The 53,555-nt window shown below is 36.2% G+C and overlaps 1 protein-coding gene and 1 long non-coding RNA gene across 4 annotated transcripts in view; both read left to right on the plus strand.

The window, feature by feature from the left end:
• The first annotated feature begins 3,321 nt into the window (after positions 1 to 3,321).
• On the plus strand, positions 3,322 to 45,431 carry LOC137624152 (uncharacterized). Of its 3 annotated transcripts, XR_011040694.1 has the most exons (8): positions 3,322 to 3,498; positions 13,149 to 13,245; positions 22,753 to 22,865; positions 27,114 to 27,228; positions 31,661 to 31,774; positions 33,787 to 33,925; positions 42,504 to 42,606; positions 44,978 to 45,431. It is a non-coding gene; the product is annotated as an uncharacterized lncRNA (long non-coding RNA). The 3 variants fall into 3 exon arrangements; XR_011040695.1 differs by lacking the exon at positions 33,787 to 33,925; XR_011040696.1 differs by lacking the exons at positions 27,114 to 27,228; positions 33,787 to 33,925.
• Positions 45,432 to 50,056: 4,625 nt separating this feature from the next.
• Positions 50,057 to 53,555, plus strand: part of LOC137616171 (apolipoprotein E-like) — a 34,426-nt gene continuing 30,927 nt past the window's right edge. The window contains exons 1-2 of the mRNA XM_068345832.1: positions 50,057 to 50,095; positions 53,188 to 53,478. Of these exons, the coding sequence (XP_068201933.1) occupies positions 50,057 to 50,095; positions 53,188 to 53,478 (330 nt within the window). The remainder of the gene's footprint in view (positions 50,096 to 53,187; positions 53,479 to 53,555) is intronic.

The raw sequence follows: 53,555 nt of genomic DNA on the forward strand, positions 1-53,555 counted from the left end.
TCCCAGGTTACAATTCGCATTGGTCGTATTTACACACATTATATATATATATATATATATATATATATATATATATATATATATATATATATATATATATATATATATATATGTGTGTGTGTGTGTGTGTGTGTGTGTATGTATTATGTATACACACACACAATATATATATATATATATATATATATATATATATATATATATATATATATATATATATATATATATATATATATATATGTATATATATGTGTGTGTGTGTTTGTGTAATTATAATAATCATAATCAAAATAATGAAATTGACAATATCAATATTGATATTAATGAAAATAATAATAACTAATGATACAATTAATGAAGATAATAGTGATTATCAATATTGTTTTTAATATCTTAATCATTATTATTGATTATTATATTTTAATACCTATTGTAATATTGATAATAATAATTTACGTAATATTATAATAACAATAATTGTAATTTGATACAACTAATCTAGATGATGAGCAAAGAAACATTTACAAATGAACGTAGAAATCGATTTGCAGTCCTGGACTTTAAGAGACGAAGAGCAGACAATTAACGAAGAATAGTGTGATATTAAGAACATTTATCAGTCAGTTGGTAGTGAAAGTTTAGGACGTGCAGTTACAAGGAGAAAGCCATGGATATCAAATGACACCTGGGATACTATAAAACAGAGACGAAGGCAGAAATTGATTGTTGAAAGTTTACGTGGAAGTCATGAAAATTACAAGGTAGAGCATACTATAGTCAATTTCTATTAGCGGTGCAGATTTGCACCGACTCGCAGCGGTGCCCTTTTAGCTCGGAAAATTTTCCTGATCGCTGATTGGTTGGACGAGATAATTCGAACCAATCAGCGATCAGGAAAATTTTCCGAGCTAAAATGGTACCGCTGCGAGTCGGTGCAAATCTGCCTCGATAAAAGAAATGGACTATATGTATTCTAGTATTGATAGCGAGGTCAAAAGAAAAGCCATAAATGAATGGAGAGAGTATTTAGACAACAAAGCAGATGAGGCTGACAAAGCTATAAATTCAGGGAGTGGCTATGGCATAAAAAAATTGCCTAAAGAAGTATTAATGAAATCTCCACGAGGGCAAAGAAAAAGAAGCATATACCCATCAAAAAGAGAGATGGATCTGTTACAACATCAGAAGATGAAGAAGACAACGTCGGATAGAAGATATGAGGGGAATAATGTGACTGATATACCTGAAGTTGAGGAAGACATTGGTGTGCCCGTGAATGAATTAAGTTGTTTAAAGTCGAAGCTCTCGTTTAAAAATTCAAGAGATAGATATGATGGAATAACAGTTGAGATAATATTGGCCGGGAATGAAGTGACTCTCAGAATACTTAAAAGGTTTGTTTTGTAGAATGTGGCGTGGAGAGGCAAAACCTGATGTGTGGGAGCTAGGAATGTTGCTGAAAAGTGGGGAAAAAAGATCTGACTGATTGCAATAACTACAGATGCATCACACTTACGTCAATTGTTATGAAAATATATAGTATGCTTATTCTAAAGAGACTAGAGAGAAAGATTCGTGAAAAGCTGAGAGATGAACAAGCAGGATTTAGAAAAGGCAGAAGTTGTACTGACCAAATTTTCGTATTAAGTCATGTTGTACCTCAATATGTAGAATATAAACAACCACTTTTGGTAAAATTTGTGGACTGAAAAAGCCTTTCATAGTGTGCACCGGCCAATTTTGTAGAGAGTTCTGCGTTATTATGGAGTTCCTCTAAATATGTAAATTTGATTAAGTCTGTTCATGAGCGTAGCAAGTGCAAAATTAATGTTAGTGGAGCCCTGACAAATGAATTTCCAGTGAACAGTGGAGTACTCCAATGGAATGTGTTGTCACCTATGTTTATTCTCCTCATGGATTTTGTAATGCATAGAACAGTTGGGGACGGTGCAGAAGGATTGGACTGGATTGGTGATAGGAAGTTAATAGACCTAGAGTATGCTGATGATGTCCTTGTTAGGAGAACACCACAGGATTTGCAATGTTTGCTTACCAGAATGCATGAAATATCACACGAGGTTGGGCTCAAGATAAACAGAAGAAAGACAGAGAGGCTGATGAACAGACTATGCAATGCAAGATGAAATATTATTGGAAGGAGAAATAATTAATGGGGTAGAATCATTTAAATACTTAGGAACTATGATCTCTAACACAGGATCTTTAGAATTGGAGTTTAATGAAACATTGGAAAACGCAAATCAGGCAATGGCTATGTTAAGTAAAATTTGGAAATTTAATTGCTTAAAATTGCATACAAAAGTAAGGCCATATATTAGTTTAGTGAGATCTCTGTTACTTTATGAACACGATTCATGGTATGATAGCGAAACAATATCCAACAGATTTTGTAGATTTTAGAACAAACCCCTTAGAAGAATATTGAGAGTTAATTGGCTGGACAGGGTTAGAAATGAAACTATAAAAGAGATCACTCAAGTGCCATATGTGGATGAGATCATGGTGAAGGGTAGATGGAGATGGTTTGGGCATGCTCTTCTCACTCCCCTAAAGATGAATAGTTCACCAAACTTTCAACTGGGCTCCTCAAGGTGCTAGAAGAGTTGAAGGCCTAGGCCTACATGGCAGAGGACTATGAGATGTGACGTGGGAGATGATGAATGAAGAGTAATTGAATTAAGTATTGAACCGTTATTTTGACGGGTCGCATACTATATGTATATTGCACTCGGGCACACTATTCTATCTTGTTTCTCTTCTTCTTGTTTTTTATGTTATAAAGTTTTTGTAGTTTATATATGATAGATCTAATTTAATGTTGTTAATGGTCTTAAAATATTTTATTTCGATTGTTATTACTTTTCTTGTAGTTTACTTATTTCCTTGTTTCCTTTCCTCACTGGGCTATTTTTCCCCTGTTGGATCTCTTGGGCTAATAAGCATCCTGCTTTTCCAAGTAGGGTTGTAGCTTAGCTAATAATAATAATAATAATAATAATAATAATAATAATAATATCTCAATTCTCCAGCGCTCACCACATAACAAAAATTGAAATAACTGTTGTCGCACGTTTATTATAATTAAAAATTAAATGGTTATACTTTACAGTGATTCATTATTTTGCTAGGAAAAATAAATGTTTAAGTAATTTAAGTCAATATAAATAGTTTTAACAACTTTTTTTTCCCAGAAAGCGACATATGTACAGTAAAATCAAAATCACCGAAAAATTCCAAATATTTATTCAAGAGATCGGTGGTTGCGACACTAACTGACAGATGGCGCAAATTGCGCTACTAAATAACAGATGGCGCCACCTGCGTCACAAGGATACTAAAACGGAATAGAGAAATGTTAAGTCAGACTTCATTGACCAGTAGTCCTTGCCTGCATTCTTGCTTTCCCATATAAGCGTTGTACATGTTAACGACGACCTTTTGAAGCCGAGACATCGAGCGTAGACTTCAGCTTATAAGGTATTTGGTGTGTTAGTTATATTGTAAGTTTGCCCGGTTTTACTGGTTTGTCGAGTGCTATTTTGTAATTTGTTTATCGAAAATAATTCTGGGAATTTTTTAAAACTTTAATTTAATGTATGCGAGTGGTGGACATTACCTGTCTATTGGTGAATTTGAACACCTAAGCCGTTATTTAATTCTATTGCTGATGGCATTGCTTCCTTATACGTGATCTTACAGCCATAGTTCCGAAATGTTCTTTCATTAGTTGGCATTTTGAACAGATTTAATGCATATTTATGTAAAGGTTCATAGATATTTTTAACTGCCCATTCTTTAGTTCTATCATGGTAGTGTCCAGGTCTAATTTCCAGGTTTTAAAAAATTTTCTATCAGGGTTGCCAATAAGATAGCCTGGTTATGGAGCTAAATTTTCATAAATTTTAGATTATAAATCTAGTATCGCTCATTAGTGAAATATTTTGCGTTTAATTAACCACGTGGTATGTTAATCAAAAGTGTGCACTGCTTGTTAATCTATTGGAACCTATTAAAAGCTTTTAAATGACCGAGGAGAGCCTGTTGTGTAAAGTGATATTATCGTAGGTATTCGTTCAAAGCTATAATTTGACGCAAATTCGTTTTATACTGGCTATTTACATATTCGATGTGTAACTAACTTTTATTCTTCATTTTAGATATCAAAATTTTACTCAGATTAGTTCCTTTGGAGTTCTACTACAATACCGCGTGTATACATAAAGCTTTTATAGGATTTTCTAGTAAACTAACCATACGGATCGAATTGTTCAATGTTATCAATATTCGTGTATGTTAATCTCCCAGGACCTTAGTCCCCAACATTTAAGACTGTAATAGTATATTTATACCAATGCCGTAGATCAGATTGTAAATTTTAAATTTCCTTTTAAATTCTTGACGTTGAGGAATACTTTTAAAAACTAATTGCTATTAACTATAGTCCTAAAATTTAATACATTACTTTGGTTTTAAACTTCTCGCCATTAAGTTCTCTAATTTGGTCTTAATTGCGTAGCTTTGCTTTTGGATCCTACTTCTAAATTTTAGGTTTCAGTTATTCCAGAGGATAGGCCTTTATTGTATTCCAATTAAGAAAATATAGAATGTTTTAAACTTCCCACGATTTTCCTCTGCTAGTAAATGTTTTATTTGCTAGTGATTTCAGATTTAATATCGCTAGTAACGCTGCACCCATATTAGGATAAGTAGGCTGCTTCCAAGTCCACAGGTTCCAACAGGGAAGATAGCCCAGTGAGTAAAGGAAAGAACTTTACCAATAGGTTAGCTGTAATGTAATAGTGGCTTCAAGGCGCAGTTCAGCTTCTGCCTTGTGATAAAATCTCTTAATTGGTGTTTTATCAGTTGACCAATCGTAATAGGCATACCTGGCCTTTCAATAACCAGATTGGTGCAGTAGTGCTCTATACGTAGTATAAACGTTTTAGGTAAATTCCTCAAGTCAAATGAGTAATGGATCATGTTCAAGAACTTGATGGTAGAAGTTGAAAGTACTTGTTCATTTTAGAATGTTCTAGGTGCCAAGACTTAGTCTCTCATATTGGTAACTAATTTGTCCCCACTTTATAAATCTTAAAATCATGTATGTTATTTAGGTATTGTACTGTATGGCTGTTAAAGGCAGGTTAACTGTACAACGGTTCGTTAAGACAAGTTTGAAGTGATGTTCGAACGTATGAAAGGGATATTTGGTTGTCGACCACGTTCGTCGAACAGTTCAAGAAATTTTCCTCGCCTTACTTATGGGTGGGGTTATATTGTCCATAACCTTATGCATTTGTCGCTTCACTCCCTCTTCGAACAGTTTTAAGTAGGTTCGACAACCGGGTTCGAACAGTTCTATCGTGTTAACCCTTTAGACTAGATATTTTGTAATTTACATTAGCTTACAGAAGCTAACCACGTTGTCTATAATAAAGTTTTTACTGTTTACACGTTGAGATATGAAGTTTACAAACAATTCATCTTAAGTAAAACTGAATTTTGACATGAAAAAAAAGTAATGAAAAGGATTAAATTCTTCTAGACTTATCTGCTAAGATTGTTCTTGTGACGCTACACAATTGAATTATTCAAAATATTGCATCCCGCTGATGAAACAAAACATATTTTATGAACATTTATATAAATAGGAATCAGATTTTGCTAAGTTCATTTTTATAGACCTTTTAAGTTCATTTGCTAATATAAGTGTTAATTTCTGTGATGTAACCTTTCCGGTTATTTCATTTACATTTTCGTAAATGCTACCATTTTTCGGGTGTTTGAAGTTTTTACCAGACTGGTTTTGTATACGTGTAGGCTAGTATTTTAAGGCAAATGGCATAACGTTTCAACTGTTGAGTTAAGTCTGTATTTACGCGACTGTCTTAAATTTTAAGGAATTCCGACGTGTTAACAGTTAAAAATTGCCTTTTTTGGATTGTTAGTATTGAATGTCATAAGTGAAGAGTATTAATGTTAGTTCTGATAATCCATTAAACTCTGAAGTAAATTCATTTTATTATTTTTGTGCATATGGGTTTTTACGCTGTATCGGTGCTTACGAAAATGTACATCACGAAGAAATGATCTCAAGTCTGCTCTTTTTTTTTTTTAACACAAGACGGCATAAGTCTACTTGTTTGGTTATTTATCACGATGTGCATGTAGTCTGCCCAGTAGAGATTGCAAAGGAAAAACTTCTTGGAAAGATTTAAAGTTAAAAATCACTTAACGGTTCTATTTCAAATTCCGTTGCTTTCGCTTAGAAATTAGATTCTAACCTTTTATTCTATAAATGATGAATTTCAAGTTAAATCCTGTAGAGCAACATGTTAAAGATTGCATCCAGGATACACTTTTACTCTTTCACGAATGTTTGGAAGTAGCAGGTTTTTTCTGTATTCGCCTATGTTAACATCTATTATTTTGAATATGTAAATTCTAAATTCTATTCAAGTTCAATATTTTTATATTACTTAGTCTTCTCGAACGTCACTGTACTCCAACGAACGGAGTTAGAAATTTTTAGGGTAATAATGCTGAAGTGTTAATTTAGTTTCAAGTATACACTGTATGAATTTGCGATAAGGTTCTAAAAGGTTTGTAATATGCAGTCTACAGTGCGCTTAAATCTTTAATTTTATCAAGAAAGTCTGAATTGCCAGAGCATTGTATAATACAGAAGACTAAAGCTGTATCTGTTTGTGAACTGTCCATTAATTAAGTAATTTTTTTTTCGAAGCACGAATTTGTCATTTTCTCAAGTTTTATAACCCATAAATGTGATTTTGATTGCTTGATTCTATTCACCCAATGACTCGTTCGCTATTTTTTCTTCGGTTATGGCAAGACCAGACACTACGAATATACGGTTACGATATGGCTAGGTAACCAGGTTTTTAACCTCTTGAAATAGATATATATCAGTGAGATTATGTTCATTATAGATCTTTTAGGATTTAAGTTGATATATAGGGAGATGTCTTTGGTAATTTTTACGAAATAGGACCCAATTAGTGAAGAAAATTATTCCTGTTCTTTGGTCACTCCCTTGATTTATAAGGAAATGTCTTGGGTAATTTTTATGAAATAGGACCCAATTTGTGTAGGAAATTATTGCTGTTCTTTGGTCACTCCCTTGATTTATAGGGAAATGTCTTGGGTAATTTTTATGAAATGGGACCCAATTAGTGAAGAAAATTCTTTGGTCACTCCCTTGATTTATAGGGAAATGTCTTGGGTAATTTTTACGAAATAGGACCCAATTAGTGAAGAAAACTAGTCCTGTTCTTTGGTCACTCCCTTGATTTATAAGGAAATGTCTTGGGTAATTTTTATGAAATAGGACCCGGTTAGTGAAGAAAATTATTACTGTTCTTTGGTCACTCCCCTGATTTATAGGGTAATGTCTTGGGTAAATTTTATGAAATAGGACCCAATTAGTGAATAAAATTATTCCTGCTTTGGTCACTCCCTTGATATGTTCACGTCTAACTAGTGTAGTCTCCAGTGAATGTGGTTTACCCAAACATCTTATTATAGCATTTCCTAGGTGTTTAAAGAGGTAATGTTCTCAAGGAGTTTAAAATATATAGGGTTAACCAACGACGGAAGCTTTTTGTCCTTGTCTACCATCTTCTACACCGGTGAATTTAATGTCAAATTTTATGGCCATATCTGTTGTTGGTTCAAATTGTTTATTTCATGCCCTTAATTTTAGTTTAATTCCAAAATACGCTTAAAACTAGGCCCATTGTAAGACTGTCAATGTATGTATTTATAAACTAGCCACGAATTTTCCAAAGAATATCAGCATTTACAACCTTAGAGGTTTTCTTAGTCCCAAGACTACAATTTTATTTTAACCACAAATCTCAAAACTGAGTTTTGATTAGTCTTTTAATATTTTAGCTTTAACGTGTCATTGACCAGTTTTTAGTTAACCAGTTTTGAAACTTTAAAGACCTAAGATTCAAAACATTGTCCAGTATATTTTTATATCAAATTGTGTGGGTAGTTTGTTTGTGATGGCGAGCTCGTCAGATATCTCCATTGATTTTGTCCAGTTCTTCTCAGCACTATTGATACAGAATCTATTAAAGTAGGCCTTTTTTCGATTTTAATGATTCGGGAACGGATTTTTCTTAGTCTGATATTGAGGGCAGTTTTTCCAGTTCTACGTGACCCACAAAATATTTGCGTACATTCTTGGGTATTTCCAGAGTATTACATATCTTATTAATCGCGTTGTCAATTCCACATTATCGAAGCACTTTGAAAAGTGTAGGCTTTCTGGTATCTTGTAGAAAGCTTGTACCTTGGGTTGCAAGTTTGAAAGATCTAGAACCTACAGTCTTAGCAACTTTAAGGAATCTTTTCCTTCTCTATTCGTTGGCTGCATTGTGTAGCAATTCTTAACGATTTGGTAGTCAGTTTCTGGTAACAATGCGAATGTAGCCTACTCGATTCTAGCTTTAATATGCAACTGATTCAATAAGATTAGATTTAGTGCTCTATCGGGATCTCTTGAGGGTTAACGGGCCCCACTGTTCTCTTATCTTATTTCTCTTCCTCTTTTTTTTTATAGTTTATAAAGTTATATATTAATATTGTTGCTCTTAGAATATTTTATTTTTCCTTAGTTTCCTTTCCTCATTGAGCTATTTTCCCTGTTGAAGCCCCGGGGCTTATAGCATCCTTTTTCAATTGAAGTTGTGGCTTAGCAATTCAATAATGATAATAATGGGTCTCTTACCGTAAAGGGAAACCTACCTCTCATGAGAAAATAACCATGCAAATTTAGTTTACCAATGTATATAATGTAATAATAATAGTCTACCAACATGCAATTTTGAGGAATTTGATCCTTCAAGTTAGTAATTTAGAATAGTTAAAGTTGAGTAGTCTTTTATTGGCATACCAACCAGTCAATCTGCATTGTTCTACCATTCCAAACAAAATATCTAGATTGGAAGTATTCATTTTTACAATACTTTATTCCAGTTTTGTAATGTATGCCATATACACCATTTATATAGAGCCAAATGTGGCTAAATCTCAACTTTTCATCTAAATATGGAACATGAAGCTAATTGGTTCATCAAATTGAAAAATGTTATTCGTATCAAATTTAACTTATTGCATTTATTAGAGAAGTTAACAATCTATAAATGTGTTTGGATATTTGCGTTTAACTCCCAAGACTTTGTGACAAGTAATTTTATTCAAATTATACCTACGGAAAGATGAGACGACCAGAATGCTTATGCGTATCTTTTAAGTTGAGCAATTTGGTGAAATTCAGTTAGGTTTGTAAAAATACTTTAACTTTGATGGTTGCTTTTCCGGTCCCATACAGCAGGGGAACCCTACTCTCTACAGGACCTCCACTGTCGTATTACCTTGTTCGTTCAGAGTATTTATAATTTCATATTGCGTATTGTTCTTATACTGTTAGTCACGACTCGTGAAGCTAGTCTTCAGTTTCCTCTTGAAAACCTTAGTCTTCTATCATTTGAATCTTTCGTGGGAGCTGCTTGTAGTCTCCCTTGAAAAACACTCGTAGTATTATTACTACAATTATTGAAGCAAATGGTGCTGAAATTGAACAGTTTGGGGAGTAAGTTTTGCTATTAGGTTTAAGAGTATGGGACGTATGCAAGGCGCAATCTTATATCAATTTTGTTAAAACATTTAATTGGTTCACCGAAATATTTCTGATGAGTTTGAAGTTCCTGTGGTTGGAGAGTAGGTTTTTTCCCCTGCTGATAACTTATTGGTTCTGAACTAGATTGCACTCGCAAACCAAATTTTCCTGTATATAAACATTAATAGGTAAAATAACTGGTCATTTTTTGTAGTTTCTATTAATGCTTACAGGTCTTCCAAACATGTATTCTCAACTAGACCGCTTAAGAATTGAAATTTATTAATGTAAACTGGAAAACCACGAAATACTGTAGTCACAATTTTGGGTATATCTATTGCTAATTTCTAGTATACTTGAGTTCTCAGGGCTTTGATTAATTCATTCGATATTTTTTTTGCCGAAAGAAATATTCAGAGGTTAAATTTAGTGACCGTTCATAAGCTTGTCTTAATTTGAAGGGTTTGTTAATTTTTGGCTAAAAATTTCTAAATTTTATATTTCTAAAGCCCAAGTTTGTTTTTTGGCCTGAAAAAAAGGCCAAACTGGCAACCCTGCACGTAGTTTACTTGTTTAGGGTTTAAATCCTACTCTCCACTGAAGTCGGGTGAATTACTTCTGGGGCAGGTCCATATCAATCATTTAACGAAACATTTTTATTATAACTTATACAATTCTTTGATTGTAGAATCTTCCAAATCATGATCTTGTGAAAAGTAATGGCTTTAGTTTCTTAAATTCAATTGCTCCTTTAGTCATTCTTAAATTCAATTGCTCCTTTAGTCATTCTTAAATTAAATTGCTCCCTTTAAGTCAACAGTACCCAAAGTGCTACTGTCCTCAGTGGGTTGTCCCTAGTGGGCACCTACCCACTGAAGCTAAACATGTTATAAAGGGAATATGCAGGGGTGACAAACACCAATTTTTTACCTTTTTATAGTTTAGTGTGTGGAACAATTCATTAAAATATACATATTACCGTAACATTGCTACCATTAGCAATGCCTTTGTAACGTTAACACTGTGTATCATTGATAACGTTGCTTATTTTAACATTCCCAGTACATACGTGAGTTTTGTGACCTGGGAACTCCTAGGTTAGGTAGGCTTTTTAGGTTCTGTACCCTTTTTGTACTTTTTATATAGTGTAAAACTTGTATTAAAAAAAATTAAAATACGTATGGAAATATCTAGCATTACTATCGCTAGTAATGTCACCGTACCGTTGGTAACGCTCTGTATCATTCGTATTAAGGCTAATTTTACTGTTTTTAGTAAATACCTGAGGGTTGTGACCTGTCAACTATTAGGTTAGGTGGGTTTGTTAGGTTCTGTACCCTTTGTACTATTTATATATTGTGTAACCGGTAATATTACCCTATCAATCATCGTTGGTAACACTGTGTATCATTGGTAACGTTGCTAATGTTATCGTTCGGCATACATTCGTGGGTGAAATTGTTATCAGGTTATTACCGATTATCAGGTCTGACAAATGGATCCATTGCCTGAAAGGGACATGGCAGGGGAGACCCCATTCACTAACTCAACATAGCCTGGTGGGGCCATTTTCCCTACATAACATGTTTAGCTTCAGTGGGTAGGACCCACTGAGGACATGATGCCCTCTGAGGACAGTAGCACTTTGGACCCTTATTCCTAAGTCCTTCATTTCAGTTGGCGGTTTGTCTAGGTGCGCAGTAGCTTAAGTCCTTTCACAAAATTTACTATTTGTTCTTGGTTCAGATAGTCTGTTTCACTCGTCTTATGGTGATATTTGTTTCTAATTCTAGTTTTTTCAGGCATTCTTTTAGATATTTTGGTTCATTTTGGTTTTGTATCTTAAACGTTAGGAGTACAGTAGCTTGTATTCGATTCTTGCCTTTACCGGCAGCCAGTGTGATTTAATTAGTGCAGGGGTAATTCTATCCCTATTGTGTAGTCCTTTTATTATTCTTTGGAAGCATTCGATTCTATTTAGTTTTCATTTCCAAAAATATTCACTTATCTTAATTGAGCTTGAGCTTTTTTAACATCCAAGCCTTGTCATTCATTATTTCATGTCTTTCTTTTAGCTTCATCAACTGATTCTGTTGGGAAATAGAATTGTGTATCAGCGTATATTTTAAACTTTGGAAGTTTCAAGTATATTTGCCTGTTCAATCTTGTAAATTTCAAACATGAGGACCTAGTACACAGCCTTGAGGGGCACTCCTTAGGTTAGTTTTCTTGTCTTAGATCAAACATTTGATATTACTACTTTATACTTTAACTTTGGGATAACTCACAAACCAGTCACATGCTCGTTCTACGATGCCCACAGCTTTAAGGTCTTCCATCACATATGTATGTTCTACAGTATCAAATGCTGCACTTAGATCAAGCATCACAAGCATGTAATACTTGCCATTTGTTATAATTTATTTTGTGCTGGGTTATGCACGTAGAATCTGTAAAGAACTTTAATCTTCCCCTGATATTCTAACTATACCACGTGTTAAATTAAGTACAAATAAATGCTAAGATATAAGTATAGTTTTAACCCATGTTCGTTAAAAATAGTAAAACTGCTTTATAAATACCCTATTTACTCAATGGAGTACAGCCATTTAAGTCTCATTATGCTGACATTGTGCTATGCAAATTAATAGGGCTAAGATTAAAGTGGTGAAGCTATAGGGAAACCCTTCAGATTAAAAAAGGGGTTTTGACGTAGGAAAAATCTTTTTGGGCCAGATACCTACAGTATGTCGTCTTGATGGAAGCTCCATTCAGCAGCTTCCTACTGTATAATATTTCTGCGATTGATATTACAAGATAACCATAGATATCTGCAAGGAAAATACGTTAAATTTTGCCGACTATTTTGGTTTTACATTAGTTCTAAAATAATGGTGGTCTAGGATCATGGGGGAAAGAGTAGTTTGCTTGTTACCCTCCAGGAGAGGGGAGCAAGTTACTGTGGTGGTTGTCATGCTGGGGAGAAAATTGGTGTGATAGCCCTCCATACTGGGGAGAGGGAGTCTCCTTGCGAGCTGGTTGCTATGTGGGAAGATTTGACAACTTTTGGCCTACCGAGTGAGTAGTTGATGTGCATTTTTCCTATGTGGGAAGGAGTCATTTTTCTTTGCTTATTAACAGGCTGTTGAAAACTTTAGTTGTCTTGAGGTATTGCACAAGACATGTATTTTTAATATAATACTGTATGTAGGAATTTACATCAGACTAGTTAGCTTATTAAAGAATTTAGTCTTATGAATGTTTATTAGTCTTTTAAGAATATGGGAAATCTTACTGGGTTTTTGGATTCACTTTTCTACTAGGAACTACAAAACCCCATATTTCAATGTAGACAGTTTGTATAGTAATTCAATTTTCTTTCATTTTTGCAATCAGATTGAGAATTTTTATTTCAGAATGAGATTTAGTATGTCAGGTGGAAATGAAACATTGGCACTAAAGTACTCTTTCATTCCAGGGTCTGGTCCTGAGGTTTTTCTGCTTTAGCCAAAAGATGGCTTTACTGCCAAAATGTGCAGTTGGTTGGTGGCAGAGGATTCTGAAAAGGGGAATTGGTAAATATGAAAGTGATTTAGTTTATACAAACTTGCAAGGTTTTTTAGCCAAAATATACAGGATTGGTAAACTATTCCTATTTAATTTTGGTTCGGTATTTTGCCTGCATAACTTTACGTAAGTGATACTGAGATTTTCAAAATTTGAAGACAAAGGTTCCTTTTGGGCAATTTTAAGTAAAGCTAGGTTCTGTTTTATAGAAACTTGTGGTCACTCTGCTACTAATGCTTTCATATCAAATGTTATTAGTAACGGTAAACTAGTCTGTAGAAAACGCTATAAAGAAAAATACATTCATGCATGGTCTTAGAACTTGCTAAAAGAATATTTTGTACATAAAGTATGTTTGAAGCAATAGCTTGTCACTTTTCTCACTATAATTTTTGGGCTCAGCCATGTCCTTGTGGAAGGTTCCTAAGAGTAGCTTCCTAAGGGATATGTAATAGATATTCCCAGAGAATTTACCTCAAGGTCTCCAGAATTCTAACTCCTGGCATGAATATCCTTAAATTTCTCTCAAGGATATCGCATAATATCGGGACGTATTTTTGACAGGCCACTCACTGCAATCTGCACCCCGAATAGCGTTTACGCTTCGAGGGGGAAAGTGGCAGAATTAGAAGGGGAGCCGTATCAAGATTACCCTAGTTCCCTTACTACTATTGAGTATCACAACAGCGCCATGTTCAATATGGCGGACATTCCTAATTCTGTAGCGATTTCGCACGGTGGTGTTCCCTGTTGGTCTGACATTTTCGATCGATTGTAAAGGATTATTATGCTATATCCAGCTTCTTTCGCCTCTGGAAAGTTGAGTATTGAATCTAAACAATGTGTGTTTTAGCTCCTGTCTCAGTGAAATTAGAGTAATTGATTGTGATTTAGGAGCTAGGCCTGTTACCGGAGGCGGCATGGGCGATGTCGTTCGTTAGGCATGTTTAGTTAGAACGACATTCCTGGGTTAAATAGCTTTAATAATTTAATTATGTTAGCTATTTAGGCATTTTATACTTGTGAAGATATTTATATGCATAATTTTCCTTTTCTGCATCGATCGTATGTCAGTTTCGGTGATATAGGTAACAGATCTCTTCTTGCCTAGGTAACCTAACCTATGCAACATAATATACTTTCGAAATTTCCCCGGTTCTCTCGTGTATTGGTTATCAAATCATCGGAGATTGACATTAACTAGAATTATATAACCGATGCTCGTCAATAATAGAGATTTAAGGGATTCGATCAGAACCTGAGTATTTAGTCTTGTGCCGGCAGGGCGAATAGTCATTCCCCTGCCGGCTATGCTACCGGCATAGGAGGCTAGCCCTCCCTAGGCTACACCTGAAGTGGTTGTATGATGCCACCACCTTCTCCCTGTGGCCTAGTAGCTAGTCCTATGCTCGCAGACCCTAGGCTTTAGAGTAGTTAACTTCTGAGGCCTAGGATGGCGCGGCACTGGAACTTTATCCCCTGTTGAGAGGAGGCGGCACTGCTGCCGTCCCCTTAACTGTATTGGCAAAACCTAGGCTGGAGAATAGAAGATTCTCCTGCTGCCTAGGATGGTGCCGATGATGAAAGTTTCTTTAGGGTGTATCGGTCTGTCAACATTGTCGGCTCCTTCCACACCTCATACAAGACACTTTTCCCTCCCCCTCTGGTTCTTTTATGATGGCAGAGCCATTGTCCTTCTTGAGCCGGCGTCCTGCAACCTCACCGTTGCCGGTGGGTTGCCGGGGCTGGCCAGACTCCCTCTCTGCAGCCGTTGTCCGGCTGCCTTCGGCTATGCCGGCTGCACAGCCATGACAACTGCCAGCGGCCATGTTGGCTGTCGGCGACCATGTGTTTCACAACTGTCGGCGGCTATGACGGCTGTCGGCGGCGATGCATGCTGCTAGTAGCCATGTCATCTGTCCGGCTGTCGGCAGCCATGATGGCTGTGGGTGGGAAGTCCCTTTTGTCATAAAGTTCTTCAGTTCTCCCTTGGACTGCTGGCCACAAGTTCTGTGGTGTGGTATTGCTCTGTCCAGCAGTAGACCGGCCAGGCCGGCACAGATAGGTGCTGACTCGGCCGGCAGCACGCTGACTGTACTAGTGCTGCCGGAGGCTAGCCTGCCAGCGGGACCTTGCTGGTGATAGTACTTTGGCTGGATGGAAGCCTAAATGTTACATTCTCCCCTTCCATTTTAACCTTCTTTCTGGAGAAAGGCGGTAAGATTAGACTTTAAAATCCTTAATTACTGTATAAATACACAGTAATAGGTAGCCTTCACTCCTTACTGTGTCTTTTAGCTAGCATGCTGGATATGCCAGCAGGAACTAGCTATGCCAGCTATATGCTGGCTGGATTATAGTGTTTATACAGGTAGTCAGTATATTTGCAGTATAGGACATGCTGCCGGTAGAAAAACTACTATATATTATACTAGTTATCTTCCAATATATCTTTGGTATCCTTGCCCGGTTGTTTGCTGAGACCAATCCTATATTGAAAGAATAGAATTTCTTCAATATTCTTATTAGAAATCAGTTCATATTACCCTACAATATTAAATATTTTAAAGGGCTGGTGGTATTACACTTCTAACCCTTAAAGGGTAGAACCCTTTTCCTTGAGTCTCCCTGATCAGGAAACTGATTTAATATAGTAAGGGAGGCCACAGCAAATAGATTTGTGTAGGATACACAAATGTGTCTTATTCTTCCTAGTCCAGTTGGCGTCATGACGGCTGGATCGTGCCGTCAGATGCTTGCCACAAAGGCAGCACACTGACTTTACTACATATATAATTATACAGTAGCCAGTAATTTGCAATATAGGTATAGTATATACTGCAAACAGAAAATTATAGTATGATCATACAGTAGTTATTTCTAACTTACTTGGGTACCCTTGTGGGGGCTTCTGCTGGTACTGTTCCTGTATTGAAAGAATAGAATTCCTTCAATACACTGATTAAAAATCAGTCATCCTTACCCCCAGTGTTAAGATTAAAAAGGGGCAGTGTCTAGGACACTTCTCTACCCCTAGAGGTTAGAACCCTTTAGTGGAATTCCCTTGATAGAGGAATCTCCTCAGTTAATACTGAGGGGAGGTAACAGCATTTGCTTGCAGGGGATACACAAGTGTCTCCCACTAACCCTTCTAGCTTACTATCCTAAGCTATTTTGTTAAAGATGACTTTTATATATTGCTTATCAGTGAGATAATCAATTGTATAGTCATTCTGCTTTCCTTTCTTTAAAAGAGGAACCCCAGATGACATGTTGTAGTCTTCTGCAATATCAAGAGCAAGTGTTTTTACAGTCATAATACATGCAGGTTTCATGCCCCCTGCAATATTATTTCAGAATCCTTGCATTATTGGAACCCGCAAGTGTGCAATGTATGTCGGACTTTAATGTCCGAGGGTTTCAAGAACGCCAAGTCGATAGTCTAGGGATGCAGCTCGTAACAAACTACGCAATTGGGTGAGAGGCTTCCAGAAAAATTTTCCCGTACCATACCTACCTAATGATAGGATGTGTAACCTACTATTCCCGAAAGCAAGTAAGGAAATAGCAGTGCCTCAGGCATGATTCACACCTCCCTGCAGCCAGATAGCCTCTGGGGAGGAGGGCAGAAAGCCCCCACGGGAAGAGGGGCAGAATGTCATGTCCGAATTGTTTCGGTCTGTGCCGGCTCTAGAGCCATTGACATTGACATCTTAACCCCCTACCACTCAATTAGATGGAATGGACCAATTATGGGTCCAAATGAAAGGTCTTATAGAAAACCTTCGCAAACAAGATGAAAAGGAGTCATACAAACGACCCAGACCAAGACCTTCCGACATGCTCCAAAACCAATCCCTGGAGGTTTGCGGAGCTTATGATGATTTTAAACGGCAAACTCTACATCTCGGAGATGATGGGTGCTGTTCCTTTGGACAAAATCTAATTTTAGCCAAGCTTTAGTCGCTTCCTTAATTGCTTTATTCGTCTGAGACATGTACTAAACGTCAAGAAAAGATACGGAACTGAAGGTCATGGTTCTCGACCATGATAAGGCACATGCTATTTCGTCAAGTAGCCTGAGAAAGGAGTTACTCGGTGTTGAAAGTACTCACACTAGGTAACAAACACCTTTTCTTGCTCCTGCTTCAATATCATTCCCCTTTACGTGGAAAGCATGTAAATCTGTTAAGGCAGTGGAAGCAGGTGTAGACCTTGTCCTGCACTCGATGAGTGCAAGCCTGTCACTAGCCTTTCCCAGGCAGGAGAAGGATTGGAAGGAGGTCCACTTAACCTTTTCAGTAAGAAGACTAGACGTGGATGTCGCCAGTAGATAGTTTAGTGAGAATCTTCCTAAACTCAGAGTTTTTGTATAACGAACAAGACAGACTTGCAGCCTCCCTATTCTTACAGAACTGCAAGTGTTGTGTTCAACCCACCAAACTACCCCAGACATGCTCATGGCCTTGGCAAAAATGTATATGGCCACCTTAGTATAAGACCTTTATGCCTTTATGAAGGCTAGGAGAGCCTGTAGAAAGTTGTGTTCGCTGCTGCGACAGTGAAACGCGAAACTGGGAAGCTGATATCTTCCAACATCTGGGGTAGAGACCTCTTTCCAAATGAGACAGTAAGACGAATAAGGAGGCCACCACGGAGAACATACGGCTTCTCCAAAAGTGGGGCATCCTTTCAAAGAGTTCCGCAGTTGTGGGTCCCAAACCTAAAAGGAAGACGGAAAAGTCTAGTAGTTTTCCTCAGGATGTTCAACATCCCACAGTCACAATGACCGCGGTGCCACAGGCAAGCGGTCGGATATGATTATGCGAAGCAAACACACTTCTGGTAGGAGGGAGGTTCCTTCAGGATCGCTGGACCTTCGATCCTTGCGTCCAAGGCCTAATCAAGATGGGACTAGGATGGAAGTAGACATGCCTCCACCATTTCCTCAACTCTTCCTACACTCCAAAACCCTCCTGGAATAGTATACCTTAGAGCTCTAGAGCATACAGGCGGTGAGGAAAGTAGTCCATCGAATTCCAGTTAAGGCTGTTTGGTGTTCACGAGAAGGACTCGAGAAAACTGTCATTCTGGACTTGTCGCCACTAAAGTTACAATAAAACAGCAAGTTCAGAATGTTAATCCTTCTGAACATAAGGACCTTATTTCAAGAAGGTCTTCGCAGTCTTGTCAGACCTGAAAGATTTCCATTGACAACTTCGTCAGTCACCCCCTCCCCTCCTACCTAGGATTAAAGTTACAAAGGATAATGTATGTCCTGGGAAAGATACTTGTTGGACTAAACAGTTCTAAGCATCTTCACGGGATTAGTGGACACAGTCACGCAAAAACCAAGCCTAGAAATAGTTCAGGCAACAATGTGCCTGGACGAAAGGCTGCCGTGGGCAGCACCCGAAGTGGCTGGTCTATGATCATCCAAGGAAGTGTTCCGGTTTCCGGAACATCAGGAATGCAAGATAAGCTTCAAGAAGTCTCAATTCTCAATGGCTAAAGGCTTCAATGGCTAAAAAAACATAGAAACCTGTGGTCACACCAACACTCCTTTCCCTTGGGAATGTAAAAGGAGATCGCAGGGTCGGTCAAGAGAGACTGGTAATCCGTCAGGATTCCAGGACGCCAACAGGGAGAAGTTCGGTCATCTCTCACGTTCGCAATACTGACAGACCCATTGCTAAGAGCACAACTGATAGATGCGTTAGGAGTCTGGAGAAGGTACGCATCAAACGCTCTAAGAAATCTAAAAGGACCGATATTGGTCTTTCCTTAATCGCTTCCCTTACAATGGTCAAAGGCCAAAAGCCTATTGAAGACCATGTTGGTCCTGTCCTGGATGGAGAAAATCGCTCCACACAGATCAGACCACCTCAGGTTGATCGTGACATCGAAGTGATAATGAGACATCAGAACAGACAAGGCTAGAAAGTCTCGTACAGTCTAGGTGACGTTAACCATCCCTTACCTAAAGGGATGGCACCTATCAGCAGTTCAAGTACAATCTATCCACAATGTGACAGCGGATGCTCTACCCGGGCTCAAGCCGGTAGTTAGAATGATCCACGGACGCAGACCTATTCTTTCCCAAATGGGAACAAGTCCCAGAACTGCAAATCGACCTCGTCACAAGTGTCATAAAAAAACTACCTCGATAAGTAGCCCCATACGAGGATCCTCTAGTGGAGATAAGACACATGTCTCTAGTATAGAAGTGATGGACTCAGGAATTCCCATTCATCCCATCCAATCTCCAGCTGAATGTCCTCAACACATTGAGATCCTTTGAGGGAGGAGTGGCCCTGTGGACTCCCAAGTAGCCCATGAGCAATTTGTTCCCTTTGGTGAGGGAACGGAAGCTGAAGCTGGCCCTAGTTCTGAACCCACGGCTATCTCAGAAGGTTCATAAGTTAATTTCCTTCAATTTATCAGAGCCCTAACCCTTCATTTCATGATTTTCTTGCCCTAGCGGTCAGGAAAAGATTTGGGATCTCGGAGGGCAATATAGAATTCTTAGAAGAATATAAGTCCAAGTCAACTAGAAGACAATCATCTTGGAAGAAGTGGGCTGCTTTTGTAAAAGCAAAAGGACCGAAAGAAATTTCAATGAAATTCTGCCTGTCCTTTGTCCACCTTCATAATCAAGGTCTGGCAGCCAACACGAAAACTGTGCAAGTCAGCCTTGACTAGACCTCTTCCTTATGCCTTTCAAGTCGATCTGGTGGATGAAATCTCTTGATTCCAAAAGCATGTGCAAGGCTTAGGCCTGCAGCACTGCCAAAACCCATTTCATGGTCTTTGGACAAGGTCTTACATTATGCCTCATCTGTGAACCATGAAGATTGTTACCTTAAGGATCTAACCCAAAAGGTTTTTTCTGTTTGCTCTAGCCTCTGGGGCTAGAGTTAGTGAAAGTGGCCCTATCTCGCTAAGAACGAGCTACCCACTAAGAGGTGGGGTCCCTGGAGAAGATGTCTCTGTCCTGTAGTGTCTAAAGGTCTATCTTTGTAGAACTTCAGACTTCAGGGGAGGACAGCTCTTTAAAGGAGAAACCTCTGGATCAAACTTGTCCCTGAAACAGAGGGTGAAGCTCGCCTACTTTATTCGTAGAGCGGATCCTGACAGTACTCCTGCAGGTCATGATCCAAGAAAGATTGCTTCAGTATATGGACTTTGAGCGTCTTCGCGCATATACTGGATGGAAATCATCCAGGGTGTTCTACAAACACACTGCTAAGCAGGTCCATGAACTGAAGCATTGTGGTGGTGGCAGGTAGTGTATTAAAACCTGTCTTCTAATTCTGCGATGAACAGTTAATTGATCGGGACTGTCAATTAAAGGGAGGTGGTGTCAGTCCTTTTGTGTGATCCCCTTTTAGAAATGTTACTATGGTGTCACCGACTTTCAGTATCTCAGGTGTGGAATTATACAGATAGCACTAGTGCCGTCTGTACATAGTACACAGTGCTGATAGAATATAACAGGTATGGAAATTATGAAGAGAAATTTCTTAACTTTACTTCAGTCTGGGTGGGGCACTGATGATTTCTTCCCTTTCAAAAAAGGAAAAATAATTTCTGTTGTAGGTATTATTCCTTTATCATTCTACATGCATTTTAAATGTTAATTCATTTAGCCATTTATTAGGAATAAATGTCTTATTAGGATATAATTGAGTCTTAATTCGCCCAACAATTGCATGTTCAAAGATGCCAGTTCTTTGACTTACTGATGTAAGTATTTCATATCAGTGTATGCTTGCAAACTATTGATATAATGGACACAATGGACACTGATACTGGTTTGGCAATATATTCAGTTTATACTTGTTTGTTCATACAATATATGTTAACCTTTTTCTACCGTCTGGAATGACTTTCCTTTAGGGGCCAGGAAGCACTAACAATGTTTATTAGTAATGACGGGGAACAGTAACGTCGTTTGTCTCAATTGGTCCAATTGACCATAGAAATATTGTCCCAAGGTTAAGGCACTGATGAAAATCCAGATACATTAATTCTCTGGTATCCTTCCATCAGGATGACATGGCTTGAGCCCCAAAAACGGAATGAGCGAAGCAGCAAAACTATTTTTGGGTGAGATGGCCATGTTGTCCTGATGGATCCACCCTTTTCTAGAGAAAAGATCTACTACTGTATCTAGCACCATGCTCAATGTTACAAGGAATGTCCGCCATATTGAATATGGCGCTGTTGTGATACTCGATAGTAGGGGAACTAGGGTAACATTGTTACGGCTCCCCTTCTAATTCTGCCTCTCACCCTCGAAGCGTTAACGCTATTCGGGGTGCAGATTGCTGTGTGGCATGTCAAGAATACGTCCCCTGATATTATGCGATATCCTTGAAAAATTTAAGGATATTCGCGCCAGGAGTTAAAATTCTGGAGACCTAAAGGTAAATTCTCTGGGAATATCACTGTAGTACATATATCCCTTAGGAACCTTCCATAGGGGCGACATGGCGATCTCACCCAAAAATAGATTTTTTGCTTCGCTCAAAATCAGTTTTAATTTATCTCAAATTTTCTTATGCCCTGTACGAGGCTAAAACTTTAATTTCTGACATCTGTTTTTGATAATTTTGTGCATTTAGTCTTTCCATTAATTTCACTTGATAGGAAAATTAATCTACAGTAACTAGTTTGCTTCATTGTTTTATTTTGTGTAACTCCATTTGAGAAACCATTCATTAAAATATCCTACATTTTTTGTGCTAAGTTTTTCTTTATGCAAAGAAACTAGAATTTTATTGTGGATATAGCAGTTTATTCAATCTCCAAAAGTCTCAATGCTACAAACTTTTTATACTTTCCTGGTAAAGGAAGATTAAAGTTAACCCCTCCAAAAAATTGTACATTGTTCTAAAATTTACTTCAACATCAAAGTTGAGTTTTAACCCCCTGATGTTTATGAAGGGCAATTTTATTCAAGAGATCCTGTTTTGACTTCAGCAGGTTAAATATCCCATTGCCCTTTGCAGACTCATTTATCTTTGGGACTAGGTAAAATTATGAAGCTTCAGGGAAATTTTGAATAAAATTAGTTACTGAAAATTTTTTAATACTCCATTGCATTCTTAAGTCAGTCTTGTCTGAAATTTTGAATTCACTGTTCGGAAGCAGTAATTTGGAACTGTGCATTGTGGTAGAATTAGTTAGTCAAAGTTGAAATTTAATTAAATCCTTGAGACAAAAGTTATTGCTTTTATACAAGGCTGATTACCAGTGATACAATAAATGCTTGGAAGGAGCAAAAATTAAATGTACCCCTGAATGCAAGCACTTGAGAAATTTACGAGTTTATGAAAGCGGAAATTTGTGTATGATAAATTGAGGGGTTGTCTTCTGAAAATAGTCTTAAAAATTCATGCTGATAGTATAGCTTTTTGTTTAACTGAAATAGCTTTGCCTATCATTTTTAGGTTTTTGATTTGGCATGTAAATAATGATTACCTTCAGAAAAACTATTCTTTCTTTTGCAGGTGTAACTCAATTAGCTAATGATTATGGACATGCTGTATGCAGCTAATGATTATGGACAAGTTGACGTGAAAAAATTATCCTCAAAATCTGCATATTAATAGCTAGAATAAAGGTAAATATGGGTACTTTTAAATTTGTATAATAGAATTTGAGGTTATGATTATCATTGACAAGAATTGTTACACTAACATTCTAGGTCATGGTTAAATAAGGTTCATTACGGTGAAAAGGAAAAATGCCAAACTTGAAACTAGAAAACCAGTTTTAGTATTTGGAAGACCTTCATGAACTGAATATTTAATTCAAGGTTTTGTGCAGTTTTCAATGAAATAGAGATAACAATGAACTAGAGGCTAGACTACTATTCTATTTAGTTTGTGTTTGGGAGCACGAGGGTGTTGGTTAGCCTAAAAATTTGCTATTTAACCAATAGGAAGTCTTGTAATTTACCAGAATATTTCTAGTTAGATATCTGCATATGCCAATGTCAAAAAATACCCATCTAAAGTTTGAGTGTAAATCCAGTTTTCAAACTAATGGCATGGATTGCACGCAATAGTTTAAGTGCAAATTTCAGCCTGTGGAAAGTGAAATGGAGAATTAATGGGTTGTTTGGCTAATTAGATTAATGCTAGAATTTCCATATACAATGGAATAGGCTTTTTAGATTAAATGAAGCTACTTTCGTCAGATGTTTTGCTCCGTTCTGTCCATTAGTGCTTTAGCATTTGTATAGATCGATGAATGAACAGGCGAGCCCTAGTCTGTAGCTACAAGATTACTAAACTATTCCTATTTAATTTTGGTTTGGTATTTTGCCTGCATAACCTGACGTAAGTGGTATTGAGATTTTTCAAAATTTGAAGACAAAGTTTCCTAAGATTGGTAATCCTTCTTTTTTGGGCAATTTAAAGTAAAGCTAGGTTCTGTTTTGTAGAAACTTGTGGTCTCTCACTTTGCTACTAATGCTTTCATGTCAAATGTTATTAGTAACGGTAAACTAGTCTGTAGAGAACGATTTAGAGATACATTCATGCATGGTCTTAGAACTTGCTAAAAGAATATTTTGTACAAAGTATGTTTGAAGCAATAGCTTGTCAGACTTTTCTCAAGATATGATTTAATTTTTCTCAAATTTTCCTATGCCCTGTAAGAGGCTAAAACTCAATTTCTAACATCTGTTTTTGAAAATTTTGTTAATTTTGTGTTAGAATTAAGTTCACTTCATAGGAAAATTTATCTAAAGTAACTAGTTTGCTTCATTGTTTAATTTTGTGTAATGCAATTTGAGAAACCATTCATTAAAATATCTTAAATTTTTTGTGCTAGCTTTTTCTTTATGCAAAGAAACTAGAATTTTATTTAGGATATAGCAGTTTATTCAATCTCCAAAAGTCTCAATGCAACAAACTTTTCATACTTTCCTGGTAAAGGAAGATTAAAGTTAACCAAAATAGTTTTGTAAAAATCCACCCCCCCCAAAAAAAAATATTTGTACATTGTTCTAAAACTTACTTTAACAGCAAAGTTGAGTTTTAACCCCTGATGTTTGTGAAGGGCAATTTGAGATATCCTTTTGACTGCAGCAATTTAAATATCCCATTGCCCTTTGCAGATTCATTCATTCATTAGGACTAGGTAGAATTATGAAGCTTCAGGGAAATTTTGAATAGAATTAGTTTACTGAAAACTTTTTAATACTCCATTGCATTAAGTCAGTCTGGTCTGAAATTTTGAATTCACTGTTCGGAAGCAGTAATTTGGAACGGTGCATTGTGGTAGAATTAGTTGGCCAAAGTTTAAATTGAATTAAATCCTTGAGACAAAAGTTATTGGCTTTTATACAAGGCTGATTACCTGTGATACAATAAATGCTTGGAAGGAGCAAAAATTAAATGTACCCCCTGAATGCAAGCACTTGAGAAATTTACCAGTTTATGACAGCGGAAATTTGTGTGATAAATTGAGGGGTTGTCTTCTGGAAAGTCAAAAAATTCATGCTGATAGTATAGCTTTTTGTATAACTGAAATAGCTTTGCCTATCATTTTTAGGTTTTTGATTTGGCATGTCATTAATGATTACCTTCAGAAAAACTTAAATTCTTCCTTTTGCAGGTGTAACGTTTATTAGCTAATGATTATGGACATGCTGTACGCAGCTAATGATTATGGACACGCTGATGTGAGAAGCTAATGATTATGGACACGTTGACGTGAAAAAATTATCTTCAATCTGCATATTAATAGCTAGAATCAAGGTAAATATGGGTACTTTTAAATTTGTATACATGTAATAGAATTTGAGGTTATAATTATCAGTGACAAGAATTGTTACACTAACATTCTAGGTCTGTTAAGCGAGGTTCGCAACGGTGAAAAGGAAAAATGCCAAACTTGAAACTAGAAAACCGGTTTTAGTATTTGGAAGACCTTCATGAACTGAATATTTAATTCAACAAGTTTTGTGCAATTGTCACTAAAATAAAGGTAACAATGAACTAGGCTAGATTACAATTCTATTTAGTTTGTTTGGGAGCACGAGGGTGTTGGTTAGCCTAAAATTTAACCAATAGGAAATCTTTTACTTTACCAGAATATTTCTAGTTAAATATCTGCATATGACAATGTCAAAAAAGGATTTTGACGAAGGAAAAATCTATTTCTGGGGAGACCTGTGACGCCCGGTGAAAAGGTCTCTTTACAGTACACTTTTCTTGATATAAATCTTCCAAAAATACCAGAGAAAGATAAAAGAATGGAATGCAGAGGTACTGATGGCAAATTTCAGCCTGTGGAAAGTGAAATGGTGAATTAATGGGTTGTTTGGCTAATGAGTTTAATGCTAGAATTTCCATGTACAATGGAATAGGCTGTTTTTAGATTAAATGAAGCTACTTTTGTCTGTTTTGGACCATTGTTCTATCCATTAGTGCCTTAGCATTTGTATAGATTGATGTCTGAACAGGTGAGCCCTAGTCAGTAGCTACAAGATTACTAAACTTCCTATTTAATTTTGGTTTGGTATTTTGCCTGCATAACCTGACGTAAGTGATATTGAGATTTTTCAAAATTTGAAGAAAAGGTTCCTAAGATTGGTAATCCTTCTTTTTTTGGCAATTTAAAGTAAAGCTAGATTCTGTTTTGTAGAAACTTGTGGTCTCTCACTTTGCTACTAATGTTTTCATATCAAATGTTATTAGTAACGGTAAACTAGTCTGTAGAAAACGATTTAAAGAAAAATACATTAATGCATGGTCTTTAGAACTTGCTAAAAGAATATTTTGTACAAAGTATGTTTGAAGCAATAGCTTGTCAGACTTTTCTCAAGATATTTAATTTTTCTATAATTTTCCTATGCCCTGTACGAGGCTAAAACTTAATTTCTGACAAATCTGTTTTTGATAATTTTGTTAATCTTTAGTCCTGTTAAAATTACGTTCACTTTATAGGAAAATTTATCTAAAGTAACTAGTTTGCTTCATTGTTTAATTTTTAGTGTAATGCAATTTGAGAAACCATTCATTAAAATATCCTAAATTTTTTGTGCTAGGTTTTTCTTTATGCAAACTAGAATTTTATTTTGAATATAGCAGTTTATTCAATCTCCAAAAGTCTCAATGCAACAAACTTTTCATACTTTCCTGGTAAAGGAAGATTAAAGTTAACCAAAATAGTTTTGTAAAACCCCCCCCCCCCCCCCAAAAGAAAATTTTTTTTGTACATTGTTCTAAAACTTACATCAACAGCAAAGTAGAGTTTTAACCGCTGATGTTTGTGAAGGGCAATTTTATTTAAGATATCCTATTTTAACTGCAGCAGTTTAAATATCCCATTGCTCTTTGCAGATTCATTCATCATTAGGACTAGGTAAAATTGTGAAGCTTCAGGGAAATTTTGAATAAAATTAAGTTACTGAAAACTTTTTAATACTCCATTGCATTCTTAAGTCAGTCTGGTCTGAAATTTTGAATTCACAGTTCAGAAGTAGTAATTTTGAACGGTGCATTGTGGTAGAATTAGTTAGCCAAAATTGAAATTTAATTAAATCCTTGAGACAAAATTAAGTTATTGCTTTTATACAAGGCTGATTACCGGTGATACAATAAATGCTTGGAAGGAGCAAAAATTAAATGTACCCTCTGAATGCAAGCACTTGAGAAATTTACCAGTTTATGAAAGTGGATGTTGTGTATTATAAACTGAGGGGTTGTCTTCTGAAAATAGTCTAAAAATTCATGCTGATAGTATAGCTTTTTGTATACAGTAACTGAAATAGCTTTGCCTATCATTTTTAGGTTTTTGATTTGGCATGTCAATGATTTCTACCTTCAGAAAAACTATTCAGTACTTTCTTTTGCAGGTGTAAACTTTTAGCTAATGATTATGGACATGCTGGCGTGAGAAGCTAATGATAATGGACAAGTTGACATGAAAAAATTATCCTCAAAATCTGCATATTAATAGCTAGAATCAAGGTAAATATGGGTACTTTTAAATTTTTATACATGTAATAGAATTTGAAGTCATGATTATCATTGACAAGAATTGTTACCCTAACATTCTAGGTCATGGTTAAATAAGGTTCACAACGGTGAAAAGGAAAAATGCCAAACTTGAAACTAGAAAACCAGTTTTAGTATTTGGAAGACTTTCATGAACTGAATATTTAATTCAAGCAGTTTTGTGCAATTGTTACTGAAATAGAGGTAACAATGAACTAGAGGCTAGAGTACTATTCTATTTAGTTTGTGTTTGGGAGCACGAGGATGTTGGCTAGCCTAAAAATTTGCTATTTAACCAACAATAGGAAATCTTGTAATTTACTAGAATATTTCTAGTTAGATATCTGCATATGCCAATGCCCAAAATTACCTATATAAAGTTTGTGTAAATCCAGTTTTCAAACTGATGGCATGGATGGCACGCAATAGTTTAAGTGCAAATTTCAGCCTGTGGAAAGTGAAATGGAGAATTAATGGGTGGTTTGGCTAATTAGATTAATGCTAGAATTTCCATATACAATGGAATAGGCTATTTTTAGATTAAATGAAGCTACTTTTGTCAGATGTTTTGCACCGTTCTATCCATTAGTGCTTTAGCATTTGTATAGATCGATGTCTGAACAGGTGAGACCTAGTCAGTAGCTACAAAAGATTTTGATTGGCTCCTGGAAAGGCATTTAGCCCAAATTATAACCCCATCTCTGGAGGTTCATACAAATTTGTTCCTCTATTCAGGTGACTTATTTCTTCCTGGTGTGGGAGAATCCACAGGGCAGGTCTTTATTGGGGTAAAGGAGGTTAATGTAATTGGACTGTCACACTATTTATGCAGTTTGTAATTTAATTAAATAGGTCTGAGGTCTATAGTTCTTCTAGTAGGTAGTAGGTTGGCCAGGGCACCAACTGCTTGTTGAGATACTACTACTAGAGAGATTTTGGATCCTTTGACTGGCCAGACAGCAAATGTATTTGATCCCCCTCTCTGGTTACGGCTTATTTTTTCTTTGCCTACATTTACACAGAAGTGTGTGGCGTATTCTTTACATACAGTGAACCCTCGCTACTTCGCGGTTCGACCATCGCGGATTCACCACTTCGCGGATTTTTTCCATAACCCATATATATACAGTAATATATATATATATATATGTGCATGTATTTATGTATATATGTAGGTATGTATGTGTATACTGTACATATAAATATATATATATATACACACACACACATATATATATATATATATATATATATATATATATATATATATATATATATATATATATATATATATATATATATATATATATATATATATATATATATATATATATATATATATATATATATATATATATATATATATATATATATATATATATATATATATATATATATATATAAATATATATAAAGTAGGAAGATGTGATGTAGTTCTAAGGGAAAAGTATGGGAAATATGTCTGGGTAATAAGCAAAGCTCTACCTCCAGTTTGTTTCTACATTATGATCAGAGATAAATGTAAACAAAACATTGGTTGCCATTTTTTATCGTGCTTTTTAGCATGTTTAGGAAATGCATGATATAAAATCACCTTTAATATTTGTGCCTGTTTTAGTTTAGGGTACTGTAGTACATGCATTAAGTGTTCTGTACATTAAAGGGTAGTTTGTTAACAGTACTACGTACAAGGGAAGGTTTTAAAAGTCTGAATATACATGTTAAATGAATAGGTAAATATAGTGTCACTACTTCGCGGATTTTCACCTATCGCGGCCGCGACTGGAACCTATCTACCGCGATAAACGAGGGTTCACTGTATTCTTATCTTTCCTCACAGCTGACAACAATGAGATACTAAACACTTCTACACCCAAGGGGTTAATTACTGTACTGCAATTTGTTCAGTGTACTTTCCTCTTGGTAATGGTAGAAGAAACTTTAGCTATAGTAAGCAGCTCTTCTAGGAAGACACTCCAAAATTAAACCATTGTTCTCTAGTCTTGGTTAGTGCCATAGTCTCTGTACCATGGTCTTCCACTGTCTTGGGGTAGTTCTCTGGTTTGAGGGTTAACTCTGGCACACTATTCTCTTATTTTTTTTTCTTCCTCTTTTTTTTGAAATGGTGTTGGGCAGGCTTAATAAAAGGGCCATGGATGCCTGGTGGTTTATCGAGAGGTTGTCTTTTCCTTTTTCTGCATTTTTTTCTCAAAACCATCCTTACTGTCTTCCCTTCAGTTGAAGTGGCTATCCTGGAGGGTATTTAGCCTTGCATGGTGTATCGGCTCCTCTATGTTGACCAGTTTTTCAGACTTTATACTATAGTCTATGGGTATCATCAATCCCTTTATTTCTGGGTCGAACCTGTGGCGCCGGGCGAAAAGTCCTTCTTCTTGTATACCTTTTCTGATAAACCTTCCAATTATACCAGAGAAAGATAAAAGCATGGAATGCTGAGGTTACAACCCTCGCGCGAGCACCTTTTGGGTGTCGTGTATAAAGCAAAGGCGCGTGAAATCCACTATTCACAGGTTGTCTTCCATTTAGTTAATTCCTTCGCCAAAGGGATGGGCCGATACAGAGGCCCTAGACACATCCCCATCGCCGCACCACCCACGCCACGACGCGAGCGCCATCTGAACAACATCCTTCTTTTTGGAATTCAAGGTGTTGAATGTTTTCGTTGTGCTCTCGGTCTTTTTTATCTATCGTGGATTTATTTTGTCATGTCCGAAGCTCCATCTTCTATTTATAATTCTGTACATATTGTTTTTGTTATAATTCTTGTTAATCTAGTTTTTAAGTATCTTTTTTATTTCTATTAATTCTTATGTCTGGAGACTTAGCGAAATCCGGGACCAGTACGTCCTAGATTTCGTCAATGTCGTCTTTTGTATTGCAATATTCGTGGTCTTCATGCAATATCCAGGACCTTATGTTTAAGATGCCAGAGTTCTTTGACTTACTGATGTAAGTATATTTCATATTGTATGCTTGCAAACAATGGATATAATGGACACTGATATTGGTTCGGCAATATATACAAACTGACAGTATTCATTGTATACTTGTTTGTTCATACAATGTGCTAACCTTGAGGCCCCTTTTCTACTGTCTAGAATGACTTCCCTGTAGGGGCCAGGAAGCACTAACATTGTTTATTAGTTATGATGACTGATAATGTCATTTCTCAATTGGTCCAATTGACCATAGAAGTATTGTCCCAAGGTTAAGGCACTGATGAAAATCCAGATACATTAATGCTCTGGTATGCTTCCATCAGGACGACATGGCTTGAGCGCAAAAAACAGATTTTGATCGAAGCGAAAAATCTTTTTTTTGGTGAGATGGCCATGTCGTCCTGATGGACCCACCCTTCTTTTCTTAAAGGATCTAGTTTCCCTTCCAAACTACTGTATCTGTAGCACCATGCTCAATGCTACCAGAAATGTCTGCCATATTGAATATGGCGCTGTTGTGATACTCAATAGTAGTAGGGGAACTAGGGTAACCTTGTTACGGTTCACCTTCCAATTCTGCCACTTTCCCCCCCGAAGTGTAAACGCTATTCGGGGTGCAGATTGCTATGTGGCATGTCAAAAATGTCCCCTGATATTATGAGATATCCTTGAGAGAAATTTAAGGATATTCGCACCAGGAGTTAGAATTGTGGAGACCTAAAGATAAATTCTCTGGGAATATCATTGTAGTACATATATCCCTTGGGAAGCTACTCTTAGGAACCTTCCATCAGGACAACATGGCCATCTTAACCAAAAATAGATTTTTCGCTTCGCTCAAAATCGGTTTTAATTTTTCTCAAATTTTCTTATGCCCTTTACGAGGCTAAAACTTTAATTTCTGACAAATCTGATTTTGATAATTTTGTGCATTTAGTCTTTCCATTAATTTCACTTGATAGGAAAATTCATCTACAGTAACTAGTTAGCTTCATTGTTTAATTTTGTGTAACGCAATTTGAGAAACCTTTCATTAAAATATCCTAAATATTTTCTGCTAAGTTTTGAATTCACTGTTCGGAAGCAGTAATTTGGAATGGTGCATTGTGGTAGAATTAGTTAGCCAAATTTTAAGTTTAATTAAATCCTTGAGACAAAGTTATTGCTTTTATACAAGGCTGATTAACAGTGATACAATAAATGCTTGGAAGCAGCAAAAATTAAATGTACCCCTGAATGCAAGCACTTGAGATTTACCAGTTTATGAAAGCGGATGTTTGTGTAATAAATTGAGGGGTTGTCTTCTGAAAATAGTCAAAAAATTCATGCTGATAGTATAGCTTTTTGTATAACTGAAATAGCTTTGCCTATCATTTTTAGATTTTTGATTTGGTATGTCAATAATGATTACCTTCAGAAAAACTATTAAATTCTTTCTTTTGCAGGTGTAACACTTTTAGCTAATGATTATGGACATGCTGGCGTGAGAAGCTAATGATTATGGACACGTTGACGTGAAAAAATTATCCTCAATCTGCATATTAATAGCTAGAATAAAGGTAAATATGGGTACTCATAAATTTGTATAATAGAATTTGAGGTTGATTATCATTGACAAGAATTGTTACACTAACATTCTAGGTCATGTTTAAATGAAAAGGAAAAATGCCAAACTTGAAACTAGAAAACCAGTTTTAGTATTTGGAAGACCTCCATGAACTGAATATTTAATTCAAGCAGTTTTGTGCAATTGTCACTGAAATAGAGGTAACAATGAACTAGAGGCTAGAGTACTGTTCTATTTAGTTTGTTTGGGAGCACGAGGGTGTTGGTTAGCCTAAAAATTTGCCATTTAACCAACAATAGGAAATCTTGTAATTTACCAGAATATTTCTAGTTAAATATCTGCATATGCCAATGTCAAAAAATACCCATCTAAAGTTTGAATGTAAATCCAGTTTTCAAACTGATGGCATGGATGGCACGCAATAGTTTTAAGTGCAAATTTCAGCCTGTGGAAAGTGAAATGGAGAATTAATGGGTGGTTTGGCTAATTAGATTAATGCTAGAATTTCCATATACAATGGAATAGGCTGTTTTTAGATTAAATGAAGCTACTTTCGTCAGATGTTTTGCTCAGTTCTGTCCATTAGTGCTTTAGCATTTGTATAGATTGATGTCTGAACAGGTGAGCCCTAGTCTGTAGCTACAAGATTACTAAACTATTCCTATTCAATTTTGGTTTGGTATTTTGCCTGCATAACTTGACGTAAGTGATGTTGAGATTTTTCAAAATTTGAAGACAAAGGTTCTTAAGATTGGTAATCCTTCTCTTTTGGGCAATTTTAAGTAAAGCTAGGTTCTGTTTTGTAGAAACTTGTGGTCTCTCACTTTGCTACTAATGCTTTCATATCAGATGTTATTAGTAACGGTAAACTAGTCTGTAGAACACGATTTAAAGAAAAATACATTCATGCATGGTCTTAGAACTTGCTAAAAGAATATTTTGTACAAAGTATGTTTGAAGCAATAGCTTGTCATAGTTTTCTCAAGATATGATTTAATTTTTCTCAAATTTTCCTAAGCCCTGTACGAGGCTAAAACTTTAATTTCTTACAAATCTGTTTTTGATAAATTTGTTCATTTTTAGTCTTGTTAAAATTAAGTTCACTTTATAGGAAAATTTATCTAAAGTAACTAGTTTGCTTCATTGTTTAATTTTGTGTAACGCAATTTGAGAAACCATTCATTAAAATATCCTTAATTTTTTGTGCTAAGTTTTTCTTTATGCAAAGAAACTAGAATTTTGGATATACGTAGCAGTTTATTCAGTCTCCAAAAGTCTCAATGCAACAAACTTTCTATACTTTCCCGGTAAAGGAAGATTGAAGTTAACCAAAATAGTTTTGTAAAAATCCACCCCCAAACAAAGAATTTTTTTGTACATTCTAAAATTTACATCAACAGCAAAGTTGAGTTTTAACCCCTTGATGTTTGTGAAGGGTAATTTTATCTAAGATATCCTATTTTGACTGCAGCAATTTAAATATCCCATTGTCCTTTGCAGATTCATTCATCATTAGGACTACGTACAATTATGAAGCTTCAGGGAAATTTTGAATAAAATTAGTTACTGAAAACTTTTTAATACTCCATTGCATTCTTAAGTCAGTCTGGTCTGAAATTTTGAATTCACTGTTCGGAAGCAGTAATTTGGAATAGTGCATTGTGGTAGAATTAGTTAGCCAAAATTGAAATTTAATTAAATCCTTGAAACAAGTTATTGCTTTTATACAAGGCTGATTACCAGTAATACAATAAATGCTTGGAAGGAGCAAAAATTAAATGTACCCCTGAATGCAGGCACTTGAGAAATTTACCAGTTTATGAAAGCGGATGTTGTGTATGATAAATTGAGGGGTTGTCTTCTTAAAATAGTCTTAAAAATTCATGCTGATAGTATAGCTTTTTGTATAACTGAAATAGCTTTGCTTATCATTTTTAGGTTTTTGATTTGGCTTGTCTATGATTTCTACCTTCAGAAAAAACTATTCAGTTCTTTCTTTTGCAGGTGTAACACTTTTAGCTAATAATTATGGACATGCTGTACGCAGCTAATGATTATGGACATGCTGGCGTGAGAAGCTAATGATTATGGACAAGTCGACGTGAAAAAATTATCCGCAATCTGCATAATAGCTAGAATCAAGGTAAATATGGGTACTTTTAAATTTGTATAATAGAATTTGAGGTTATGATTATCATTGACAAGAATTGTTACACTAACATTCTAGGTCATGGTTAAATAAGGTTCACAACGGTGAAAAGGAAAAATGCCAAATTTGAAACTAGAAAAAGTTTTAGTATTTGGAAGACCTTCATAAACTGAATTTCTGGGCTCAGACCTGTGCCACCCAGTGAAATGCTCCTTTAACATCATTTCTAAGGTAAAAACTTGCTATGAATTTACCAGAGAAAAAATAATCTAGGAATGCTAGGTTGAACCCAGCTCGCTCACCTAATAAGGCGTCTGTATAATTAACTGGGGCGTGATAATTAATCACAACCAGAGGCCTCGTACCATTTAGATATCTCCTCAATATCCCTGTACAGCGAGGTGCCGTTCAAGACCTAGCACCGTCTACTACCAACAGTCCAACCCACGCTAGTGACTTCACTCCTTTCATAGCACTTGCTTTAAGCGGTTCACTTGTTTCGGTGTGCTTTTTCCCGGATTTACCCAGGATTTATATGTCGAAATCTACTGTCACTCATTCAAGTTAAGTACCAGATCTATGAGTTGAGTTTTTGGAGGTAGCCTTGCCCTCCAGATTTTAATTTTCACTGTTCGCGGCTCCGCTTCGGGACCGCCATGGCGGCTGGCTACCTCCTCTCTTTGTTCTTAACGCTTTAGTTAGTCTTCCATACTTATTTTATTTCGTTTTGAACCTTTCTGGGTAATTCACGGTTCACACCCAGTGTTATTTTATTTTGTTATGGTATTTCATTATCCTGTTTATTACGATAGTTATGGTACTACGGTATCATGGTACTACGGTATCATGGTACTACGGTATCATGGTACTACGGTATCAGTTCGTGTTAGGTTGGCATGCCTGCTCGCCTTCAGGCGCTGCTAGTTTTTTGTTACCACGTTATTACGTTTATAAACGATACATTACATTACGACTAGTAGTTGCTTTAGTTGAGAGTAGGACTCTTGCAAGGCAGTTTGCTTTTATATTTTTATGTCGGCACCTCACCGATTTTGTTGCCCCCCCCCCCCCTTTGCCAGCTCGGTCCTTCCCGCGCTGGAAGGTTCGGCTCTTTCCTGCCTCTCGCTTGCATCCCTCTTTCTATTTTATTCGCATGCTTTCCTACTTATTATGTCAGGCACAGGTAGCATCGAAATCTTATGCTACCTACCCTGCCTTTAACCACACCAAAGTCCCAAGATTCCTTCCAAGGCTACCAACGTAGAGGCTCTGGCACCAGAGGTGCCTTTCGCAACAGAGGTGGCGGAAAGGGTTTCAACCGAGGTAAGGCATTCCGTGGAGGCTGAGGAGGCAAGCCATCCTCAGCCCATTGAAAATCTCCAGGTAGGAGAGAGACTTTACGTCTTTCGAGCCCGTTGGAAGTTCAACAATTGGGCTTCCAGCATAATTTCCAAAGGTCTGGGGTGGAGCTGGATAAAAGGGGCCCCCTCCACCGACCAGTTTTTACCAACTTCCAATGGAGGAACTAAGATAGTTTGCAGAAGACCTATTGCAGAATAACGCAATCCAGAGTCTATCGCTTAAAATTTCAAGGTCGCTTGTTCAGCGTGCCAAAGAAAGGCTCGGACAAGCGAAGAGGAATCCTAGACCTGTCCCGTCTGAACTCCTTCATTCGTTAAGACAAGTTCCACATGCTAAGTCTCTCAGGTGCGGACCTTACTTCCCCGTGGGGCCGTCACCACCTCTATAGATCTTACCGATGCCTACTATCACTTTCGTCCTTTCCTAGGCTTCAAACTAGGCAAACAGGCCTATGCGTTCAGTGATGCCATTTGGACTCAACATAGCACCCAGGATCTTCACCAAACTAGCAGAGACGGTAATTCAAGAACTTCGAATCCAAGGGATTCAAATAGTGGCTTATCTGGACGACTGGCTCGTCTGGGCAGACAACGTCAAGAACTGCCTCACGGCAAAGAACAAGGTTCTCGCCTTCCTTCGACAGTTAGGGTTTCAGGTCAACTTAGAAAAATCCCGCCTGGTCCCAGAGACCAAGTTTCAATGGCTGGGATTACAATGGGACCTACGCTCCCATACGCTATGCAAAGAACACGAAACGGTTTCTCAGGGACAAGTTGTCGTCCAGGAGGAATCGGGAAAGAATTCAAGGCTCCTTACAGTTCGCCTCCATAACAGACATTGTCCTAAAGTCCAAACTAAAGGACATAAACAAGAGTGTGGCGCTCCAGGGCAAACAAGAAGCGTCGAGACAGAGCTCGACTTCCCCCAATCCTGAGAGAAAGTCTAAAACCATGGACTCAAGTCAAGAGCCTATCGAAGTCAGTCCCCTTGCAATATCTGGCCCCAGGACTCTTCATTCACACAGACGCCTCCTTATCAAGGTGGGGAGGATACTCCCAGCACAAGAAAGTTCAGGGACTATGGTCAACGATATTCCGACAATTTCACATCAATGTCCTAGAGGCCATGGCAGTATTCCTTACCCTAAAATGACTGAAACCAGCCAGGAACCTTCACATCCGGCTGGTTCTAGACAGCGCAGTCATAGTCCACTGCATAAACGGAGGAGGCTCCAAGTCAGCCCACATAAACCACGTCATGTTAGCAATATTCTCCTTGGCAACATCAAACAAGTGGCATCTGTCAGCAGTCCACCTTGCGGGAGTGCGGAATGTAGTGGCGGACGCACTTTCGAGGATAACTCTCCTGGAGTCTGAATGGTCCCTAGACTAAGTCATTCAAATGGATCTTATCTCAGGTCCCGGGTCTCCAGGTGGACTTGTTTGCGACGGAATCCAACCACAAACTACAATGTTACGTGGCCCCCAACATGGACCCTCGGGCTCATGCCACAGACGCAATGTCGTTAGATTGGAACGTTTGGAAGAGGATTTATGTTCCCTCCGATAAATCTCCTGTTGAAAGTATTGGACAAACTCGGGTCTTTCAGAGGCCGAGTAGCTCTGGTAGCCCCCAACTGGCCCAAGAGCAATTGGTTTCCTCTGTTACTGGAACTGGGCCTCTGCCCTCGGCAGATTCCCAATCCTATACTAACAGAAGTAGTACAAACTCGCAATGTGTTGGCTTCCTCAAGAATTCAGTGCCCTAACTTTATGGACTTCATGAAGTTTGCAGCTCAAAAGGGTGCAAATATTGACCCTCTAAATACCCTATTCTTGGAATCGGACAAAAGGGAATCCACCCTTCGTCAATATGACTCCGCTGTTTAAAAAACTTGCAAAGTTTTTAAAGGACTCAAAGGTTGAAAAGATGACGATGAATCTGTGACCACCTTCAGAACTCTCCTTGAATCAGGCCTAGCAGCCAACACCATCATTACGATCAAATCAGCTTTGAAAAAGATCTTTAATATTGGTTTTGATATTGACCTTACAGATTCATACTTCTCGTCCATCCCGAGAGCTTGTGCCAGATTAAAACCATCAACTCGCCCTAGTGCGGTTTCCTGGTTTTTTAATGATGTCCTGAATCTGGCCTCTGACACTCTTAATGAATCTTACAATTACATGGCACTGTTAAGACATTGTTCCTACTGAGCCTCGCTTCTGGCTCCAGAATTTAACTTTCTGCCTTGTCTAGAGACTCAGGTCATATTGAATTCCTCTCTTCGGGAGAAGTCCTTCTCTCCCCTAACATAGTTTTCCTCGCTAAAAATGAGGACCCTCAGAACAGGTGGTCTCCCTATAAGATTGTTCCACTTCCTCGGGATCCATCCTTGTGCCCAGTTACCACCCTGAAAGCCTACTTAAATAGAACTTCCATTACAAACACAGGGCCCTTATTTGTCAGAGAAAATGGAGGAATCATTACCCTTAAAGGAAGCTGGCAACAAATACTTTATTTTATTAAACAGGCTAATCCTGAATCATTCCCCCTGTCCATGATATTCGAGCTGTTGCTACTTCAATTAATTTCTTCCACCACATGAAATTTGATGAACTCTAAAAATATACAGGCTGGAAGTCCCCTAAAGTTTTTAAATGCCACTACCTAAAACCTTTGGAAGCTCTAAAATTTGCTACAGTAGCAGCTGGGAATGTGGTTCCTCCTGGAGGTACTGTCTTAATCACAACGTCTTGCTCTATCCTCTTTCCCTCCTACCTGCCCTAATTATTGTTACTACCTAGTTTTGGTTTTGTTTTTCTTGACTACACCCTTATGGTGTATTATTTGATAACCAGTTAGGATCTCAATTACTACGAATCTTTATTTTATACCTGTATTTAGTCTTACTCTCCACGAGCTGGTCTTGTTATTTATATTTATTTGATCTGCATTATCTGCCTGTCATTTTGCCATCCCTAGTATGGGATTTTTTGCCATTATTATATTTAACTATTAACTATTACCCTCGGGATACCCTGTATATCCTTTTCTGATATTAAAATCACGTTTGGTATTTTGTATTACTTCCCTCAGGTATTGTCAAGTTTGGGTCCTTATTCTCTGGCACTATTTCACTGGGCAGCACAGGTCTGAGCCCAGAAAAGATTTTGACGAAGGAAAAATCTATTTCTGGGCGAGAGACCTGTGCCGCCCAGTGAACCCACCCTCCCCTCCCTTCTTAGGCCCCAATCTTGGGTGCTATAAGGAGTGACGTCACTAGCGTGGGTTGGACTGTTGGTAGTAGACGGTGCTAGGTCTTGAACGGCACCTCGCTGTACAGGGATATTGAGAGGAGATATCTAAATGGTATGAGGCCTCTGGTTGCGATCAATTATCACGCCCCAGTTAATTATACTGACACCTTATTAGGCGAGCGAGCTGGGTTCAACCTAGCTTTCATAGACTATTTTTTCTCTAGTAAATTCATAGCGTGTTTTTACCTTAGAAATGATGTTAAAGGAGCATTTCACTGGGTAGCACTGGTCTCTCATCCAGAAATAGATTTTTCCTTCGTCAAAATCACTTATTTAATGCAAGCAGTTTGTGCAATTGTCTCTGAAATAGAGGTAACAATGAACTAGAGGCTAGAGTACTATTCTATTTAGTTTGTGTTTGGGAGCATGAGGGTGTTGGTTAGCCTAAAAATTTACCATTTAACCAACAATAGGAAATCTTAATTTACCGGAATGTCAGCTTACATCTGCATATGCCAATGTCAAAAAATACCTATCTAAAGTTTGAGTGTAAATCAAGTTTTCAAACGGATGGCATGGATGGCCCGCAATAATTTAAGTGCAAATTTCAGCCTGTGGAAAGTGAAATGGAGAATTAATGGGTTTGGCTAATTAGATTAATGCTAGAATTTCCATATACAAAAGAATAGGCTGTTTTTAGATTAAATGAAGCTACTTTCATCAGATGTTTTGCACCATTGTTCTATCCATTAGTGCTTTAGCATTTGTATAAATCAATGTGTGAACAGGTGAGCCCTAGTCTGTAGCTACAAAAGATTTTGATTGGCTCCTGGAAAGGCATTTAGCCCAAATTGTAACCCCATCTCAGGAGGTTGTCATACAAATTTATATTCAGGTGACCGATTTCTTCCTGGTATGGGAGAATCCGCAGGTCTTTACTAGGGTAAAGGAGGTTAATGTAATTGGATTGTCACTATTTATGCAGTTAGTATTTTAATTAGATTGGTCTGAGGTCTATAGTTCTTTTATGGTCATGAAGCTGTGTGATTTCAGACTTTTCCTTAATGGTTGTAGTGGGTGCTTGGGATTGTGCTAGGTTGGTATTTTCATATCGTAGCAATTGCAGCTTGACGTATGTCAGGTGGTAAAATGCTGACTAGTCTGAACAAAGCTGGTAAGGGTGTTGCTCTCGTTGGCAGGCTTATAGCTCTGAATTTTCCCTGGTGTAGTTTGACCTTTCCCATACAGCACAGTATTTTGCAGTGGAGTGACTTAGTGCTAAGGCTGTTGGCTTTAAGTTTTTGCTCCAGCTCCCAACTTGATGCTATTAGTCTGTTATAAGAGGGTCCCTATTCTTGAGCTTATTTACTTTATTCATGAAAGTGTTCTGGCAAGTGACGCTGATGGACTGGATATGGATGGTTTTGCAGTAATTAGTTTTCCCATTTTCTGTATGCCTGGGGTTAACATACCTGTGATTTCATAGTTTGTCTTGAGTGCCATATTTTGCAATAGACTGATACCATAATGTCCAAGTATTCAAGTATTCCTTCAATGGTTTTAAAGGACCATGACTGTTGCAATGCAGAGATCAGCAACATGGATAAACATCCTTATGTTTTGGATTTGTGGAAGGTGTTTGCAAATATTTATGGGCCTCGTACATCACTTTGCTAGAGACAATTTGATTCCTCCACTTTTCTTGCCATCCATTACCACTGATCTATTTTGTTGCTGAACTAAAGTATAATTTCATGGATTTTGGTCATTTTGGCTACCTTCATGAGAAAAACTGTTGCCTGTCATAGGCAGCTGTGACGTTGACTCAACAAGTCTGTCATTTCCTTGGTCTCTGATCCATCCTCTATAAATTGTATTAGGTTAGACATGATTGCAGCATATCATCCAGGTTGAAAGCCTGCTTGGTCTAGTCTAAGCTGCTCCTTGATGGTTGGTTAGGTGGCCATAATAAAGCGTCAGTTTGCAAGTGATGCTGAGTAAGGCTATTGATAGGATGCTCTTAGATGAGCTTTGATCTTTACCAGGCTTGAGGTGAGGCACACCTATTGATCATCTCCATATCCTTGGGATTAAGTATGTTAATGCATATTCATTGAAAGTGCAAGAATAAACGCAGAATCTTTTATAATGATTTTTTTATAGCTAATTTTAATTTTGCTGATAGTCTTATTATTTTGGGATTTGATTGTTTAATTAAAAGGGTTTTAATTTTTAATGTGCTGATCATTTAAGCTTTGGTAGAATTACTGTATAATGTAGCCTTTTATAATTTCTAGATGTTGAAGGAAGGGGGTGTGATTGTTCTTGAAGGGTGGGTGAGATTGTTTAATGTGTTTTTTGTCAATGGTACCAGTAGATTGGGTTTCTGAGTGCATTGCACCACTATATAAGGGTAAGGGAGATCTGCAAGAGTTTTAATTAAAGGGTTATTAGTTTGAGTGTGGTGGGAAAAGTGTATGGTACAGTACTGATTAATAGGATTAAGGATAAAATTTAGAATGCAATCTTATAAGTACAGGGTGGTTTTAGAAGAGGTAGGGGTTGTATGAATCACTTTTAGTTAGGCAGATATGCGAGAAATATTTAGCAAAAGGTAAGGAGGTATATGTTTATGGATCTGGAGAAAGCGTATGATAAAGTTGATAGGGAAGCAATGTGGAATGTGATGAGGTTATATGGAGTTGGTGGAAGTTTGTTGCAAGCAGTGAAAAGTTTCTACAAAGGTAGTAAAGCATGTGTTCGGATAGGAATTGAAGTGAGCGATTGGTTTCCGGTGAGTGGGGCTGAGACAGGGATGTGTAATGTCGCCGTGGTTGTTTAACTTTTATGTTGGAGTGGTGAGAGAGGTGAATGCTAGTGCTTGGACAAGGATTGAAACTGGTAGACGAGAATGACCATGAATGGGAGGTATATCAGTTGTTTGCGGATGATACTGTACGGGTTGTAGACGCGGAAGAGAAGCTTGGCCAATTAGTGACAGAATTTGGAAGGGTGTGTGAAAGGAGGAAGTTGAGAGTTAATGTGGGTAAGAGTAAGGTTGAGATAAACGAGAATGGAGGGTGGTGCGAGGTTGAATGTCATGTTGAATGGAGTTACTGTACTTGAGGAGGTGGATCAGTTTAAGTACTTGGGGTCTGTTGTAGCAGCAAATGGTGGAGTGGAAGCAGATGTACGTCAGAGTGAATGAAGGATGCAGTGTTGGGGCAGTTAGGGAGTAGTAAAAAATAGTGGGTTGGGCATGAATGTAGAGAGTTCTGTATGAAGTGATAGTACCAACTGTGATGTATGGATCTGAGTTGTGGGGAATGAAAGTGACTGAGACAGAAATTGAATGAGAAGAAATGTCTAAAGAGTATGGCTGGTGTATCTGGAGTAGATAGGGTTAGGTATGAAGTCGTGAGGGTGAGAATGGGTGTAAGAAATGAGTTGGCAGCTAGAGTGGATATGAATGTGTTGAGGTGGTTTGGCGTTGTTGAAAATGGCTCTGCTAAAGGAGGTGATGAATGCAAGAGTTGATGGGAGAAGTACGAGGAAGGCCAAGGTTTGGGTGGAGAGAGAGGGAAGCTCTGGGTGATAGGAGGATAAATGTGAGAGGCAAGAGAGGGTGCTAGAAATAGGAATGAATGGCGAGCAATTGTGACGCAGTTCCGGTAGACACTGCTGCTTCCTCCAGTGCCTTGGAAGAGGAGGTAGCAGCAGTAGGGGATTCAGCGTTATGAAGCTTCATCTGTGGTGGATAACAGGGGAGGGTGGGCTTGGCACCCTAGCAGTACCAGCTGAACTCGGTTGAGTCCCTTGTCAGGCTGGGAGGAACGTGGAGAGGACAGGTCCCCTTTTTTCTGTTTGTTTGTCGGCTACCCCCCAAAATTGGGAGAAGTGCCTTGGTATATTTGTATTAAAAAAATTAAAAATTTATTTGTCTTCTGCAGGTGGCAACTGAAACTTGTACAGGTACCTAATGAGAAAGGATAGGCTGATGTGAAAATAATTATCCTGACACCTGAATAATGAAAGTCTCTGGAAACATTAAAGGTAAATATGGGTACTCTTTGAATATTGTTTAAAAGAATTTATGAATATTGACCAAAAAACTTTTTATCAACATTCTGGTTTGTGATTTATTTAAAAGAAACTAATGAAAAGGATAAAATACCTGTTCATGAAACTAGATATTTGAAAACTAAATGAAAACCAGAAATTTAATTCTGGCCTTTTTTTTTTTTCTTTTTTTTTTCTTTTTTTTTTTTACCATCTTTTGCCTTGGAAAAAATATAAGGTGCCACTAGACTAGAAGCTGGAATAGTAGTTTAAAATTTATTTTTGTGTATGAGGATAATCCTTAAAATGTGTTTGTAATTTTACCTAAATAATTTTAAACTAGAGATCTTCATAGGTCAATGCTAAAAAGAATGGCTTTCTATGGGTCTATAAGTAGTTTAATTCCAAAGTTTGCAAATTAGTTATGGATGTCACTTAAATAGTAAATTTGTCTGTGGAAAGTGAACTGGAGTAAAGTAAATTGCTCAAGTTTGCTTTGTTACTAGTCTAATGGACTTAATTTGAACTTCTCTCGTTTAGTACGGGTCAATTTAAGTTTCTTGGTATGCTTCAGGTGAATTGTTATAATAGGCAAAATCTAGTTGTCTTGGGTGATAGTAAGCTACTTTTAAGTCTATGGACATGTAGGCTGCACTAGCTAATGGAACAAGGCAGGCTAAACTGAGTTGATGTATTGCGTTTCAATGTAATTAATAGTTGGTAATTAATTTTAAGATATATGGTTTGTAATTCAGCCTTGAGGAATGTAACTTTGAGGTTCGTACATTAATAATCACCTGACATTGTAACAGTGTAACACACCACAGGAATTAAACTCAGACAGGGTTAAAACTTAACTATTTCTGTTGGCACTAAGTCTATTTAGGTATGAACTAAATTTATCAACTGCGCTTCGGTTAAAATGATGATCAACAAGGCTAATTAGTGAAGTTTATTTCATAAGAACTTAATTGGATAGGCAGTCATGGACTGCAGCCCAACAGATGAAAAACAAATAAGAGTAAATTAAAATGTTTGGTTGGTAATTTTTTGTGAAATATGTAGCCAGCTAGTGTCTGTTTAGTAATATACTGTCCAAGTTTAGCTGCTTAGGTAATTTATGTAAGCTGAAGAAATCGCTAGCTTAACCTGCAAAACTTTTTCCTCAAATAGTGTATAAGCTAGACATTGCCTTCACTGCATCAAAATTTACATTGGCACAGTTGAGTTTGATAGATTTCAATTTCATTTTCATGTTTTAACTTTAAATTTTTTTAAGAATTACATAGTGATTTTTATATTTCTTACTGTTTGCTAGCAGCAAAGGTTGAAAAACTCCTGGGTATTCAAAGTACATAAAAAATAAATAATTAAAATAGGACATTATTAATAGCTTAAATTTTAACCACCCTGGATTTCCAAATAACAGGTTAGTGGATGGATCAGGGTTTAAAGTTTTCTGTAAACAACTATTTAGCTAATAGTTGCTGTTTATTGAAATTTTCTTCCCATTGGGCAAAGATGGGTTGATAAATGGATGTAGATGGTAGTCTATGGAAAAGTAAGATTTTATTTAATATAGGATAGTGTATATAGGCCTTTTAGTGAGACAAATCATTGGAATAATGCAGATTATAAGTTTGAAAAGTTAATGGTAGTTTTATGTAGGTGAGCAGTACTTTGCCATTTTGGTTTGTTGTAAGCTGTGAATCATGAGATTATATTTAGTGGGAGAGTACTTCTAGATTTGAGTTTTGATATGATCCTGGGTCCACGTTAACCATAAAATGATTTGTAATGATCACACCTAATTATAATTGGTTTTTTTATTTCAAATTAATAACTATGGCCTCCTAAGTGGATGGCTAAATTTGTATACTGTAATGAACAGGGTAAAGTTTGAGTACTTCTAGATTTGAGTTTTGATATGATCTTGGGTCCACGTTAGCCATAAAGTAATTTGTAATGATGATCACATAATTATAATTTTTTTTTTTAAATGAAAAACTAGTCTCCTAAGTGGATAGCTAAATTTGTATAATGAACAGGGTAGTTTCAGATTAAACCACCAAAGTAGTTAGAAGAATAGAAAGTGAGAAAAGGCAGTGCATGTAAATAATCTGATGCTCTAGCAAAGGTATGCTTTTGTCTCGATTGCATTGTAGTTGAAAACTTTAATGTCTCAGAGCAGTCCATGTAATTTGGAAACTAAAAGATTCGAGGTACAGAAGGCTGTGGAAAAGTCCACGTTTAATCCTTGTTTGTGTCGCACTATTTAACATGAAAGTGGTTCAGTATTGACATGCCCACTAGAACAAGTTGGTCTTGAATCTTTGCCAGTATACTGATTTATTTCCTTTTACAGGAGTGACCCCCACTGACTGGTGCCAGGAAGATTTCTGTGAAGCAAAACTAAACCTTTTTGATGAACTCTATTCTCAAGCTCTTGCTACTAAGGGACCGAAGATGAAGAGATACTTATGCTTTATGAAGGATAGCTCAAAATTTAAAATCTCAAAGGAATTTTCTGCATAAGGAAGCGCACAGATAAATTTCTCTATTCAGGCTCATGGACTTTATAGGTTCGAGGGTTTCAAAGTTTAGGTTTCTTAAAATCATTGTCACTAGTAATTCAAGTTTTTTGAAATGAAGAATCCTGTGGAGTAAATCATTTTGAATGGTGTTGAGACCTTAGGTCTCTGGTACTTTATTTTACTTCATGAAATGGTATATGATTTGAAGAAGATTTACCTACATATATAAGCAATTGTTGGCTCAAAATCAGCTTTTCCTGTGTGTATATGACAATCATTGACCTTTTTTTTTTTTTTTTTTTTTTTTTTTTTTTTTTTTTTTTTTTGTAACTTTGGAAATTCATGTAGGGATATCTTTAAAAATATATATATATATATATAATTTATTTCATAGGCAAAGGTTTGAATAGTCAATTCCAGTCACTTGTAGTAAATTATGTACAAACTTAAACAAGGCTGTGACATTCAGGTGCAAGAATTATAATTCAATCTTTCTTCTCTACTGCTTGCTACTGTTAGTTGCTATACCATTGTAATTAATGGGTCCTTAACTTTTAAGTTTCTTAATTTCTGTTGTCCTTTATGTTAATTTAAATCTCCATTATATATCTGAAAATAATGAACACCTATTAAAACTGAAGTAATTACTACCATACTTGTAATTTTATTACTTTTTAATTACAATAGTTTAAATTTAGCTAAAATTTGCTGATTTATACCTTTAGTTCCAAAGCCACTAATAGTTGAATATTTGTAATCTTTCATAGTTTAATTTCTTATATTTTGAGATGTTAGTAATTTCTCATAAAGACCAACTTATATTTGGAACAATGTTAGCATAAATTTTTCACATTCATTCTAAACATTTATGGACAAGACTGCAATAAGCAGGAGGTAGTCTATTAAGAGCTTCCTTTGAAAAGATAATAGCAAATTTAAGATGTCGGTAGTCAGCTGACAGAAACCTTATTGATGTTTAGGTCATTATACCAGGTAATATTTTTATGAAAGATTGTCAATAAAGATATAGTAATATTTTCATTCTTTTTCCAATATACAGTAGTATGACTTCAAAATTTAAATGTGGTATAGTGATTGGCAGTTTTGTTATAAACTTTTTCAATGAAGTTGTCACCCTCATAGAACTCAATGCCTTGTTTAAAATCTTGTTGTGAATTTTTTGCACTTGGTGTTCAATATTCTAAGAGTCCGAGAATGATTAAACTGTAGTACTGTATGGGAAAACATTGAATCTGCTGCTATGAACACAATTTAAATTGGACTGAATTGAAATAGTCGTGCCCTGCTTCCCATCTGCATTCCGAAATGGTTTTGTGCAAGACTAATCATATCTTGAGCATAGTACTGTATCATCAGGCAGGTCCAAATACAACAAGTTTAGTAGACCTTGGTGGAAGGAATAATATAGGACATTTTTTTTTAACTTTAAATCCAATAATTTGTAGATGACTAATCCATTTTAGTCTAGCTATTTTTTTATCGAGAGGCTCAACAAATTATTTTTTAAGGAAAGGGTTGATTAGTTACTAGAACTAAACTTGAAAAATTTCGATGTGCATGATAAAAATTTTGTTAAAAGATATAGCTTTTACAGGTGCGTAGAATATGGGATACTTGGGGGTATTTTGAAAGACTATTGAAGAAGGGGACACTGAAGAAAAATAAGGGTATGCAAATTTAAAGATTGAAACTTAATATTTTATCAAAATTGAAAGGCTGAGGCCTAGTTCATAAATACTGAATTAGGAAAAAATATGCTTAAAATTTTAATGATTTGAGTGTTTACAGATCAATCCAGAAAATGAAAATGTTAGTGTAATCTTATTAGATTTTAAAGCACTCTTAGAGAATGTGTAGCCTAGTGGTTTTCTTTGGAGCATATGTTGAAGAAAAGTGAAAGTTTATACTTATTAGATATTGCTGAAGACTACCAGTAGTAAGGGAAAATGAAAATGTTTGTATCGTGAATTAAGATGAATAAGGATGCCTTTTGATGATTGTTACAAAAGAATTCTCTAGAAATATTTGATAAACTCGAAACTTTACAGCAGAATAAGTATTAAGAATTTTCAGGGTTTGTCATTTTAAGACTATTTCTAGTAGGATGTTGAGTTTTTCTAGGGTTGAAGTGAAAATATTTTTTAATGAAAAACTAAATGTCTACGGTGTATAGTACTTTGTGTACACACTTATATTGAACAGGTTGTACACTTAAACTGTAAACTGGATTATAAAATTTAGTTAGTAAAAAGAACATTCATGTGGTCCATTTCAAAAAGTCCATTAATGGTAAGTTTGAGTATATCCTGTTGAATCTTTAATGAACACCTACTTGACAAAGAATAAAGTTCCTCATATTATACAAGTGGAGAATGTGGCCATAGCATGAGATTACCATCGAATCTATTTTTGGTACAGTAATTTCTTAAAAGAGCTTGTACTAACATCATTGATACTAAATCTCATATTTTGAACCAGTTGGGAGAGCTGGAAAGCTTTGTCATAAAACTGAGAACATTTTGAAGATCTAATTAGAATAACTTTATTTCATAACAAAAATATTTTATACGCTTCATGCGTTGCTTTAGTAAGTTTCCCCAATCGACTATTATATTTTCCTTGTTTGATCCTGTGGCTTTGCAATGCCTAATGAAGCATGTTTTTGCTGGTGTAGGTAACGACCAAACATTTTGGTAGACCTTCAAATATTGGGTCTTATCTCTATATTTTGATAAATCAATTTTAGACTGACATTTATGGGGAATATTAAGAAATTACCTTAGACTAAATATTAAGCCTGCTCAGACTATAGGGTGTATGTGTTGAGGTATTCTTGTAAAGGTTTATTATGGTAATTTTTCAAGCAAGGTTTTTTAAGTTTCAATTTTTCTTAATTTTGGTTAAGTACTGTTGAAATTGAGTTCAATTTCAAACCTAGTAGGATTTTAGTGTTTTTTTCTCTAGGATTTCTTGTATATTCAAAGTGCACATATAATTTTTCATATGCAATAAGTTTAAATGTGTGCATAAGTTTAGTTAAGAACTTTTTATAAAAAGGAATACATTTACCAGCATGAACTAGATCATTTCCGGAGTTTTAATTATATTCTGACATCCTATCTGAAAAGTGATTCCTTTTGCATCAAGATTGAAAAGTTTAAAGTAGCTATAAAAGTTCCAAAGGATTTTATGAAGCTTTAATTAAATGGGAAATTTTTCATGGTAGTAGTATTCACATGTGTTTTATTGAAGATTGATATTAAAATGAGTTATATTGAAAAAAAAAAACTGCTTTTGCTCAGACTCAAGCTAAGAATGTTAGGTAACCTATATTTTCAAAAAGATTTATATGAATTGTTCTGTTATTGAAGATAGTTGTAAATCTATTTACCCTTGGAGGGTACTTAACAAAATTATCAATTTGTATGCCCGATATTGTATAAAAAAATCTGATTGTATTAAAAAATGAAAAATAAAACCCATTAAAAATATGCATATTTTTTTACTAATCCATAAAAATAATATAAAATATCAAAAAATTTGAAAGTTTACAAAATACAATATATTTACTAAAAAAAATAAAACATTCCTCTAACGTTCAAATGGTCGAGTGTTCTCCCTTAACGCCCCCCTCCCCCTTCTAACACCAGCTGAAGCCTCTTTAATCACCAGTAAGAGCCAATGGGTACATGAAATTGACCTTGCTTTTAACTCTACGGTATAACCACGTTCATTTAGACTGGGTCCATTTTCTATAATATAGAGCTCGTTCATTCTCCCATTAGTGGAATGAGAGAAGAACCATCAAGTGTTCTAAGAATATAAATGTTAACATGGCTGAAAAGCGCCTTGATAAATCATGTTGGAAAACTCTATCCACTTTTCTGAATCAGTAGGTTTTCTTAAGAAATACCTAAGTATTTCTTGACATCGAGTCATGAAAGTAACTGCTTTCTTGGAGGTTAAATTGCTTAAAGCCTCAAATAAAAATCTAAGAACCTGTCATTATTTTTGTTAAAGTTACCCTTAAACTTAGTCAATGTGACTAAGTGCTTTAAAGGCAAGGAATTACAATGATCAAATAATAAAAAAAAATTCATTCACATCTTTTATTGAAGAAGATTAAATGTCGTACATAAGACAGGTTTTAGTACACAGTTACATTTAACATAAATATGAATGCACAGCAAAATCGATGACAGCAAATGAAACTCCGTTTTCTTTTAAACGAGAAAACCATAGAAAACGTAGAATTTAGCCTTTCATGAGATCATGGTTAAATCAGGGGAGACTGAAATAGAGTCGCCAGATTCAATTCATAGGACTCATGAGTACTAAAACACCTCGTTTTCTCCAATTTTCTAGATTACATACAGTATGACATGACTGTGTAATTAAGTAGTGCTTTTGAAAATAAATTATAAAAGAGGAGGAAAAGGAAAGCCCACCAAGGCCACCCCTATCCCACCTAGTAACAACAACTACAAACAGTTTATTTTCTGAATAATCAAAGTTACTAGGCCCTTGAATGCTTTCCTTTTTCCTCCTCTTTTTAGTTTTTTTTATTTCAAATATTAAAAAAATGATACGACGATTGTGAATTAAAGGCACCAAGAATAGCATGTTTGAAAAGCTGGTTATAGCATATGCATTGTTATATCTTAAATCATAAACTAATGAATGAGATGTGAAAGTTAAGCAAAAACAAGGGTTGAATACATAACTTGAGGGAAAGAACTTACAAAATTCTTAAGTACAGGAATGTTAGTATTTAAAACCCTTCAAATGTGGGAATAAGGAAGGAGTCACCATAAGTACATATGCAAATTCAGTACTATTCATTACACAAAACACCAAACGCTCACTCAAAAGCAGACGAAGATCCCACAATGGCCAAGATGCCTCTATATAGGTCTCATCCATCTCATGTAAATGATTGAGTCGGGTAAAAGAGAAGAGACGTGCAAGAGTACTGCCCTGACTACCCTATACTTCTCCTCCCAGCAGGTAGCCAGATCGGACCGAAGTACGCATTCCCCTTACACGTGGACTACCCATTCACCTTAGCTTCATCTGCATGATAAATTTTCAAATACGAGCCATATGAATATCTAAGTAATGAAGTGAACCCAAAGTAAATTTTAATAACCCTTAACCCCTTTCCTTGTACAAACTAGTTTCTTTTTTAAGTACAACATTGACTTGGAAATTCAAAATACCTCATCGGATCTATACTGTCTGTTTGTGTTCCTGACTTCTTAATTGTAATTAAATCAACAGTACCTGCAAAACACATGGCTTTAATTTGCTAAATAAAATGCCCTGGTGAGAAGAAAGCTTTACTATACTACTTTTTTTCTCCAGTCACATACATCCATACAAGAAGACAATGTAACAATAGCGTCCAAACAGGCAACAACCCCCCCCCCCCCTACCACACAGCTCTGAAAGGTCTCATTGAAGTGTGTGTGTGTTTTGAGAGAGAGAGAGAGAGAGAGAGAGAGAGAGAGAGAGAGAGAGAGAGAGAGAGAGAGAGAGAGAGAGAGAGAGAGAGAGAGAGAGAATCAAATATCTATTTAGTAAAACTGAGGGATACATAAAACAAATGTTTAAAGAAATCTAATTGAGAGAGAGAGAGAGAGAGAGAGAGAGAGAGAGAGAGAGAGATGCTTGAAAATATTATCCAATCAACTTCATAAATTCAATAAAGAAACCAGAAATAAATTTCACTTGAACTTTTTATACATTGATATACAGTATTAGCAAAATGTTCTCCCTGAAATTAGTATCAATTCCCTAAGTTTAAGCAAGAATTAAAATGTTAAATTTACTATAAGAGAATTATCATTAACATGCCTACGAATTATTGTATTTGTCTAGTGAACATTCCATTAAATGTTAGTATTATTAGGTTGGCATTTAAAATTGAATAGAATAAGTTGAAATTTTAAAATATAATACAATTAAGAGGTAAAATTTTAGAATTCAACCTAATTTTGAGTTAAACGTTAACATTAATACAGTTGAATTAAATTTTCCAAATTCAATAAAATTACGAGCTAAAACTAAGCATTTCTATATTATTTAAAATAACTTTGAAAAAGCTCTTAAAAGTGCAGTTTTGGATAATATTTTCTTTTAGTACATAATTAAAAAAGATATAGGACAAAGGATATTGAAGAGAAAACACCCAAGCGTTTTGAAATATTTCTCTGGGAATACTTTTTACCTTTTTTTTTTTCCTCTATGGCATTGTAGCAAGCGGCTCATTACTATGAGGCACATCTCAGATTACATATCAAAGCTCTCACAGAATGGGAAAAAGTAACAACCTCTTAAATGCATATTGTTTTCATTGCATATCAATAAATCTTAATTCTGCACAATTCTAAAAATATTGTTGATTGTGAAGTATTTCATAAAAACTCAAACTTGTAATAATTTTGAAACTTTAAGTAATTATTTAATTATTTCAACAGTAATCCATAAAGCAAATAAAGGTAATTTACTTAAAAATTGCAATAACTGAGCTTATCTGTGGTAGAATTACGTATTACTTAACGACTATCTTTTATTTTCAAAAATTCAGGATGAGTAATCAATAGAAAAGAGGAAACTTCAATTCCCTTGAGTTAGCCATAAACTATCTTTAAGTCATATTTCAGATACTATGAGTGAAAGAAGATACAATTTTAGCTGCAAAACTTATGAAATTTAGAAGCAGTATCGGCTACCCCGCAAAATTGGGGTAAGTGCCTTGGTATATGTATGTATGTAGCATAGAATTAAGGAAACTTTTATCACCAATCCAAAGAAGCTCCCCGATATATTGGACAGGATAAGGAAATAAAAAAAAAAGGCATGTAAGTTGTGCTGTTTGCGTAAAATGGAAATACTGTAATGATTTACTTTCTACAGATTGTGTCATCATAATAATAGTGTTATGGAACCTGGATTAACTACAAAACCTTAAAGATTCCTTTTGACATACCAAGAAATCAAAATACGACCTTTGTATAAGGCCAATACAATCATACCAGACATTCACAACCACTCAACTGATGTACAAGGAATAATCCTTTTGTAAAAAATGGTATTTCTTATAGGCTGTGATTATTTTTCTTTTATTGAAATAATATTGGCTGGAAAGACTTATAACTCAAGAATTACAGAAACCACTTCCTGGTTATATTAATTCTAAAATGTTTTTATTTTAAACTTTTAATATGAAAAAAAAAAAGTTTCATACATAAAATATCAAACAGATCTTTCAGGAGAGAGAGAGAGAGAGAGAGAGAGAGAGAGAGAGAGAGAGAGAGAGAGAGAGAGGAGAGAGAGAGAGAGAGAGGAGAGAGAGAGAGAGAGAATCATTCAAGTTAAAAAAAAAATTAAAATAATCTTCCTAAAATGTAAAGCTTTATTTGTATCGGCTCTCAAGATTATAATTATCACCGCCTTCCTCTGATAAGTATCTAATTAAAATTTACAATCTAGATTACGACAGATAACTAACTAATGACACTCTAAAGTACAATGTCTGATAAGACTTCTGATAAGAGGATTCTCTGTTTTTGTTAGCTATGCCTTTCTAGACTAAATCTTCACTTGTAAACAAAGCAAAATCTAAAATAAAAATCATGGGTATTCCACATGACAAATATTGTAATACCATTCCAGCTAATTACATATATATAAATGCATTTAATAATTTTTTTTCAAATTTATACATTACAAAAAAGTTATCGTTATCCTCGTTTTACCCGATCTTCCTGATACGTTAGAAACTTATTATGGGTGACCCTGACTAGTACAGCTTTGCTGATCATGGCAATACATAAACCCATTCACCAAGTCAAAGTACCGCCACTCAGAAAAGGAATGACTAATATATTCTACCTTAAATTCCTACAAGGTATAAACAGGACATATTTCAGATGTCATTTCTCAGAATGTTAGAACTTAATCTGCCAACCTATCAGAGATAGTGTCAAATTTAAAGTGAATTTTTGATGAATTTTAGAAGCGTATCGGGTATCACAGATGCAAGAGTGTATCGGGTATCACAGATGCAAGAGTGTATCGGGTATCACAGATGCAAGAGCGTATCGGGTATCACAGATGCAAGTGTGTATCGGGTACCAGAGATGCAAGAGTGTATCGGGTATCACAGATCACAGATGCAAGTGTATCGGGTATCACAGATGCAAGTGTGTATCGGGTATCACAGATGCAAGAGTGTATCGGGTATCACAGATGCAAGAGTGTATCGGGTATCACAGATGCAAGAGTGTATCGGGTATCACAGATGCAAGTGTGTATCGGGTATCACAGATGCAAGAGTGTATCGGGTATCACAGATGCAAGAGTGTATCGGGTATCACAGATGCA

This window comes from Palaemon carinicauda, chromosome 2 (assembly GCF_036898095.1).
Source record: "Palaemon carinicauda isolate YSFRI2023 chromosome 2, ASM3689809v2, whole genome shotgun sequence".
Classification (NCBI taxonomy): Eukaryota; Metazoa; Arthropoda; class Malacostraca; order Decapoda; family Palaemonidae; genus Palaemon; species Palaemon carinicauda.